The sequence below is a fragment of the Rhinopithecus roxellana genome, chromosome 3 (assembly GCF_007565055.1).
Source record: "Rhinopithecus roxellana isolate Shanxi Qingling chromosome 3, ASM756505v1, whole genome shotgun sequence".
NCBI classification, from domain to species: domain Eukaryota; kingdom Metazoa; phylum Chordata; class Mammalia; order Primates; family Cercopithecidae; genus Rhinopithecus; species Rhinopithecus roxellana.
In genome coordinates, this window is record NC_044551.1 from 29,397,692 (window position 1) to 29,469,780 (window position 72,089).

A 72,089-nucleotide genomic window follows, 5' to 3' on the forward strand; every position below is an offset into this window, starting at 1 on the left:
AGTCTCACTCTGTCACCAAGACCAGAGCACAGTGGTACTATCATAGCTCACTACACCCAGTAAGTCCTGGACTCACACGATCCTCCGGCCCCAGATTCCCCAGTAGCTAGGACTACAGGTGCACAGCACCACATCTGACTTATTTATTTTTATATTTTCAGAGACAATGCTTATTTTTCCAGGCTGGTCTCCAACTGCTGGCTTCAAGCAATCCTCTTGCCTTTGCCTCCCAAGCAGCTGGGATACAGGTGTGAGCCACCGTGCACAGCTATCTCTTAATTAAAATATCTGATTGTGAACTTATAGTATTATAAAGAATTACATAAATTTTAACACGCATATATTTTTCTTCAGAATCCATGGGGAAAAATATTTTCAAGAAATGATAATGAACCATTGACTAGCCATCAGTAAAAAAGGTAAAACTCTTCTATTACCTTATATCTTATACAAGAATTAAAATGTAAAATTAAGAGCTAAAAATATAAATCTAGAAGGAAAAATGGGACAAAATTAGTGTAATCTTCAGTTGTCAATAATTCCTTTCATAGAGTTACAACTTCTTGAACTATAAAACATTAAATAAATTCTTTATCAAAATTATAAACTCCCTTTCTTCAGATAAATGTGCAGAAAATGGAAAGGGAAGTCACAGCATGGAAGAAAATATTTTCAAATATACTTCTAACTAAAGACCTATGTTCATAACATATAAAAAGCCTTACAATTCAAAAATGATAATCAGAACAATCCAATAAAAATGAATCATATAGTTGAACAGATGCTTCACTAAATAAGACATATCGATGAAAATCAGTATGTAAAAATATACTCAACATCTTTACTTAACAGGGAAATACAAATTAAATCATTGATATACCATTTCATACACTGTAGAATGGCGGCAATAAAAAGAATCTCCAGACCAAGTGTTGTGGGCGTCTGGAGCAATTCCACTATATTTCTGGTGGGAACTGATACTGGTGAATTATCTTGGGAAAAATGTTTGGAATTTCTTGAATATTTAAATTTTCTCTTCCATAGAACCACTCCATTTCATTACCTGGTGTCTATGCCAGGGAACAAAAACATATGTCCACACCATAATCTGTACATTAATGTTCATAGCAACTTTGTAAGAGCCAAAAATCAGCAGCAAATCAACAACTCATTAATAACAAAATGGATAAAATCATGATATGCCCATAGAGTGGACTGCTACTCAGCAATAAATAGAAAAAAACATGTTTTTGATACATATATCAATGTGACTGAATCTCGAAATAAGTATGTTGAATTAAAAAGCCAGACAAAATGATCACATACTGTATGATTAGCTTTAGCACAATTCTAGAAAATACATAATATTGACAGAAAGTAATCAGTGGTTTCCTGCATATGTAGTTGGAAGAAGGGATGTTTTGTAATACTGATAGCGGCAGGAGGCAGACAAATTCCTAGGTAGATCAGGGTAGGTCCCTGGTGAAACCCAACTTTCAAGCCAAAGCCTGAAAAGCCTGAAAACCCGGCTGCCAGTTCCAGGTAGAATCCACAACCCGAACTGAGAACTTCCTTGATGCCTTTCAGTCAATCAAATGGTTCTTCTTTCAGACCCCACCCATGGACCAATCAGCATGCACTTCCTCCATTCTGAGCCTATAAAAACACCCGCACTCGGCCACAGGTCAGGATTACTAGCTTGTGGGTAGCAGCTGCTGGCTTCGGCTTTTCTCACTGTTGAGCGCTGTTCTGTTACTCAGTAAAACTCTTCTCCACCGTGCTCACCCTTCAGTTGACCGTGTAACTTCATTCTTCCTGGACACCCACAGAACAGCGGGTGCAAAAAGGGCTGTAACACTTTCCTGGCCGGATCACCAAGCTGCAGGTAGGAGCTAAAGGAGCTATAACATGTTCCTGGCGAGCTCGCCGAGCTGCAGGTGGTAACATACTCCCGTTTGCCAAACTGGAGGAGTAAAGAGTGGCAACCCTTCTAGGGGCCCAGACCTCGGGAATCCCCGAGCCAGATTTGTAATACTATAGCCCTCCTGTCCTCCGCCATTGTCAGGTAGCTGCTCCACACGACAGGAAGTACTGGCGGGGCCAGGCCAGCCAGGGAGCCCTGGGCTGGAGCGAGGCTGAGGGACTGAACAGGCTGAAAATACATCTCCCCTACCCCCACCATTCGGTGATCTATGGGAGGCAGGAATGAGAGAGCTGTAGCATGCCCTCCCCAGCCCTTGGGGCTTCACGGTTGCTGGTGTCACGAGTTTTTAGACACCGCCGCATTCCGCTTGTCCAGATGCTGACACCCTCAGCTGAATCCACTTGCGGTATGCCTCGTCCAGCCGCAGTCTCACACAGAGCCGGCACCTGTGCTGGCACCTGGAGGTGTCTGGCCCTCCACAGCTGCCAACATGCCTGGCTGTGCGCACTGGCCAAACACTGCACTCACTCACTCATATATCGCTTTGCTCGCTCATACACCCCTTGCTGCTCCATGCCTGGCACGCCTTTGAAGGGCAAGGGATCCAGGCCCGTAGTACAAACTGAGGCAACCTGATGGGCCAAGTGGGCGGAACGAGCCCAGCGGGGGCAAGTAAAACTTAAGTAGAGGCACTGCCAGCCACAAAGGTTTCCAGGTGGTGAAGTGACATGTGAAAGATCCTGTGAGGAAGCTTTTGGTGTTGACAGAAAGGTTAATTCTGATTATGGTGTTGGATTCACGGGTGTATATACATCAAATGCATATAACCACAATCAAAATATTATATAAAATTGACATATTACACATTGATTTTTCCAATCAAAGAACATGGTATATCTCTGCATTGATTTTTGTCTTTAAATTCTCTTAAAAATCTTGTATAGATTTAAGGAGATAGGTCATTCATAGTGTCACTCAAATTATATTTAAAATATAACTAATTTTTCTCTATTTTATCCTCCAACATTGCTAAACTCAATTGTTGATTTTAATAGTTTTTGTTTTGTTTTGTTTTGCTTTTAGAGTTGCATTAGAACTATCTACGTGGATAATTATGTGTTTTCTGAAAATAAAGATAGTATCAATTTGTACTTATTTTTCTCATCTTACTACACTAAGGCTTTTGGTTAAATGTCGAGAAGACAGTATGAAAGTCAACAGCTTTGCCTTCTTATTGATTTTAGGATGAGAATAATCACAGTTTTACTATTATTTTGACATCAGCTGTAGAATTTTCATAAATGTCTTTTGTTAGGTTGAAGAAATTATCTTTATTCCTGTTTTACCCACCTCTTTTTATTATTATTATAGTTGAATTGTGCAAAAAATGTCTACATCTATAGAGGCGATCAAATGCTTCTTTTCTTTAGTTTTAGTTTGTTAACATGGTGAATTAAATCAATTGATATTAAATGTTATATCAAATTTGCATTTCCAGGATAAAATCCATTGGGTCACAATATATTATATATTTATGTATTTTCAGATTTGACTTACAAACATTTTGCTTGAAATTTTTGCATATATTCATGAAAGCTGTTGGTCTGCGTTTTTGTTTTGTTTTGTTTTACTTGTAATACCTTTGGTTTTGGTATCACAATAATTCTAGCCTCACACATTGTGTTTGCTTCTTCTCTATTTTCTAAAAGAGCTTATTTTGAATTGGTGTCATTTCTCATTAAATGTTTCAGGAAATTTCCCCATTAAACCATCTGGGCCTTGGGTATCTTTTATAGACATTTTTTCACTGTGAATTCAACTTGTTATAGATTTATGACTATTCAAGTTATCTCTTGTTCAGCAAACTTCAGTAGTCCATGACTTCAAAAAATGTGTCCATTTCATTAAATTGTGAAATATATTGCCAAATAATTCTTTATAATATTTCCTTATTTAAATACTCTTAGGGTCTCTGATAATATCTTCCTTTATCATTCTTGATAATATTACCTTGCTATTTCTCTGTTTTTCTTTTCCTAGTAATTCAGGTAGGAAATTTATCAAATTATTAATCTTTTCAAACAATGACCTTTTGATTTTATTAATCCTATTGTGATTCTTTTTCTATTTTATTAGTTTTTGTACTTTAAAAATTATTTTCTTTCTTCCGCTAGTGTAAAATTTCTTTACTTTTTAGCTTATTACTGTGGGAAACTTAATTCATAAATTGGGAAATGCTCTTTTTTTTCTAGCTGCAACCCACAACTTTGAACACTTCATAATTTCAGATTTTTTCAAAATATTTTAAAATGTTTCTTGTGATTTCTTCTTTGGTTCATAGGTGATTCAGAAACGTGTTGTTTAATTTTTAGGTATTTTGGTACTTTTGATATCTTTCTTTTACTAATTACTAATTTATTTTTGTTATCAGTGGACAAGCTCTGTGTTATTTTACTAATTGCAAATTCACTATGACTTATTTTGTGTGACTAGATGTGGTCTACTTTGGAAAATGTTCCGGGTGCACTTGGAATATTAGCACCCTTTATTTTGGTGTAGGATAGAGTGTTCCATAATTACCATTAGGTCAGTGGTTGATGATGTTACTCAATTTCCAGGTTTTTACTGATTTCTGCCTTCTTCTATCAGTTATCAAAAAGTGGTATTGGAATCTTCAACTGTCATTGTAAATGTGTCTATTTCTACTTTATTTGTATCATTTTTGTTTTATAATGCTTCATGATAGGTTCATTTGCATTTACATATTTAGTTTTATTGGACTCCTGTAGATTATTTGAAATGACCTGCTTTATCTCTGGTAACATTTATGCTCTCAAGTTTATTTTGTTTTGTTTTATTTTATGATTTCAGATTTATCTTGAATAGTGTTAATTATAAAATTATCTTGAGTAGTGTGCATGCATGCGTGGTTGCCCTAGAGTATTTATCATGCATCTTTAATCAACATAACTCTACCTTAAAGTAATGTTGTATCACTTAATATATACTTTAGTATCTTACAGATATATAATTTATAAATTAATTTATTCATACTCTTTGCAGTTATAATATTTTTACTTCTACATGTTGCACCACAGTTTGTTATTGCAGTCTTAATTGTAGGCTTAGTTTTATACTCAGTGATGTTTAAATGAGATCTTGTACATTTGAAATGTTCTGTGTTTACTCACACATTTATTTTTACCAGTACTATTCATTTATTTTTGTAGACAGAGATTTTTAAATGAGCTATATAATGATTAATTTTACATGTCAGTGTGGATAGGGCTATTGTGCTTGACTGCTTAAACACTATATGCTGCTGTGAAAGTATTTTTTATATCTGATTAACTTTTAAAATCAGTAGACTTTAAGTAAAATTGATTACCTCCATAGGCGTGTGGGCCTTACTGTATCCATTGAAGGCCTTAAGAACAAAGACTGAGGTTTTACAAAGAAACAGAAATTCTACTTCAAGACTGCATTACGGGAACCTTGGCTGAGTTTATAGTCTGCTGTCCTGCCCTATGGGTTTTAGATTTAATTATGGACTCAAGGCTGTAACTCTTAACTCTAGATTTTGAGCCTACCAAATTTCAGGATTTCAGACTTACCAACCTCCACAATCATATGAGCCAATTATTTACAATCTGTCTTTCCTACCCTCCGTGGGTGTGTGTGTGCGTGTGTGTGTGTCTGTGTGTCTGTGTGTGCCTGTTTGTGTGTCTGTGTCTGTATTTTATTGTCTCTGTTTCTCTGAAAAACCCTAATGGAGTATCATTACATTTTTGCATAAAAGACTAAGAATTCATGTCTGTTGTCAATGATTTTTTCATGTTTTGCATGAATGGAAAATACTTTATTTTATATTCAGTTTATGAGATATTTTCACTTTGCCAAAATTGTGGGTTGATAGTTTTTTTTCTTTCTTTTAGTACTTTAAGGCCGACTTTTAATTCTCTTCTAGATTGCAGAGCTTTTGATAACAGATTTGTTATAACTATGATTTATATTCTTCTGTGTGCAGTTTCTTTTTTTCTGCCTACAATTGAGATATTTTCTTTATCATTGTTTCTCAGCAATTCATTTATTATTTTCTTTAGTATGTCTTTTCTTATTATTTTATGTAGCATTTGATTCTGCTTAAAATTTTATTTCTAGAATGTGTGCTTTTATAGTTTTTATAACATTTTCTTCTACTATTTCTTCAAGTACTGTTTTTGTATATGACCCCCATCACTCTCACTTGTCTTACCCATTGGAGATTCTAATAAAATATATATTGTAATGCTTAAATGCTTGATATTTTCTCTCAGGCCACTGATGCTGCATTCATTTACTTTTTATGATTTTTTTTCTTATATTTTATTTTGGATTTTACTGCTATTATACTAAAGTTCACTAATCATTTCTTCTTTGAGGTCTTATCTGCTGTAATTCCATCCAGTGTTTTTTGCTCTTTGTTTTGCATTTGTATCGTGTATTTAGCTTAGTTTTTTTCATCATATTTATGTATTTTTTCATCTTTTCACATAGGAACATATCTATAATTGCTTTTTTTTTCCCCTGAATTTATTACCTATCCCATTTGTTTTTGTTTTATTGACAATTTTCTCCTATATTTTCTTCACTCTTTCTTTATACACGTAGTGATTATTAATGCATTTTAAACATTGAGTACTATCTGTTTTATACCATTAAGCAGTGTTCAACTTCTTGAAGTCAGTTTGCTTGATAACCACTTTGATAATGTCAAGGTTTGTTTCTAAGCTCTTTTTGTGGAGGTTTATATTTGCCTTTATCTTAGGGCTAATTGAGTTCTACTTTAAACGTAGAAAACTTTGAGTTTTCTATTACGTGTCATCGTTATTCATTAGTATCTCTCCATTCTGATTGATAAAAACTGAAACTATCTTTAGCCCTAAGTGAGTTCTGGGAATTTTTATTCTTATGGCTATTAAATAATTGTTTCCTTCGCGACCCTTTCTACTTTCTACCCTTGGTTGATTTCCCCCTATGCGTGCACAGGTTCGTATTCAGCCAAACCTTATTGGGATTCCTATGCAAATTTCTAAAAACCTTTCTGTAGTTTCCTCAATTTGACTTATCTGCCCTACACATTCTAGCTATCTCATGTTCCTTGAACTCTATTCTCTGTGTTCTCTTTCAAGAGACATTTCTGTGCTGATTTTAGTGTTACCCTCCTGTGACATTGAGAATTATATCATGTTCCAAAAGTCTACATAATGGTATGACTCACTGAATTTGTTTCCCATTTCTCAGTGATGACAGTATTTCATTGTCTATTGCCTATGACTGAAAATTGTTTCTTACAATTTCTCCAGTTTCTACTTGTTTATGGTGAGAGGATAATTTTGGACCATTTTGTTTCTTCATGACTGAAAATGTAAATCTCATGGATTATTTAAAAATGCATTCCTTATTTTCTTTTTTTTTTTAAATTATACTTTAAGTTCTAGGGTACATGTGCACAACGTGCAGGTTTGTTACATATGTATACTTGTGCCATGTTGGTGTGCTGCACCCATCAACTCGTCAGCACCCATCAGCTCATCATTTACATCAGGTATAACTCCCAATGCCATCCCTCCCCCCTCCCCCCTCCCCATAATAGGCCCCGGTGTGTGATGTTCCCCTTCCAGAGTTCAAGTTATCTCATTGTTCAATTCCCACCTATGAGTGAGAACATGCGGTGTTTGGTTTTCTGTTCTTGCGATAGTTTGCTGAGAATGATGGTTTCCAGCTGCATCCATGTCCCTACAAAGGACACAAACTCATCCTTTTTTATGGCTGCATAGTATTCCATGCTGTATATGTGCCACATTTTCTTAATCCAGTCTGTCACTGATGGACATTTGGGTTGATTCCAAGTCTTTGCTATTGTGAATAGTACCGCAATAAACATACGTGTGCATGTGTCTTTATAGCAGCATGATTTATAATCCTTTGGGTATATACCCAATAATGGGATGGCTGGGTCATATGGTATTTCTAGTTCTAGATCCTTGAGGAATCGCCATACTGTTTTCCACAATGGTTGAACCAGTTTACAATCCCACCAACAGTATAAAAGTGTTCCTATTTCTCCACATCCTCTCCAGCACCTGTTGTTTCCTGACTTTTTAATGATTGCCATTCAAACTGGTGTGAGATGGTATCTCATTGTGGTTTTATTTGCATTTCTCTGATGGCCAGTGATGATGAGCATTTTTTCATGTGTCTGTTGGCTGTATGCATGTCTTCTTTTGAGAAATGTCTGTTCATATCCTTTGCCCACTTTTTGATAGGGTTGTTTGTTTTTTTTCTTGTAAATTTGTTTGAGTTCTTTGTAGGTTCTGGATATTAGCCCTTTGTCAGATGAGTAGATTGCAAAAATTTTCTCCCATTCTGTAGGTTGCCTGTTCACTCTGATGGTAGTTTCTTTTGCTGTGCCGAAGCTCTTTAGTTTAAATAGATCCCATTTGTCAATTTTGGCTTTTGTTGCCATTGCTTTTGGTGTTTTAGACATGAAGTCCTTGCCCATGTCTATGTCCTGAATGGTACTACCTAGGTTGTCTTCTAGGGTTTTTATGATTTTAGGTCCAACATTTAAGTCTCTAATCCAGATCATGTACAAATATAGCCCCTTCAGGTTAGCAGCAGACTATTCAGCAGAAGTCCTACAAGCCAGAAGAGACGAGGGGCCTATTTTCAGCATTCTCAAATAAAAGAAACTCCAACGAAGAATTTCATTCCCTGCCCAAATAAACTTCATAAGCAAAGGAGAAATAAAATCTTTTTCAGACAAATGATTGCTAAGAGAACTCATTATCACTAGACTAGCCTTACAAGATATTTTTAAGGGAGGTCTAGGCATGGATATGAAAGAATGATATCTGCTACTGCAAAACCACACCTAAGTACATTGGCTACAGACCCATTAAAGACATGACACAATAGAAACTACAAAACAATCAGGTAACAATTTCACACTAGGATCAAAACCTCACACATTAGTATTAACCTTGAATGTAAATACCCAACTTAAAAGGCACAAAGTACTGAGCTGGATAAGAAAATAAGACTTATATGTCTGTTGTCTTCAAGAGACCCATCTTTCATGTAACAGCACTCATGCAAATAGAAAATAGACTTTAAACCAACAACAGTAGAAAAGAACAAAGATGAGCACTACATAATAATAAAGGGCTCGACTATGTAATAATAAAGGTTTCAATCTAGCAAGATGACTTAACTATCTTAAATATAAGGCACCCAACATTCGAACACCCAGATTCATAAAACAAGTACTTCTATACCTATAAAAAGACTTAGACATTCACACAATCGTAGTGGGGGAATGTAATGCCCCACTGACAAGACTAGACATATCATTGAGCCAGAAAACTAACAAAGAAATTGTGGACATAAATTTGACATTTGATCAATTGAATCTAATAAACATAGACAGAACACTCCACCCATTAACCACTGAATATATATTCTTTTCATCTGCACATGGAGCACCCACATGCTCAGTCATAAGCAATTCTCAATAAGATCAGAAAAATACAGATCATACCAACCATACTTTTAGACCACAGTGGAATACAAATACAAATCAGTACCAAGAATTTCTCTCAAAATCACACAAATACATGACAATTAAACAACTTTCTACTGAATCACTTCTGGGTAAACAATGAAATTAAGTCCAACATTTAAAAACTCTTTACAAAAATGGAAACAGAGACACAACATACTAAAGTCTCTGGAATGCAGCAAAAGCAGTGTTAAGAGGAAAGTTTGGAGCACTAAAAGTCTACATCAAGAAGTTAGAAAAATCTTAAGTTAATGATCTAACATCATGTCTGGAGGAATTAGAAAAGCAAGAACAAACAAACCTCAAAGCTAGTGGAAGAAAAGTCATAACTAAAATCAGAGCAGAACTGAATGGAATTGAGACCCCATAATCCATAAAAAGGATCAATGAAACCAAAAGCTGGTTCTTCAAAAGGCTTAACAAGATTTATAGACCAACAGCTTGCTTAACAAAGAAAAAAAGAGAGAAATCCCAAATAAGCACAATCAGAAACAACAAAGATGACATTACAACTTACCCCACAAAATATGAAATGTCCTCAGAGACTATTATGAACATCGCTATGCATAAAAACTAGAAAATCTAGAGGAAAAGTTAAATTCCTGGAAAATTACAACCTCTCAAGACTAAATGAGGAAGACATTGAAACCATAAACTAACCAATAATGAGTTCTAAAATTGAATCAGTAATACTAACCAAAAAGATCTCTGGACCAGGTGAGTTCTCAGGCAAATTCTACCAGATGTACAAAGAGCAGATACCAATCCTACTGAAATCATTTTTTAAAAAATTGGAGAAGGAGGGACTCTTGTCTAACTCATTCTATGAAGCCAGCATCACTCTAATACCGACATCTGACAATGACACCACAAAAAAAGAAAACAAGAGACACAAATCCCTGATGAACATAGATGTAAAACTCCTGAACAAAACACTAGCAAATCAAATCCAGCAGTAAATCAAAAAGTTAATTAATCATAATAAAGTAGGTTTTATTCCTGTCATACAGGGCTGGTTTAACATATGCACAACAATAAATGTAATTCACAGCATAAACAGAATTTTTTAAAAAGCCATATTATCATATGAATAGTCACAGAAAAAGATTTTGAAAATATCCAACATCGCTTCTTTATAAAAACCCTCAACAAACTAGATGTCAAAAGAACATACCTCAAAATAATAACAGTCATCTATGACAAACCTACAGTTCCACTGAATGGGCATAAGCTGGAAGCATTCCATGTAAGAAGTAGAACAAGATAAGGATGCCTGCTCTCACCACTCCTATTCAAAATAGTACTGGAAGTCCTAGCCAGAACAATCAGGCAAAAGAAAAAATTAAAAGACATCCATATAGGAAAAGAAGTCAAATTAGCTTTCTTTACTAATTATATGCTTCTATAATGCAGAAAACCCTAAAGACTCTGCCAAAAGCTTCCTAAACCTTATAAACGACTTCAGTAAAATCTCAGGATACAGAATAGATGCACAAAAATCAGTAGTATTTCTATATACGCCAGTAACATTAAAATAAGCAAACCAATAATGTAATCTCATGTACAATAGACACAAAATACATCTAACCAAGAAGGTGAAAAATATCTACAAGGAAAATTACAAAACACTGGTGAAAGAAGTTATTTTACAAATGGAACACCATCCCATGTTCACAGGTCAGAAGAATCAATATTGTTAAAATGGTCATATGGCCCAAAACAATCTACAGATTCAATGTTATTTCTATTTCTTCCTAGCTTTCTCTGATTGAACTACTCATCTTTATTTTAGAAAGCCTAATTCTCCATTTTTACCCATCTGACATATACATAATGTCAACTGGTTCCAAGATATGAGCTGTATTTTCAAAATATGGTAGAAAATACCTACTCCAGTAAGCTATTAACCTATAAAAATGGTTGACACATTGGCCCTATTGAAGATATTTATATCATTACTCAGCTCATTGATGAAATAACTAATATTCCTGCTTCCTAAAAATCACCAAGAAAATGGAGCTATGTTCATTATTCAGCCCTGCATTTTGACAAGAAATGTTGGTAGGAGTTAAAATCTTTTAGAATATACAGTAAAAAATTGGTTTGTTTACAGACATTGTGTAGCCCTCAAATTCTTTACACCTTTTGCCAAGGTGTTTCTAGCATTTAGGACACAAGGTTGGCAGAAATAAAGATAGCAGCCTAATGTGCATTTATACATTGTGAGATGACAGTTCAACATAGTGAACTTTCAACCTTTCTGAGGTGTTCTGAGGTATAATTAGAGGTATTCTCGCATCTAAAATTATATCTGAGTAACTAGTTCAAAAAGAAGAGGAGTTTATTTGGTTTTACTAAAGTTACAAATTTAGCAGAATGTATTTTTTACTTACCCTATATATCATATATTTTGATGTAAATGTATTCACAAATCTTATTTTCAAAAAATTTAATTTATTACCTCTACTTGAAAGGCTCTCTGCCCAGATCAACTCATTATGGGCCATTTTTCTTATTCAGAACTAGCTAAATTGTTATTTTCAGATATTCTGCCCTTAAGAATCAATCTAGCCCCTTATCAGATATAGTTTGCAAATACTTTTTACCAATTTATGCTTGCCTTTTCATTTTGTTGACTGTTTTCATTGCTGTTAAAACCATGTATTTAACAAAGGGTTACTATACAAGGAATATAAGGAACTCACAGAATTCAGAGCAAATAAACAAGTATCTTGATCAAAAAATGGGGAAAGCAACCAAATAGACATTTTTCCAAAGAAGAATAAAGAAATGGCCAGCAGATATAGAAAATGGTGTCCAGCATCACTAATCATTAGGGAAATGCAAATCAAAACCACAGTGAGATTATTACTTCACATCTGTTAGGATGGCTGTTATCAAAAGACAAGGATTGGTGAAGGTGTGAAGAAAACAGAAGCCTAACGCACTGTTGGTGGTAATGTAAATTGGTACAGCCAATATGAAAAACAGTATGAAGATTCCTGAAAAAATTAAAAATAGAACCACAGTATAATCAGCAATTCCTCTTCAGCAATACCCAAAGGAAATAGAAATCACTACTTCAAAGACATATGTTCATTCTAGTGTTCATTGCAACTTTGTTCACAATTAACAAAAATGTGGAAACAACCTATGTTCACAGATGGATTGAAAAATTCTGGTATATGTTTACATACAATTTAATTCAACCTTAAAATCAAAGGAGATTCTGGCATTCGTAATAACAGGGATGGACCTGGAAAATATTATGCTACATGAAATAAGTGAGAAAGAAAAAGACAAATACTGCCATATCACTTAAATGTGGAATCTAAAAAAGTCAAATAGTAGAAGCGGAGAGTAGAATGATGGTTACCAGGGTTTGGAGGTTGGAGGAAATGAAGAGCTGTTGGTCAGAAGGTACAAACTTGCAGTTATAAGATGATACATTCTGGAGAATTAATGTACAACATGGTGGCTATATTTAATAACTGTACACATGTACACATGTATAGTCATGTGTCACTTAATGATGGGATATATTTTGAGATATATATCGTGAGGTGATTTTATCACTGTGTGAATCATAGAGTGGACTTATACAAACCTGGATGGCACAGCCTACTACGTGTAGAGGCTATATGGTACAGTCTATTGTTCCTATGCTACAAACCTATTCAGTATGTTACTGTAATGAATATTGTAGGCAATTGTAACACAATGTTGAGTGTTTGTACATCTAGACATAGAAAGGGTAATGCCCTATGAAATCACTAGGTGACGGCAATTTTTCAGTTCCAATACAATTCTATGGGATCACTGTCATGTGTGCTGTCTGCCATTGACTAAAATGTCATGTGCACATGACTGCATTTTATATTTGAAATTTGCTAAGAGAGTACATCTTAAGTTTTCTCACCAAACCGAAAAAAAGTGGGGATTTTGGGTTATGGACTATGTTAATTAGCTTTATCGTGGCAATTATGTCACTATATATAATACAATTACATATATGTATATGTATATTATATGTAATAAATATATAAATATAATATTTAATATATGTATAATCTAGTTATAGTATATGTAATACATATATGTTATAGATACATATAATACAATTACACATATGTATATGTTACATGTAATACATATACATATATACTATATATCTAAAATATTCATATGTATATAAATTACTTGAATACATACCATTTTGTCACTTACACTTCAATAAAGCTGGACAAAAAGAACAATCTAAGATATACACCACCTTCTTCCTCTCCAACATAAGGCATTCTATATCACATTATTATCTTTTAAGTCTTTAAACATTCCTATCACTTTTCCACTATTTCTTTGCCATCTTTGTTTACTTGATTATTTTCTGCCTCTTTAACATAACTCAATGCTGGTAAACAAAAAAAATAGTCTATTTGTTTGTTATGGTATTTCATTATCTGGAATAATACCTACTATCAAGGCTGCCTTACCAATATTTTTGAGTGAATGAATACCACCAATGAGTGACAAGTTCAATATCATTCTATTGGTGTACTTTACCTTCACTTTGACAATATTGAATTTGATCAGAACCAAAAGAGTGAGTTTTTTTCTCCTATGCCAGCAGAGATGATCCATGCTGCATCCATCACTGAGAGTTTTCTCAGGTTGACATATGCTGAACCTCCACAACGTTTCAAGTGCTACTGGGGTCTGTGCTTTCCTGAAATTATGCTCATCTAGTTCCCTTCTTGGTCTGTTATAATCCTTCTGGGAGGACATTTTTCATCCATTTCTCACATACTGGACAAACATTGAAAACAACACGTAAAAAATTTCAGTATTTCAAATATCCACAACGTATTTCAAGCAGCTAAATTATAAACTATTAAACTCTAGGTGCTAAATGCTTTTATTTTTCCTGAAGATTAGTAGCCTATCTATAATCTTTTTTAGACAAGGATGCTGGGCCAGTGGATTTTGTAAATATTTTTATTTTTTTCTTGTTCTTTTCATCAAAATGACCTAGTACGTAAACACATTAAAGCACCTACTCTTCTTTAAATAAATCTAGATAGATAATAGATGGTGATAAATACGTAAATAGATGTAGACAGATACTAATTTTTATAAATACAAATAAAAAAGATAGCAGAGCTCTAAAGTGCAATTTATGTGAGGGTCTAAAGGAAACAGAAATTAAAAATGATAAACACAAAATAGAACAAGACTCCTATCATCTAGATGGGGAAGCAGACAGAGGCAACTGAAAGTTCAATTACTGATAATAAGAACTAGTAATACTGTAAATAAGAAGCATTAGATTTAGTGCTTCTCAGTCCAATATATTGTTTAAACCCACTATCCAATTAGTGTCTAAATCAATGAGTGAAAAATAATAATTGATTTTCTTTTAATTAAACATCCTTAAAATTTTGAGATAATTGGATATTCACATGCAGTTGTAAGACAGTGTGGAGACACCACATGTTCTTTACTGACTTTCTTAAAACAGTAATGGCAAAACTATAATGTAATATTATAATCAAGATATTGCCACTAATTCAGTCAAAATACAAAATATTTCCATTACATAAAGGTTCCTTCATGTTACTATTTACTAGACACACCCAGGCAACCACTAGTCTAGTTTCCATCTCTATAATTCTGTCATTTCAAGGATCCTATATCAATGGATTCATATACATTGTAACCTTTTGGGATTGACATTTTTTTCCTTCAGTCAACATAATTCTCTGAAGATTCATCCAGACTGTTGCATGTCTCACTAGTCTGTTACTTTTTATTGCTTAAAAATATTTTATGGTTTAAGTATACCAAACTTTGTTTAAGCATTCATCCATTGGAGGGCATCTGTGTTGTTTCTAGCTTTTGCATATTATTAATAAGGCCACTAAAATATTTTAATATGTGTTTATAATTCCTAGGTAAATAATATAATTCTTCAATAATTATGTCAATAATTGAGTACAGACAATGATTGGATACAGGAAATAATTCCTCATTTATCTGGGATAGATATCCAGTAGTGCAGTTATTGGTTATCTTGTAGTTAAAGGTATAACTACTGTTTTAACAAATGGTCAGTCTCTTTTCCAAGGTGCCTCTCCTATTTACCTTTCAACCAGTGATATAGAGTGATCCAGTTTTTTGCACATCTTTTCAGAATATGGTGCTGTCCCTATATTTTTAGTTAACTCATTAATTTTAATTTTCACTCTTTAGCTACAAGTATATTGATATGTGATTGTGATATTAACTTTCATTTTCCAAATAGCTATGATGTTGAATGTATTTTCATGTACTTGCCATCTGTATATTATCTTTGGTAAAAAGTCTCATTTATTTTGCTCATTTTCTAATTGGAGCCTTTTACTGTTTTATATTGAGTTTTGAGAATTTGTTACATATTCTACATGGTGTTTGTTAAATATGTGGTTCAAAAATATTTTATTTCACTTTGTAGCTTAATCTTTTTCATCTTCTTAACAGGGGCTTTTATGAAACAAAAGTTAAGTTTTTGAAGTCCAATTTGTAATTTTTTTCTTTTATGTATCATGCTTTGGAATCAAGTTTAAAAATATTTATTTACTTCTAGATTTCAAGTATAACTTCCTACTTTTTTCCTGAAAGTTTTACAGTTTCGTGTTTTGCATTAAGTACATTATTGATTGTAAGTAATTTTTAGAGAGCATGAGACCTAGGAAAGGTTTTTTTTTTCTTTCCCCTTTGCAGGTCTAATTTGTCTAGTACCATCTCTTAAAAAGGCTATCTTTCCTTTATTGAATTACTTCAGTCAAAACTTGGTTGGATATATTTTGGGGGTGTATTTCTAGGTTCCTTCTTTTGTTCTATTGATTTATGTGTCAATACCTCCACCAATAATGATTTCTATATCCTTATAATAAGTCTGGAATTTGGATAGACATGTATGAGCTATTTTAGTTCCTTTTGTCTTTCCATACAATTTTACAATAATCTTGTCTATGTCTACAAGGTACTTGTGATTTTAATATGAATTGCATAAACCTTTCTATCATTTTTTGGGAGAATTGGAGCCTTTAATATATCACTTTTCCCAATCCATTAGCAGAGTGCACCTCTTCCTTTATTTAGATATTTGGATGCTGTTATCAGTATTGTGTTTTATCAACATGCACTGCCTGGACATGTTTTGTTATATATACACCAAAGTATTTCCTTTCCTTGAGTGACAGTAAATTGTATTGTATATTTAATTTCTGTGTTTATGTAGTTATTGCTAGTGCATTAAAATACAAGTTTTGTGTCCTGCAACCTTACTAAGTGCAAATTATCTATGTATATATACACATATATATGCATATATATAAAATAAAATTTCATTTAGACTTCTTCAGATTTCTGTGTAGATAACCATGTTAACTGCAAAGAGAAACAGGTTTATTTCATCCTTTCCAGTCTGTATTCCTCTTATTTTCTTTACTTGTTTTATTTTGCTGGCTAAAATTTCTAGCATTATGTTGAACAGTGCCGACAGTGAACATCTTTGACTTGTCCCTAATTTTGGAAAAGAAACATTCAATATTTCACCATGGAGTAAAATGTAAAAAAAGAAATTGGTAGATATTCTTTACCTTGTTGAGCAAATCCCAACTATTTTTGTTTTCCTGAAAGTTTTATGTTTATCATCAGTGCTGATATTTGTTAAATGATTTTCTGAATTGACTAATAAAATCTTTTGATTTTTCTTCTTCAGACTGTTATATGTTGGATTACACTGATTTATATTAAAATATTACATTAGTCTTGCATTCACTTGGTCATGGTAAATAATTGATTTTTTAAAAATTGTGTAGTTATGTATTTATTTAATTTTAACTGTTTTATTGATATTTGATTACATATAAAAGCTTTACATATTTAACATATACAATTTGATGTAATTGGAGATAAGTATGCATTCATAAAACCATTAAGTCATCACCACTATCAATGCCACCAAAACATTCTTCCTACCACCTTTGTGTTTCTCTTTTCCTCTTGCATTAAGAGCAGTTAACATAAGATCTACCTTTTAGAAATATTTTAAGTATGCAGTAATATAATGTTAACCATAGGTTCTAAGTTGTATAGTAAATCTCCAGGTCTTATTTATTTCACATAACTGAAACTGTACCATTTGACCAACATCTCCTCATTTCCCTTTCTTTCCAGCTCCTGTCAATTACATTTTATTTTCTGTTTCTATGTGTTTGACTATTTTAGATTCCATATATAAATGATATCATGCAGTATTTGTCTTTCTGTGTTTGACTTTTTTCACTTAGCATAATGTCTTTCAGGTCTATCCACGTTGTCACAAATGGCAAAATTTGCTTTTTGGTTAAGGCTGAGTAATATTCAAGTGTGTGTATGTGTATGTACCACAATTTCTTTATCTGTTAGTGCATCAGTGGACACTTATGTTATTTCTGTAGCTCACTATTGTAAATAAATCTGCAATGAACAGCACAGTGCAAACCTCTCTTTGATATCTAGGTTCTAATTTCTTTGGATATATATCCATTGTGGGATTATTGCATCAAATTATAATTCTCTTTGTGATTTTTTTGGAAAAACTCCATATAATTTTTATAGCTGCTGCACCAATTTACATTCTCACCACCGATGTGCAGGGGTTCCTTTTTCTCCGTATACTCACCAACACTTATTCTTTTACTGATAGTAGCCATGCGAGTAGGTGTGAGGAGATATTTCATCAGTTTTTTTTTTTTTTTTCTGAAAACAAACATTATATATATATTCATGGGGCACATGTGAGTATTTGTTACAGTCACAGAATGTATAATGATTGTCAGGGTATTTGGAGTACCCATAACCTTGAATATTTTTCATTTCCATGTGTTGGCAACATTTCAAGTCCTGTCTTCTAGCAACTTTTAAATATACAATACATTGTGGTTAATTATAGTCACCCTACTCTGCTATCCAAAATGCAGGCTTATTTAATCAATCTAACTGTACTTTTGTACCTACTAACCTACCTCTCTATATCCCCCTCCCACCCACACACCCTTTCCAGTCTCTGGAATCTATTATTCTATTTTCTATCTTCATAAGATTAACTTTCCTTTTAGCTCCCCCATATGAGTGGGAACATGCAGTATGTATCTGCTCTTCTGTGCCTGACTTAACGTGATGACCTTCAGTTCCATTCATGTTGCTGCAAATGACATAATTTCATTATTTTGTATGCCCAAATAGTATTCCATATATGTATATATGTATTTTTTTTTCTTATGTGTTCATCCATCGATGGACACTTAAGTTGATTTCTTATCTTTGCTATTGTGAATAGTGCTGTGACAATCATGAGAGTGCAGGTATCCCTATGATATACAGATATATATTCCTTTGCATACATAGCCAGTAGTGGGAGTGCTGAATCACATGGTAGCTCTATTTTTAGTTTTATAAGATATCTGTATGCTGTTTTTCATAGTGGTTGTACTAATTTACATTCCTACCAATAGTGTAGGAGAGTTCATCTTTCTCTGCATCCTCAACAGAATCTGTTATATTTTGTCTTTTTAAAAATAGCCATTCTGAACAAGTGTATTTGTCCATTTTCATGCTGCTGATAAAGACATACCCGAGACTGGGAAGAAAAAGAGGTTTAATTGGGCCTACATTTCCACATGGCTGGGGAGGCATCAGAATCATGGCAGGAGGTGAAAGGCATTTCTTATATGGCAGCAGCGAGAGAAAATGAGGAATAAGCAAAAGCAGAAACCCCTGATAAACCCATGAGGTTCCGTGAGACTTATTCACTGTCATGAGAATAGCACAGAAAAGACAACCTCCATGATTCGATTACCACCCCCTGGATGTTTCCCACAACACATGGGAATTCTGGGAGATACACCTCAAGTTGAGATTTGGTGGGGGCACAGCCAAGCCATATCACCAATGTAAGGTGATATGTCGTTGTTTTGATTACGTTTCTCTGATGATTAGGAAAATTGAGAATTTTTTTATATATCTATGAGCCATTTGTGTGTCTTCTTTTGAGAAATGCCTATTCATGTATTCATGTCTTTTGCCTACTTTTCAATTGAATTATTAGGTTTTTATTATTGAATTGTTTGAGTTCCTTGTATATTCTGGATATTAGTCCCTTGTCATATAGTTTGAAAGTATATTTTCACATTCAGTAGATTATCTTTTTACTCTAATGATTGTTTTCATTTGCTGTTCAGAACTATTTAATTTAATATAGTTCCATTGTCTTAATATTTTTTATAGTTTCCTATGCTTTTGATGTCCTAGCCATAAAATCTTTGCTTATACTGATGCCTTGAAGTGGTTTTCCCTATATGTTTTTCTAGTAATTTTATAGTTTTGGGTCTTATGTCTAAGTATTGATTCAATCTTTAGCTGATTTTTATATATGGTAAATGATAAGAATACTCTTTCATTCTTCTGCCTATGAATCTACCATTTTCCCAGAACCATTTATTGACAAAGGTGCCCATTCTTCTGTATGTTTTTGGTGCATTTATTGAAAATTAGTTGGCTCTAAATATGTGAATTTATTTCTGGACTCTGTTTTTCCATTGGTCCATTTCACTGTTGTTGTATCAGTGAAATGCTGTTTTGCCTACTCTAGTCTTGTAATATACTTTGACGTCAGGTAGTGTCATTCTCAAGCTTTGTTCTTTTAGCTCAGGATTGCTTTTGCTATCTGGGATCCTTTTTGGCTCTCCACAACTTTAAGGATTGTCTTTTCTGATTCTGTGAAAAATAATGTTGGTATTTTGAGAGAGATTGCATTGAATCTATATGTTGTTTGGGTATGACCTTTATAATAATATTTATTCTTTTGATCCATGAGCATAGAATCTCTTTCCATTTGTATCTTCTTCAATTTCTTTCATCAGTGTTTTGCATTTTTACTGGCAGAAATCTTTTACCTTCTTAGTTATATTTATTCCTATGTGTTTTTTGTTTTTTTTTTTTTTTTTGGTAACTATTGTAAGTGGGATTGCCTTGTTTACTTTATCGGTTTATAGAAATTCTACTGATTTTTGTATGTTAATTTTGTATCTGGCAACTTTATTGAATTTGTTTATCAGTTTTAAGAGATTTCTAGTGGAATATTTTGGTTTTGCTATATAAAATATTAGGTTAGCTGTAAAAAGAAAAAAATTTATTTCCTCTTTTCTTTCTTTTGCCTGATTGCTCTGGCTAGGACTTTAATTACTCTGTTGAATAGGAGTGGTGAAAGTGATCATACTAGACTCGTTTCATACCTTAGAGAAAAGATTGTCAGCTTTTTCTCAGTATGATACTAGCTTTGTATTTGTCAATTATCACCTTTATTATTTTGACTTTTGTTCCTTCTATGCTTAGGTTATTCAGATTTTTAATCATGAAATGATACTAAATTTTGGCAAATACTTTCCTCTGCATCAGTTGAGATGATCATATGTTTCTTGTCTTTCATTCTGTTGATGTGCTGTATCACATTTATCGATTTGCGTATGTTGAACCATCCTTACATTCCTGGGTAAAAATTTCACTTGGCCAGGGTGTATTATCATTTTTACATGCTGTTGGATTTTGTTTCCTAGTATTTTGTTGAGGATTTTTGCATCTGTATTCATCAGGCATATTGTTCAGTTTTAGTTTTTGTTGTTGTGTCCTTGCCTGGTTTTGATGTCAGAATAACAGTGACCTTTTACAGTGAATTAGAGAGAGTTCCCTCCTCTCCAATATTTTAAAACCGATATTAGGAGGAATGGTACAAGTTCTTTTTTGTATGTTCTGTAGAATTCAGCTGTGAATCCATGTGGTTCTAGGCTTTCTTTGTTGAGAGACATTTTATTACTGACTCACCTTCACTAAGCATTATTGGTCTATTTAAGCTTTCTGTTTTTTCCTGATTCAATCTTAGTAGGTTGTATATTTAGACAATTATATCCATTTCCTCTAGGTTTTCCAAGGTGTCAGCATATAGTTGCCTATAATAGTCTCTGACAATCTTTTGTATTCCTTTGGTATCAGTATCAGTTGTAATGTCTCCATTTTCATTTCTAATTTCGACTATTTGGATCTTCTCTCTTCTTTTCTGAGTTAGTCTACCTAGTGATTTATCAGTTTTGTTCATTTTTTGAAGAATTAAGTTTTTGTTTTGTTGATACTTGGTAATGCTTTTTTAGCCTCTATTTTTGTTTAGTTCTGCTCTGTACCTTATTATTTTTTTCCTTCGGTGAATTTCAGGTTAGATAAGTTTTTGCTTTTCTAGATCCTTGAGGTGCATTCCTAGGTTGTTTACATGAAATCTTTCTATTGATGTAAGTGTTAATTGTTACAGATTTCCAGATAAGCATGGTTTTTGCTGTAATCCATAGATTTAGGTATTTTGTGTTTTAATTTTAATTTGTTTCGGTAATTGTTTTGATATTTCCTCTTAATTTCTTCATTTGTCCAGTGGTGTTTAGGAACATGTTGTCACATTTCCACGCATTTGTATAATTTCCAAAGTTTCTCTTGGTATTTATTTCTAGTTTAATTCTTTTGTGATGTGAGAATAAGATATTTGATACCATTTTGAGTTTTTTTTTTTTTTTTTTTTTTTTTTTTTTGAGACAGAGTCTCGCTCTGTCGCCCAGGCTGGAGTGCAGTGGTGCGATCTCGGCTCACTGCAAGCTCTGCCTCCTGGGTTCATGCTATTTTCCTGCCTCAGCCTCCCGAGTAGCTGGGACTACAGGCGCCTGCCACCACGCCTGGCTAATTTTTTGTATTTTTGGTAGAGATGGGGTTTCACCGTGTTAGCCAAGATGATCTCGATCTCCTGACCTCATGATCCACCCACCTAGGCCTCCCAAAGTGTATCATTTTGATTTTTAAAAATCTATTGAGGCTTGTTTTGTAGTCTAACATATGGCCTTTCTTAGAGAATATTTTATGTCCTGATGGACATTATATATATATATATATATATATATAAAATACAGATATATGCATATATAATACATATATTATATATGTATATATATATAATACATATATATAGAGAGAGTTAAATGTAATTCTCAAGTGGCAGTTTTCTTTCAGCACTTTAAATATGTCATCTAATCCTCTCTTGGCCTATAAGTTTTCTGTTGATAAATTTGCTGGTAATCTCATGGAAATTTCTTTATAGGTGACTAGATGCTTTTCTCTTTTTGTTTTTATTTTTTATTTTATAATCCTATTTTATTCCTTGACTTTAGGCAATGTGACTATAATGTACCATGGAAAGAACCTTTTCCATTATATCTGTTTGGGGCTCTCTTAGCCTCTTCTATCTGGATGTCTACATCTCTTGCTGGACTTGAGAAGTTTTCATCTTACTGTTTTGTTAAATAGGTTTTCCAATGTGATTGTTATTTCTTCACCCCTGAGACACCCAGAATTCAAATGTTTGTTTGATTTGTATTTTCACAAATATCACAAAGGTTTGACTTGTCCTTTTTTGTTCCTTTTTTTCTTCATTTTTTCTTTCACATGACCTGTCTTCAAGTTCTGATATTCTTTCTTCTGCCTGATTTAGTCTACTGTTGAAGTCTTCAAATGTAGTTTGTATTTAATTCAATGAATTCTTCAGTTCCAGAATTTTTTATATAAAATATCTATTTTTTTGTTCATATCCTAAGTTGTTTTTCTGAATCCTTTGTATTGTTTTTCAGAATCCTGAGCTTATTTAGAATCAATATTTTGAATTATGTATCTGGGATGTAATGAATTTCCTTTAGCTTGAGCTCTATTAATGGAAATTTTTTTGTGTTCCTTTGAAAGTGTCACATTTTCTCATTTTTTGAATGTTCTTGTGTCCTTAAATTTATATTGGTGCATCTGGTGTCACAGATACTTCTTCCAGTTTTATGAATTTGCTTTCATATGGGACAACTTTTTCATAAATATGTATCTGTTGTGTTGGTTGGATATGGCATTTTAGTTTTGATTACAGGTGCATGTAATAGTGCAGTCTCTATATGTTTCCCTTGGCTGTAAGTTGTGACAGTAATATCTTGATTTCCTTATTCTCTTAGGGTATGTTATTATTGGAGGCTGTGGTGCAGTTCTGACGGGGGGTGAGATGTCAATGGGGCCAGTCTTTGGACCTCAGTGTTGGCAATGATAGGTGGAGTGTGCCTGACCTTGAGCCTCGGAGCAGTGTCTGGTGGCTCCAGTGTTAGTGGGTCTAGGCCAATTCTTGTGCCTCCAGGTAGATTTCTTGGATGCCAGCAGTGGCAGCAGAGGGCTGGAAATATAAGCACATTCTTAGATCCTGGGCAGTAGGTATGATATTTATGATGGCAGTAGCAGTGGTGGAGCAACCCACTGGAATCCAGTGGTCTGAAATGGTGAAATAGTGTTAATGGTGGCTGTGGTGGATTGGATGGGCCAGTTTCTTGGCTTACAGGTTGCACATGTGGGTGGATGCCAGCTGTGGTGGAATTAGCAGGTTGCTTCAGCCTGATCTCAGACCATAGGAGTAGCGTTCAGGTGCCCACAGTTGCAAATTGGAATGGACAACCCTCAAGCCTGTTGATGGTGTGCTTGATACTGGAGAAACAGGACCAGGCCGATGGGCTTGTCTTCAGGCCCCTGGTAATGTGTTCAAGCACTAGCTGTGATAGGCAGGGGCAACATGTTCCCTAGGTTATGGCAAAATATTCAGGTGGCGACAGTGTTGGTTGCACTATGGGCCTGCCACTGGGAGGATGAGATCACACTAGTGAGAAAAGCATAGGTAGGAAGCTGTGGGGTATGTGACTAGGTCACACCTCGGTCCCACAGATAATTATAGCAGCAATAGCAGTGGGATTTATTTTGGGGGTACATTATTGGGGTCTTGATTTGCATTTCCTTGATGACTAAAGATATTGAACACTTTTTTTTTTGGCCATTTGTATATCTTCTTTGGAGAAATACCTATTCAGCTGCTTTGTCCATTATATATTGGAGTAGTTTGTTAATTTGCTATTCAATTATTTCTTATATGTTTTGGATATTAACCCTTATATGAGTTCCTTATATGTTTTGGATATTAATCCCTTCTCAGATATGTGGTCTCCAAATTTATAAAAACAAAAGAGGTTTAATTGGTGCATGGTTCTGCAGGCTTTACAGGAAGCATGGTACTGGCAACTACTTGACTTTTAGGCACGTCTCAGGAAACTTTCAATCATGGTGGAAGGTGAAGGAAGAGCAGACATGTCATATGGCGAGAATGGGAGCAAGCAAGATAGTGCAGGAGGTGATGTACACTTTTAAATAACCAGATCTCATGTGAACTCAGAGTGAGAGCTCATTTATCAAGGGGATGGCCCAAGCCATTCATGAGGAACCCACTCTCATGATGCAAACAGCTCCAGGCCCCACTTCCAACACTGCAGATTACATTTCAACATGAGATTTGGGTAGGAACAAATATCCAAACTCTATCAAACAGCTCTTTTTGTGTGTTAATCTTTTTATATGCTTCTGAATTCTATATAATTTTTATTGATAATTTTTCTTTGTAATTATTATGGATATTGTTCTGTACTCTTCTGTTTTGTACTATCTTTGGTTCGATGTCAGGAAATTAATGTCTTCATAAAATGAATTGAAAATATTTCCTCTGCTTCTATTTCTTGAGATATGATTGATGCTAATTCTTTCTTAAATGTTTGGTAGAATTTTTAATTAAAATTATGTAAACCTGGGGTTTCTTTTGGGGAATTTTTAAAATATAAATTTAAATCTCTTAGGGTTATAGAGCTAATAAAATTATCTCTTTTGTATTAGATATGTAGTGGTAGTTTTTTGGTCAAATGGATTGATTCATTTCATCTACATTCTCAAATTTAGGTGTGTAGAATTTCTAATTGTTTTTTTTTTTTTTAATTGTCCTGCTGATGTCTGTGGGTTGTATAGTAATTTTCCTGTCTCAGTCCTGATGTTGATAATTTGTCTCTGATCTCTGTTTACTTAATCTTGCTAGAACTTTATCAATTTTATTGTCCTTTTTTAAACAACCACATTTTTGTTTCATTAATTTTCTTGATCATTGTTCTGCTTTTAATTATCTTTTTTCTTCTATAATTTTTATTTCCTGCCTTCCTTTTGTCCTATGCTTATTTTTCTCTTTGCTTTCTAGGCTTTTGATGTGGGACCTTAGATTAATATTATGAAACTTTTCTTCCTGTCAAATGTATGCCTTTATATGTGATCAATCCACAAGAAAAATTAAAATGAGAAAACTAACAAATTTATATTAGAAAAATGAATAGTTTTATTATAGATTATTAAGCCCACTGCATTAGTAATTTTATCAAATTTAAATGAACAAAAATATCCATTCAAATAGTATTGTTCCTTGTATAAGAGCATATACTTACCACAGATCTTTAGGCCAAAACAACCTTGACCATAAATGCTGTCTTCAGGTAGATTCATATAGTATTCTTGATTTTCCTACAGACACCTTACCTATGATATATAAGCCCAGGGTCTAGGGACTAATGACCCAGGGATCCCCTCTCTTGTCTCACAGTCACCTGAGATATAGACATGGTTTCTGTTTGTAGGTCCCTACCAAATGTTTCTTTCTAAGAAACTGAATTTGTCAGCCTCTTTCTTCAGCTTCTCAGGTTCTCTGAAATTCTGAACTTTAGGGACAGATTTGCATAAGCCTTCCCACTGTCTCTTTCTATATATAGAAAGTCTATGATTAAAACTTGTGCATGACATTGAGATTTATGAGGATTAGAAATAGAAGGAGAAGATGAGGAAGAGGAGGAGGAGGATAAGTAAAAGGAGAAGAAGGAAGAAATGATTGAAGAGAAGAAGTAAAAAGACAATAACAAGATCATCCTAAATAAGATAAGCAAAGAAATGCAAATTATGAAATATGTAGAAGATACATATAATAAAATTAACCAATATAAACTTATTTATAAATGCAAAAATTATCTTAATATGGAAACATTTTCGTTTTACCACATGCAGATGGGACATTTTCCAAAACTGTCAAGATAATTAATCTAATAAATTTCAAATAATAAAACATTATGTTTTCTGACTATAGTAGAATATGGTTAGAAACATTGAAATCTCTAAAGTGTAAAAATTAAGACTGTACTGAAAGCTAAATCCAGTGTATGGGTGAAATACAATGTAAATTAGGAAATATGTTGAATGGAAGAGATGTTAATAAGTATATATCATAAAGATTAATAAGTTCAACTTGATATAATCACATTCATATTCTCAAATACATATATAAAAAAGGAGACATGATATTTTGATTATGCCATTTAAGAAATTAGAAAAAGAAGCACATACTAAATCTACAATGGTAGATGAAATGGAAACGTGAAGATAAGAACAGGTAAGATATTAGTGAATCGGGAAACAAATGAACAGAGACAAATTAACAAGGTTAATTTTATTTTTTAGAGATACTAATATAAAAACAGAATTAATGATGGGTGGAGAGAGAACAAATTACCAAAATTAGTGAAGCCAGCTTACAAAGTCAATAGCATACAAAACTCTGCTTTTTTGATTTCACCAAACCTTTCATATTGTCGCTATCAAAATTACCTCTTTATTCTTTATGTGTCCAGTAACAAATTTTAAAATTATTTTTGCATATTTTTCTTTTAAGTATTTTCAAAACACGAAGTGGTGTTAAAAACCAAAAAGGATAATTATACTTGCTTTTATATTTTCTCATGCAATTATCTATACCTATAATTTTTATTGTTTTTATATAGACTTGAGTTTCTGTCTAGTGTCCTTTCATTTCAACCCAAAAGACTACCTTGAGCATTTTTTGAAGGGTAATTTAATGGTAACAAATCTCAGATTTTGTTTATCTGAGACTATTTTAATTTATCCTTCATTTTAAAGTACAGTTTTGCTGAATAGCGAATTCTTGGTTGACAGCTTTCTTTTCATTGACCACTTAAAAAATTTTTTTTAGAGATTAGGTCTTGCTATGTTACACAGAATATTCTTGAACTCCTGGCTTCAAGTGATTCTCTAACTTCAACTCTTGAGTAGCTGAGATTACAGGTATGAGCCACTGTGGCTGACCTCATTCAGTGCTTTAAATATGCCATCTCACTCACTTCTGCTCTCCATGGATTCTTATTAGAAATAATCTCTTACTCTTATTGAGGATAACTAGTAGGTGATGAGTCACTTCTTTCTTGCTGCTATTGAGATTTTCTTTGTCTTTGTCTTTCAAAAGTTTTGTTATAATGTGTCTTAGTGTAGATCTCTTTGAACTTATTCTACTTAAAGTTTTTGAGCTTTCTGAATGTGTAGATTAATGTCTTCTATCAAATTTGAAACATTTGGAGTCATTATTCTTGAAAATATTCTTTCTTTCTCCCCTTGCTTTCTAGCACTCTCAAATGTACATATTGTCCTAATTATGTCGCACAAATTCTTTAGACTCTTTTTTTTCTGTTCACCTTGTTTCATTTTTTTGCTTTATGCTCAGACTTGATAATTACAATTGCTGTATATTCAAATTCAGATTCTTCCTCTTCCCTCTTCTGTTGAACCCCCAAGAAATATTTTAATTTCAGTTATTTTACTTTTCAGCTCCAGAATCATTTCCTTTTAAATATTTTTTATCTTTATCAATATTCTTATTTTGTATATGTTGTATAATTGTACTGGTTTCCTTAGCTCTTTATCCATGGTTTCCTTTAGCTTTTTAAGCACATTTAAGAAAATTTATGTAAAGTCTATATCAGTAATTCTAATGTCTAATCCTCCTCAGGGATGATTTCTCTCCATCTCTACTGTTTCTTTTAATGAATCCTAGTCCCCTACTTCTTTGTTTTAGTATCAGAAGAAAGTGTAAGTGAATTTTAAATAATGTCCTTAAATAATTTTTTGTCATTGAAGACAAAACATTTAGATATGATAATATGTATCTCTAAAATATATTCTCCTCCTTCAAAGTAAGAAAGATGTTAGCAAAATCACTTGTTTACAAGGTCAGTGTAAAGAAAATAATTGTGTTCTTTTTATCCCAGCAACAAATAACTATACTGTGTTTAAGAAATGATGCCTTCTACAATATCATCAAAATTTCTTGACACCTAGAAAGAAAGCTAACAAATGACATGTAAGACATCTCTTCCAAGCTACAAGATAATATTGAAGTAATTTTAAAGATGCAACTATATAAAATATTATACCCTTTTTCTTAAATAACATTCTATATTATAAATATGTCAGTTGTTATAATATGATCTATAGATTTGAGGCAAATTCAATTATTGTGTACCATTTTTATTTTCTTGCTGAAAAACACCAACCATATCAAAATTTCCTAAAGGAGAAATAGAAAATATAGTCATATATTATCTACATAATATAATAATGTAATATTAAAAGACTCCATAAAAAATCTTTCTAGATTTGATCGTTTTATTTAACCATTTAAAAAATGTTAATTATAATCCATCTGTAATTAAGACAGGTGGTATGGTACTGTCAGAACAATCAATATGCCAATGAAGCAGAAGAGAGAGTCTAGAAACAGATTCATACTCACATATACATTCACTTGAATTACAGCCAAGGTGATATTTCAGTGCAGTAGAGATAGGATGGTTTTTTCAAGAAAGGGTGCTTAATCTACATGAAAAATGTGAAACATGACCTCTACAACATATAACATACAAGGTTAATTAATTCTAAATGAATTTTGAAATAATGGTAAAAATCAAAATAATAATGCTTTCTGAAGCATTATTATGTAGGAAAATATTCATGAATTTGGGATATAAATATAATTTGTTAAAGGGCCATGAAACAGCATTAAATATAAAGATTGACATACAAGAATAAATTAAAAGTAGAATTTCCCTTCATGAAGACACTATTAAGAAGAAAAAAGGAAAGCCAAGCACGGTGGCCTGTGCCTGTAATCCAGGAGTTTGAGATCAGCCTGGGTGACACAGCGACACCCTATCTCAAAAAACGTGTTAGGAAAAAGTAAAATGGATTGCTACCAAAGGAAAACAACATGTTTATAATATTTAGATACTTGTTATGCATAGATAGTACTCCTGGAAATTAATTGTAAAAAGGCGGGAGAAGTCATAATTTATGCAATTTTTGTATGTGTTACACTTCAGTAAAATGCAACTAAATGAATAAAGGAAAGAAAGGGAAAAAATTTAAGCAGCTGGGTGAAAGGTAATTAAAATGTGAATTGCTTATTCTGTGAATGATACACTGAATGGCATTGATGTTAAAGTGGGAGCCACATACAAGAGATGATGATAATGAGACCTTAGCTGATCATAGAAGAGATGACAATACACTAACAGGTGTAAAATTTCCACAGAGCTTTTACTGAATTCTTTGGCAATCCAAGGAGTCAAGATGTTCCTTTCTTTTGGTCCTGTCTAATATTGAGTATGCACAGCTAGAATAAAATAATGCTCTTTGCGGAGAAAAAAGATTGGTACTTTTTGAACTTCTTTGTCTGTAGGCATATTGAAAGTAACATTGATACATTTATGTTAACAGTCCTTGAAAGTTAAATAAATTGAAAATACTTACATATAAATTGCCACCTCAGAGTTAATAGATTATTTCTATAATTCTTTTTTTTTTTTTTTTTTTTTTTTTGGTTGGGGAAACTCAGTGCCTGAAGTTAATCTTTGAAAAGGGAAAGTTAACTTAATGACATAGTTTTAAATACTGACCTACTTAATCATGTACATATTATAATTTTGATTAATCTTTAGTCACAAGTTGGATAATAGTTACTGGAAAAATATTAAGATAAGTGATATATAACAATGTTTCCTGTCTTTTTAAGCTACTCAGACAAAAAAATTGGAAAACTGACATTGTGATTTTATAAATGTAAGTATTTATGAAAAGTTTTCTCATTTAGATGTTAGTACTATATGGAGAATGTGGTAAGGTCAGGCCTAAAAATCTTCATATCTCAGAATCTATATTATATAACAGTGGTTACATGAAATGTTGCATTATTTAAGGACATTATTTAAAATTCACTTACACTTTCTTCTGATATTAAAACTACAAAATTACTCTAAATCTCTAAATGCAAGGCTGTTTTTAATCAGTAAAGAATAAATTTTAGGTACTTTCATGATAGTTGATTACATATATTTCTTCTAATTTTTGCAAGAACCCCAAGAAATCATTTTCCATTTCTTCTCATTTTTGGGGACAGCGTTATTCCATTTTTGTTAGTTTTAAAATTATTTCCAAATAATTTCTTACTTTTATTGTGATTATCATTATTATTATCATTGTTATTTTTATTTATTTTTAAAAAAGAGTAATGAGTATTCTTTTGGTTGCTTCTATGTAGGTTAAATCAGTTGATAATACTTAATCTAGAAGATGTAGAAGATGGAGACACATGCTAAGTAACTAGAGAATAAATGTATGTAAAGAAGTTGACAAGGCCATTTGGAAGACTCACAGAATACTAATATTGTATCTAAGATTAGTTTTACCTATAAAGATGTCTCACTCTAAAAATAAATTTATTCATGTATTTTCCTGTGCTAAAATTATAGTTTATTACAGTTAATTAAAATTTTTATTTTTTAAAAAATATATTTATTACATTAAAAAATGAGAACCCCGAAGAGTCACAGGATCATGATCCAGGAGCAAATTATGGCAATGTGTCTTTGTAAAAGCCTGGAAAGAAATAAAAACAGATTGCTTTCTTCAGAGCACTGGCTTAAAACTCTGCCTGAAATATAAAATCAATGTGGGGGCTGTAAAAAAAAAATACTCATGGTCTGATCCACCTCAGGAAAGTTACATCAGATCCCCTTTTTGTGGGGCCTAGTCATCATATTCTTCTAAAATATTCTAGGTGAGTCCAATATGCATGTCAGATTGAAAACTTTTCTTTAAAATTTTGATAGTCTGGAAGTTTTAATTTTTTTCCCAGAATAGTAAATAATTATGTTGGTATGGGAAACAATAGGTAGATAATAATTATTACTGTTTTCTATAAATTCCTAAAAAAGAATTCCTTAAATTTGTTAAGAGAAATAAATAAAATTACAGTTAAGAAGTGTTGTTATATTTTTAAAACACTTAAAATTTGAGGACAAACAGGATCAATCAATTCACTGTCATAGAAGCAATCAGAGGCACCCAAAATAATGTCTCTTTAAACAGACACGACTGAAGATTTGTAAATAGTAATAGGAATATTTACGTGAATTTGAATGCTGTTAGGCATTTCTTCCAAAAAATAGTGTTAAAAGGATATTTTTGACATGACTAGGAACATTATTGCTTTCATTAAAAAATAAATCATTTTATTTCAACATCGTTTCAATTTTAGAGAGTTTCTAAATTAGTGGATGTAAACATATTAAAATGTTAGGTGTGGCCAGGCATGGTGGCTCACGCCTGTAATCCCAGCACTTTGGGAGGCTGAGGCTGGCAGAGGATCATGAGGTCAGGAGATCGAAACCATCCTGGGTAACACGGTGAAACCCCGTCTCTACTAAAAATACAAAAAATTAGCCGGACGTGGTGGCGGGTGCCTGTAGTCCCAGCTACTCGAGAGGCTGAGGCAGGAGAATGGTATGAACCCGGGAGGCAGAGCTTGCAGTGAGCTGAGATCGTGCCACTACACTCCAGCCTGGGCGACAGAGTGAGACTCCGTATCAAAAAAAAAAAAAAAAATTGTGAGGTGTAACATTTTTGAGAAATGTGACGACTTTTCGTTTCTGTCTTTGTTATTGTTGAGATTAAAAGCCTCTACATGAACTAGATGCTGGTAAAATTGATCATATTAATCATGATTTAAAAGACTGATTTAAATGGTGCTGATTAATGTTAATGGCTCAGTGCCAGTTTAAAGAAAAGTTTTGGAGTTGGTGTTTGTAATTCTTTTGTATTTTTCTGGACATAATCATTATAAATAACCTAGATAGGGAAGGCGAATATATAGTTGTTAAGTTTGCTAATAATGTAAGTCAAAAATTGCAGTGCTTTATTGGAGAAAAATATATGTATAATATAATCTCTTAAGAAAGACACACAGAAGAGGGTAAGTGATTTCAAGACGGAAAAAAGATAGTATGGTGGAGGCTTGCTGTTACTGGTAGAGTGCATAATAGAGACACCTAAATCCGATCTTGGGATTGGTTAGGAAAGATTTCTAGGTGAGACTGGAATACTATCTTGTAGGTAAAAACTAAAGTATTACCAAAAATACAGCTATATAAAGGCAGACAGCATAGAAAACACTAAACTGGGAAACTTCAGGTAGCCAGAATATTCTTAGAAGCTGAAAAATGTTCCATGCCATGTAAAATATTGTAACATTTGTACTTCTTTCAAAATCATTGAGTATTTATCCAAGAATTTTTAAATGGGAAGACAGTAGAAAACTAAAAATGTTTCAAAGGTAAGATACAATTGGTCCTGAACTTTAAAGAAAGTGCCAATTTGAGAACAGCAGAGAATGAAAGAAAGTAACTCCCAGGCTATGGAAATAGTTGTCAGCAAATATAGATAAATTAAACTGTACCCTTTTTAAGAAAAAAAAAAATAGTTTGTCCTATTTCACTATAATTGAGAGTTCTTTCAGATCAGTGGGAGTTTAGCTAGAGAATTTGTATGAATATTAAAAATGCCTTTCAGTGAGAACGTGATGATTCACATGGCAGTTCTGAACTCTGTCTTTACTTTCCTGAACCAGACTCTGGAAAAATTCAGTTCCATTGGAGAATATAGTTAAGGATGATACAGTGGTGCTTTTAATACATAGCAGTTTAACATACAGCCTAGGAAAGCATTGATAGGTTTAGGAGATGTGTGTAAAAACTGAAATTGAGTCTTGTGTTCATGTACATTTTTGCTGAAAAGATAACTATAAATTTCATGAGATTCTGAAAAAAGGCATATGACCTCAAAAGATTAAAGATTTCCCTCTTAGAGATAGATGGCAGTCCTAAATATAGAATATTATAAGTTACAGTTGCTTCCTATAGAATGTGCCTTTTGTAATAGTGTTCAATGAAAGTAAAATTGATTTCGATTATATAGCATTCTGGATACCAATGTTGTGAACCTTCTATTCAGAATATTGGAGTGCTAAAGGCTTTTTTAAAAAAGGAAATTGACATATACAAAACAGTTTTAAATAAAAACTAGGGATTCATTTTTAGTATCACTGAAATCAGAGATTTTTAGAGCAGGATTCTTTTAAAATGCATGTACATACTTTCTGGTGGATTATTTGTACTTTTCTTAATGATTAATAAAAGTTCCTTCAACAATAGATGCAAATGTTTGCCCAGCTGACTCTTTGCTATTTGTAATTTTGTAGAACTGTCACCTTTTTTTGTGGAGTGACCAATTTGAACAAAATACCTGCTGACTTGACTTGGCCAAACTTTAGTCAAGCTTATCCCCTTCCTGTAAGTGCCTGAACCTTGACCCATTTTTGAGCTTCACAAGGCACCGAGACATGGAAAAACCACTCCTTTATAGCCCTTTCAAGAATTGGCAGGCCTCAGAGAAAGACCTGCCTAAACAGTTTGCTCATCATGCCACATGCTCAACCCATTTTTCAACCATCAGTACTTTTTAGATTGTTTACTCTTTGCTCTAAAAGAAATGTCCTTTTGAAAAAATAGAAAAAGTGGCAAATAGTGATATGGGAGCAGGACACGGAAGTGCTGGGTAGAAAGGGGCAGGTCCTTGGCTAGGGCTCCACCCCGGGCCTGTTCCCACTGACCTAGTTGAGGACAGGCATTTCTGTTTTCCTGCCCAAATGTTGCATTTCCCAAGACCACCCTGGCCTGCTGTGCCCTGACCCCCACCCCTGCACCCAGCTCCAGGGGAAAACCACTTATCCACTCCATCTGTCTTCTGGCTCCCCCTATCTGATGAGAGCTACTTCCACTCAATAAAACCTTGCATTCATTCTCCAAGGCTGTGTGTGATCCGATTCTTGTGGTACACCAAGGCAAGAAGCCCGGATACAGAAAGCCCTCTGTCCTTGCAATAAGGCAGGGGGTGGTCTAACTGAGCTGACTAATACAAGCTGCTTACAGACTGCTAAACTGAAAGAACACACTGTAACCCACACCCACTGGGGCTTCAGCTGTAAACATTCACCCCTAGACACTGCTATGGGGTCGGAGTCCCAAAGCCTACCCGCTGCAGGCTCCCCCTAGAAGTTTGAGTAGTGGGACACAGAAGGAGCCAGCCACCACCCCATCATGCATCCTGCAAGGAGGGTAAACGGAACTTTTCCCACTTCAACAGGAGGCAGGACTAACTTGTGTCTCCCACTAGGGCAGACAGAGGAGCATTTGGAGACTCACATCGTGAACTTTTGCTCCAAGAACTACTGCAGGAACATACCAGGAAAACTGAGGAATCCATAGACCCTTTGAAGGAAGTGGCTTGCTGATACAGGCTCCATGAGACAGCCAAAAAACTGCGAGTGCTGAAAGTGTTAGAGGGGAAACGTCCACCCCTGAACACACATCCTCACTGGGGAACATGAAGGTCCAGATAATGGGAGAAGGATTTGACCTTACCTGGAGCTGAGATGAATTTAGACAGCTGAACAAAGTACAGGGGTAGAGGAAGCAGTAGGAAGAGTCTGTGGACACTCTAGGTCTCCAGGGAAGCCATTCCTGACTACTTCTTTTGGGGGTCTTTGGGGAGAACTGCCAGTGGATTTGGGGAATGACCATAGGGAGAAGGAAACTTCCAGCTGAACTTTGTAACAGTTTTGACCAAATGCAAAATTTCCTAGAAAGAATCCAGGGGAGGGTGCGAATGGGAAGTGCAGATAGGAGCACAGAAACCTTGGCAGGTGGGAAGGTACAAAGCCTGAAAGCCCTGCTTGCTTTCTCGGCAGGGAGGATTGTAGCCTCGGGCAAGTTCTCAGCCCTGCTCACCAGCTGCCTGGACATAAACTTGCTGCTGTTGTGGGGGCATGGTGGGAGTGAGACTGGCCTTTCAAGCTGAATGGCAGCAGGGTGAGGTGCATCACTGACAGCTTTCCCCCACTTCCTTGGCTACCTGTATGTTACAGGACAGGTAGCCATAACTCCCCTGGGAACATAACTCCATCTGCCGGCCTGAGCACCACACCCCATCTCCACAGCAGCCGCAGCAAAGCCATGCCTGAGGGACATCTGAGCTCAGACATGCCTAATCCTGCCCCCACCTGATGGTCTTTCTCTACCTGCCCTCATAGTCAAAGACAAAGGACATAATCTCTTGGGCGTTCTATGGCCTTGCTCATCGCCTGAAAAACCTGAATACTTATCCAGGTGATGCTAGGTTAAGCTTATATCCTCCCCATACTACCACAGCTGATGCTATTATGAAAGCCCCACCTCCTGGCTGGAGGCCAACCAACACAAAACCAGCACACTAAACAAAACTGCAACCAAGGGCCCTCACAGAGTGCATTTCACTCCCCTGCTACCATCAATGGAGCAGGTGCTGATATCCAGGTCTGAAAGATGAAGATGAATCACATTCCAAGACTTTGTAAACACTCCCCAGTACCAGCCCAGAGCCTGGTAACCTCTCTGGGTGGCTAAATCGAAAAGAGCAATAACAATCTCTGCAGTTTGGTTCTCAGGAAGCCCCATCCCTAAGGGGAAGGGAAAGAGCATCACGTGTTTATAAATCTTAGGACTGGAAAATTCTTCTTATTGTAAGTCTTTTAAAATAAGATTGCCTCTTAAGTCCAGATTTTTTTATTTGATGGTGGTTCTATCTGTATTTTCCTTTACAGGTCATATTTCTCTTTAGTTTTATGATGCTATCATATCATTATGGGAAATGATGATACTGCTTATAAAGAATTTCCAATCAACATGTATTACTATTCTGTGGTATCAAGTTTTATTAACATCTTTATTTATAATTAATTTTTATATGTAGCTAATTAGCTAAACATAATTTTGTCACTAAATAGCTAATACATAGATTCAGCATCTTTGCAGCAATCATCTTTTCACAACTGATATGAAAAACTACGTATATGAAAGAATATGCACATATTCATATATATTTTAAACTTCTATTTCTGAGTTTTCTGTCCTGTTAATATTTGGCCTTTGGCTATGACCACACTATTTTGATCATCATAATTTTATAGTATATTTTAATATCTCAGCGTTGTCATAATATTTTCTTTATTTTCAGTATTTTCTTGACTTTTCCATCACTTCTCTCATATTTTTAAGAACTCTGTTGATCTTCTGATCAGTTTGTACATCTTTGAATGTGAAGAAGTTAATTAGTTTGATACTTATTAATACTTTTTAGTTTTTTTCTTTTGTCTCTTCATTGTTTATTAGTATGCTAAAAATGAAGATCTAAATAATATACTTCTATGTAACCAGTTCAGTGAGTCAACAGTTGGGTAGAAGGTGGATCTGAGAACATAGGCCCTAGTGTAGTAGAGTACTCCTAGGAAAAAAAAAAAAAAAAAAAAAAGAAGAAGAAAAGAAAGAAAGAAAAAAGAAAAGAACAGCAACAATAATCTTCTTTTCAAATATATTACCCTTTGAGCTTCAGGGACGAGGTGATCCTAGGAGCAAGCTCTCCATATCTAATATTTTTATATAGCTCAGCCTTGCTCTAGGTTTCCTTTTGGTGTTTTCAACTGCCTTCCTGATGTGATTCCCTATGATGGAAGAAACTGCCTACTGCATCAGGATGAAACCACACGGGGAATGAAATGATTTGGGGCCCTGATTGCTTTCGGTTTGGTGTGGGCACATTGGTTCTGAAACTTTTCACTTGAACTAGTTTTGAATTGTGTGACCAAAACATTATAGAAGACTATGTCTCATGACCTAGACTGATTTCTAATTATCACCTTTTCTAATTAGAGGATCTCGAAGGAATATTTCAATAATATCTCTTTTACTTTGTTCCAATAATTTCTTACAAAGAAACAATATGTGATTCAATTCTCTCTGTCTTAATGGAAATACATCTATTATCTAACTCATAAAAGCATGTTTAATTTATCTAGGGGAAATATGGTCAGATTTGTTATGGATTCATAATAATTTCCTCTAATTTCTAGTACTAAATCACACATTCTATTATTTTAACCATTTGTCATTGTAAAAGGGATTATTTGCTTTGGTGAGGAACAGGAGGGGGACTAGATTCTATAAACTGGTACTAATCTGGATGGAAGGTACAAAAATGAAACACTGTATATTTTAACTTAAACAGATTGAATATCTTAATACAACTTAGAAACATTTGATTATAATAATATCCACTCCTGTTTTTCTTTTATAACACCACAAATGTACCTGCAATATATTTGCCAACAAGATTAGAAATTTAAACTTAAAAATAAAAACTCTCATTAAAGTCTTGGTGTGAAAAAGACATATAAATTTGCAGATAGGTTTTGTTTTTGTATCAGTAGTATCATAATTTTGTACTGTTCTTCATTGTCAGAGATATTTGGAAATTGTATACTCATTCATTTCATTAATAGGAATCATATTTGCTGGAATTTAAATCAATTACATACAACTAAGTTAACACAAAATGATTCACAATTTTAATATAGGCATGTTATTCAATAAAATACAACATCACTTACATCAGGGCTGTAACTTTTATAGCTTCCATGGGTTATTTGTATTATAGGCAGCAATTAAAGGCTATGTGTTGTAGTCCATAGAAACATGGTCAGTTCATCATCTGGAGTTCATGATCAAGAAACTTTTTTTTTAATTGAAATACCTACTGTTTGGAAAACCTTACAGAATTAAATTATTATATATGTTATGTAGCAGATAATTATATTTTCCTTGCTTTAGGTGTCATATGAATATTTAAATAACCAGACCTTCAAGGCCACACACTAAGATTGATATATTGCTTAGGAAGGAGTAAGGGCACTTTATCAAAATAATATGTGGTCTCCTAGCAAGTGTGAGTTTTCCCAAACACTGTTATTTGTTTGTTTGGTTGGTTGGTTTTGATTTCGTTTTTGAGACAGTCTCGCTTTGTCACCCAAGCTGGATTGCAGTGGCGCGATTCGGCTCACTGCCACCTTTTCCTCCCAGGTCAAGCAATTCTCATTCCTCAGCCTCCCGAGTAGCTGGAATCACAGGTGTGTGCCAGCATGCCTGGCAAATTTTTGTGTTTATAGTATAAACGGGGTTTCACCATGTTGACCAGGCTGGTCTTGAACTTCTGACCTCAAGTGATCCACCCACCTTGGCCTCCCAAAGTGCTGGGATTACAGGTGTGAGCCACAATGCCCAGCCCCAAACATTATTTTTTAGGGGCCAAAAGTATGTATAAATTGATGTATAGAGAGGATTAGCAATCTATTGTCCAGCCACTAGAGATGATGGTCACCTGATCTTGAATTGATGACTTACCTTGTGGTCCAAATATAGATCTTCATTTGAAAAAGCCTCAGGGAGAATTACCTTTAACTTAGCCATGAAAATTCTATTTGTTAAGCATTCATTATTCTTTTTAAATGATGTTTTTAAATATAAAAAAGATAACATATCACATTTTTAAAAATTTATTCCTCCGTTTGATGGCAAAAAAATATGTATACACATTTCTTCTTTTTAGAATTAAGGCAATGTTAAGGTTAGCTACTCTCATGTTTTTACTTCATTGTGTTCCTTTATGACCAGCAGAATGCATTAGTTCTTATAGAGCTAATGATCTCAAAGTCATTCTCAGGAATTTTAAAACACAAAATGAAGCCCATTAGAGCTCAGTGGCTGTTCATTTTACACAGCAATGTAAGTACTGATGTTCCTAAGTGCACAGCCTATACAGCATAGCTCAGAACATTTTATCATACCAGAAGGAACTAACTCATAATTATACTACATAATTATGATGTTTTTCCATTCTTTCTGAAGTTGGGGTTTCTGTAGTCCCTTTAAGGTGTATCATATAAATGTAACTGAATTTTTAGAAAGAGACAAAAAGAATGTCTTGGTAGGACTTATTTTTCTTCTTTTGTTTTTGTAAGGATTAATTAAGCTGTGGTTAGAAAACTCTTAAAGAATAGTCTCTTAAATAATATCAATATTTGATTTTATCTTAGGTATTCTGTGGTGGCTAATGACACTTTTCTTTTTCAACACAAAGTTTGCCATGATAGAGGAATTTTTCTTTTAAGCATCTCTGTAACCAGTGAACTGTTAATTGCATCATTTTGTTTTTTCTCAAGTCCCGGCTTTGCTTTTTATATGCGAAATAGATAACTCACTGACATCAACATGTTTTAGTTTTCACTTCAAAGTAGATCTATAAAAATATTTTTCTTTATATACGTAAAGATAAATATAGTAGTGAAATATGTTGATTCCTTATATGTTAGTTTGTTAAAAATAGTTTTTGAAATTGTATTGAGGAAATACATGTGTTAGCTATATTAAGCCTCAAAATAACAGAAATCATCATTCGTTTTCTAAATTTAAAGCAGTCAACTTTAGTATATATTTTAAGTTTTTTCAGACCTTTGGTATCAGCTGATGATATGGTTTGGCTCTGTCCCCACCCAAAGCTCATCTTGAATTGTAACTCCCACAATTCCCACGTGCCCTGGGAGGAACTCAGTGAGTGGGAGGTAATTGAATCATGGGGACAGGTCTTTCCCAGGCTCTTCTTGTGGTAGTGAATAAGCCTCATGAGACGTGATGATTTTAAAAACAGAAGTTTCCCTGCACAAGCTCTCTCTCTTTTCTCATCTGCCATCATGTGAGACGTGCCTTTCACCTTCCTCCATGGCTGTGAGGCCTCCCCAGACGCGTGGAACTGTAAGTCTGTTAAACCTCTTTTGTAAATTGCCCAGTCTCTATGTCTTTATCAGGAGCGTGAAAACAGACTAATATAGCTGAATTATGTGTTCTGGAATTTACTTAAAATCTTTTTATTTGAAATGTTAAATTTAATGTGTATAAACTTGTAATATAAAGAGTCATTTGGGTAAGTACTAAAAGGCGTCAATATATTTGATAAGTCTCTCTTTTAAATAATAAAACATCAGGCACTTCATGAAATTATGTTTTAGGTTCCCTAAATTTTAAACCCTTTGGTTTTGTGATACTGAAGGATGTTCATTTTCAGGTTTGCAGTAGTTACTTGGTGCTAGTGATACTACATGCACTCAACTATAAAATCCTTTTCTGGTTCTTATTGAGAGTGCAGTGTTCCTTCACATGTGAATTCTACTTAGAGTCTTCAAAGTAGTTTATTTAATCAAACAAATCCTGACCAAATCATAGATTTGTTTTTTTTTTTTCTTCAGCCAACTGATAATAGTAAAAAGCACATCTAATAATAACACTTTTAACATCAAATCCAATGTTTTTGCCAAAAATGTTAGCTTAAGATTTCATAATAAGCTGTAAACTTCTGATATGTAACAAAGAAATGTAAAAACAGAATTACCAAGGATTATTGAGGTTTAACTCACACTAATTAAGTGGGAGATCAAGAAACCACATTTTATAATAGTATTCATTTTTGCCTATGTATTTTCAGAACTATGGGGACAAAATGAGGCATATATTAGAATTTGTATATGTATAGAAAACATTTTCATGGCATATGGTATCATTAATAAATTTACAATTTTTATATTTCTGTTTACTATTGCACAATATTTATGTCAAATCAAAGCCTTTTTTGAATTTTAAACTACAATGTATTTTTAAAGTAAAATGCTTTGTAATAGTAGTTAACTAGTAATCAGTTATAGGCTATGCACTGACAATTTTCTAATTTGAAATCAACAAAAATAGAAATATTATCTTAATCAGAAACTCTGAATCTGTATCAACAAGTTTGAGTAATATATTTGCATCATTATTAAAGTGGCATATTTGATCTTCATAAAGCATAGCTGACTATAAAGATCAGTGGTCAGTTTTCTTTGCTATACTGTATTTAATCAAATCTAAGGTTTACATCTGTTGTAAGATGCATCATTATTTTATATGACACCAAGAAAGAGAAAGAGCAAACCTGTGAATCAAACTATGACTTGTTGGTTTTCTACCACATCAGTGGTATGGTAAATTCTCATTTCAGATATAATTAAATGTAGAAAAATGAGCATCTTTGAATAAATGAAATTAACTGAAAGCAAGTTAATAAAATAATTTTTTTATATTTTAAATAGAAAATGCTAGGTTCATTATTTTTATTTGGGAAAAAAACTGTCAGAGATGTTTTGATCATGCCTATGATATGTAAGGAAAAGTAAATGTTACTAGAATATTCAGGAGCATCTTGTTTTTATATTTTCCCTTTAATCTTCTTTTGTTTGTGTATATGTGTGCGTTCACACTGTATTCATTTTGCCTTGTGCCTCTTTCTCTTCCTTTACAGACATTGCCTATACTCAATGTCTTCAATAGAACTCTATAACTCTTCTATAATTCCTTTAAAATACAGACCAGTTTCAATGTATTTTTTTCTTACCTTCCCAGAAATGAAATATTTTATACTTACTCCTTTGTTCCTTTTTAAATTGTTCCCTCCTTTGAATTTTGAGGCAGCGTGTTCTTGGCTCTCCCTTTAACTCTCTGATTTTCCTTTTCATTCATTTTCACAACTGTTAACTATTAATTATTTGTTGTTATCCTTTTCTTCTTAATCATTTTAATTGCTCTCATAACTTCAACAAAAATCTATACAAGAAGTGCTCAAATCTGCATTTCATTCCAGACTCATATTTTCTTAATGTTCAAAATCTCCATTCAGGCACTCAACAGTATAAAGAAAAAGTGAACACTTTCCCTTCTTTGGAATTCATCCAGTCTTTTAAGCTGGAAATCTTAAAGTGATGCTCAATGTCCTTCTTTATCACCACTCACATTCATGTGTAGTGGATTCTATTTCACAATTTTTTTTTTAAATGTACCCTTCCTGTAAATTCCTAATGCAGCTTTATCAGAGTTCGAATCTGAAGTTTCCTCATCTAGATCTGTAAAAACAAACAACAAAATATAACAACAACAACAACAACAACAACAACAAAAACCCAGCACTTTGGGACACTGAGGTGGGCAGGTCACTTATGTTCAGGAGTTCGTGACCAACCTGGCCAACATGGTGAAACCCCATATCTATTAAAACCACACACACACACACACACACACATACACACACACACACACAAAAAGCCAGGTGTGGTGTTGTGCACCTGTAATATCAACTACTTGGGAGGCTGAGGCAGGAGAATTGTCTGAACCTGGGAGGCAGAGGTTGCAGTGACCCGAGATCTCACCACTGCATTCAAGTCTGTGTGACAGAGTGAGACTCCATCTCAAAAAACAAGAAACAAAAAATTATCTTATTAAGTTTAGTATTTCTTCATCATAGATCTCATTTTTATGCCAAATTTTAGATATCTTTTGTAGTTTCAATCTTTTTCTCTCTCTTAGTGCATTTTCAAGAATTTTTTATGATATCGTTCAGATCACTAATCCTCTTCTTCTCTATCATTTCTGCTCTTAAACTCATTAATTTTGTTTGTATTTTTTTTTAATGTTATACATATTCTGTTCTAGAATAACTAGTTGGTACATTTGTAAATCTGCTTTGTCGCTTTTTATAGCTTTATATTATTTATAGATATAATCAAGTCTGTTTTTTACTTCTTTAAATATATTTAACATACCTAATATCAATCTCTGTCTGATAATTATAACTAATAATGTCCCTTTGAGTGTGCCTTTGCTATTTGTCTTGACTGGTTCTTGGTTATGGAGTGTAGTTTCCTCCAGTGCTTGTTGCCTTTGGCTGTGTGCTAAATATAACTTTTGAAAAATAATATATTTATAGGGACACTTTGAAGAATAGAACAAGATTATTTCTATTAAAAGAGGATTTGCATTTGTCTCTTGTGTGGTATCTGGTGCCTCTGCCAATTAGCGACCACTTGAAGTCAAGTCTAAGACTTGAAATTTTCTGGCTTACTTAGTGGATTTGAACTGGGTTATTATTCTGCATCAGTTTCCTTTGCCCTAAAGTTGCTGACATTTGATTTAATACTTTTGAGGGGAAAGTTGTTCTTTTTTATTCATCACCTTGAATGTAACCTGAGCTTTGACATTTTTCTTGTCCTGGAAATTTACCAAAATGAGTTTTTAATGTTTGAGAAAAAGAAATATTCTCAGGACAAGAGGAGTTCCCATGCTGTCTGCGTGTCTGGATTCATGCTTTAGTATTATGACTTGACAATTGATGCTCCACAATATAAAATAAATGACTAAAATTCATTTTATTTATCATTGTGTAGTATATTTAGCAGGAATATTGACACAAATAACCTTTCCCACCAAAAATAGGAAACTACCTATAGTATACTTTGTGATATTGATATTCTTTTAGAATGTAGGTTAAGGAAAAATCCTTTGTTATTTTCATTCTTGCTTATCTCACCGAACTCAGATAAATGCCTCTTTTACAACAATAGCTTGTTAACTGTATATTTAATTAGTACTTCTTTCATGTATTCATGACCGGTGTTCCAAGATAATATAGATGGAATACTTTAGATACTATAAATAAAATATTATCTTTATGGCTCATTGGCTAAACTTTGGAATCAAATACAATTTGTTTTTTAGATTTGCTATGATATATGCAAATCTAACTATATATTATGTTGTTCATAACTACATGTTATGTTGATGTAAGACTAATATTAAATGTCATCTTATTATCTATACAATAGTATAAAAATAGTAGCAATCAGGTGGAAAAATGAAACGTCACAAGTTGTCAGTATTATGAAGAGTAACATTCATTGAAGATTCATAATGTGTCAGAGTTTATGTTAAATGTTTTATTTACATTTTTGAATTTAATTAGAAACATCCCTTAGGAGTAGGTATAGTTGTGTTCTCTATTTTAGATATTAGGAAATTGAGCCTTATTTTAGTGAATTTGTTACCGATAAACTTAGTAGCCCCAAAGGATGGGCTCTTATTCTGTTGGGTGCCACAGCGCTAATACATGAAACCAAAAGTGAGCACCAAGCAGAGAAAGCTTTATTCAGTGGCCAAAGAATGGAGACGCAGTAGCATGGCTCACAAATCAACTTCTCGACTAGTGCATGGGTGAACAGGTTAAGACACGCGATTTTTCTAATGAATGGTTGTACATTAAATGTTAGAGGAGGAATATTCATGTATTTTCCAGAAATGCGTGGTAAACTTCTCACAACTAGAGTACCTCTTTCCTTTTTGTCCTTTTATAGCTTTTCCAGTCATAGTCATGGCAATTGTCAATTTTCATGGTACTGGTGGGAGTGTTCTTTAGCATGGATATAAGATTAGAATGAAGTCTGGGGGCTTCTTGAAATGCTTTGGTTGGCTATCTTGGTTCTAACCAGCCTCAGATGGTCTGATTATAATGGAAACATTTTACTGCAGGACATCTTGTTTCTTAAAGATGAGGAGAGTTGCAATGGGATAAAAATTTATTAATAGCTATGTCACATAGGCATTACACTAGTAACAAATTTACTTGCCAAAGGTGCCACAGCTAGTAAGTGGCAGAACACTGGTATAATTATCTATATATTTCTTTTTCCATGATCTGTTATTTGTACTGAACTCAGTATGTAGTAGGAGAATATATACATGTCATACATATACATATATATAAATTTTCTAATAATATTGATTTATATTTTTATGTTATCAAATTTACTAGATTTTGTTTCATAAATTTACTGTACTTCAAAAATTGATTTACAACATAAATTTAGAATTGAATTACCTGTTTCAAAGCAATTTTACCTGTGTGGCACACACAAAAAAATAAGTAACAATGAACATTCCTGACTTTATTTTTATTCCTATTTTCTAACTACACTTACAGTTGCTAATATATAGTCCATGATTATTAGGATTTAACAGTGTTTGATACTTTTTCTTCTACTTTTGTCTCTTTGCCATCGCTTCCTTGGTGATCTCATTTACTATGTTCCTTCATAGTTTAAATACTCCTAAAATTATAAATTACAATGCATATTTTGAATATATTTGCGTGTTAATCATACCAGTTTCAATTTATTTTCTAAGCGTTGAAACCTAAATCAACTTTCTCCATTATGAAATAACCACAAGACAATAAATATCATTAAAGTAAATAGAAATGATTTGTCTGTGTGAATGAGTAATATTAGTGTTATGAATAACACTCTGTCCATTTTAGGGGAAAATGTCAATCATATTATTTAAGAACATTATTGAACCATAAGATGAGTTGAACCTAGACTGCCATGTAATATAACCAATTTGTGTTTCCAGAGCAATTTCAGAATAACATTATTTCCTAATTAACCAAAATGAGTCAGTAACTAACTTAAGAATGAGATCACATAAATGATTATTCTCCCTTCTCAAAACTATTTAAGTCACATTAACTATATTCAAGGAGACATACATTCAGAAAAACATTGAGGGAAAAGTGAGATATATCAGCATAATACTGGAGAATTAGAATAGAAGGGATCACATCTCACTTTATAAGCAAAAAGATGTCTTGTAGTAGAAAAAATGCAGAAATTCTGAAAATCCTCAGGTTTCATAGGCAGAAGAGAGGAAAATACCTAAAATTTAGATGGTAGATTAAAATATTCTTGGCAAAACTATAGTTCAGGTTTGCATACCCCCCCCCGTTTTACCCCATATTACATTTATACATGAGGTATTTACCTCCAATCTGAAACTGTAGAATGAGCCCTCAAAGAAGACTGCACTAAGTTAAGTTGGTCTAAGGCTCCCTGAGTAAAGACTGATGCGCTAAAGCAGAAATTCTTATATCAGTATTGCTGATGGTAGTTGAGGAAGGAGGATGAGATATCAGAAAACTTTGTACATGCTATATCAATCCACATAAACCAAAGTGTATTTCATAAGAGTACCAAACAACTGAATGTGTTGGCAATGAAACTCTAAAGAAGCAGAGTTTTATATTATTGAGGTTAAGCTGTATAAATTCAAATTAGAGTGTTACAGCTTTAGAATGTCAAATGTAATTCCTATAGTAACCATAAATATATAGCTGTAGTACATGCACAAAGAAAAAGGAGGAAAATATTAAACATTTCAATTCAAAAAAATCAACTAAACACAAAAGAAGAAAATAATGCAGGGAATGAGAAACAAAAAAGGAGTAAAGCCTATAAAAACAAGTAGTGAAATAACAGAAGTCCGTCCTTATCTGTAATTACTCCCATGAAAATAAATTTAACCCTCCAATTAAAAGACAGAGATTGGCACCATGGATAAGAAGAGAGATATACTATGTCTAAGAAACTTACTTTAAAAAAAAAAAAAAAAAAAGAAAAAGAAAAAAAAAAAAAAAGAAACTACTTTAAATCCAAAGAAACAAACAGATTGAGTGTGAAAAGATAGAAAAAGATTATTGCATGCAAATAGTAACCAAAATAAATCAGAAATGGCTATATTAAAAACAGACAAAATGGACTTTATATCAAAAAGTTTACAAGAGAAAAAGAAGGACATTACACAGGGTTCAATACAGGAAGAAGATAAAACATTTATAAAAGTTTACATACTTAAGGACAGATCATCAAGATATATGGGCAAATAAATAAATAAATAATGGAATGAAAGGGTAAAGGAGAGTTTTACAATGATAGTTGGAGACTCCAAGTCTCCACTCAAGAGTGGATAAAATACCCAGACAGAAGATACCTAAAGAAATGAGGACTTAAACAACACATTGAACCAACTATGGCTAATGAATATATACAGAACACCCTACTCCAGAAGAACAACATACACTTTCTTTTTAACTGCACATTTTCTAGGATAGAACATATATTTGGTCACAAATTAAGTCTCAATAAATTTAAAAAGAGAGCTATCATACAAAGTATCTTTTCTGACCACAACAGAATAAAGTTAGAAATCAATAGCAGAAGTGAAACTGGAAAATATACAAATTTATAGAAATGAAAAAAATACACTCCTAAACAACTAGTATATCAAAGGAATAAAAAGGAATCTAGAAAATACATAAAAAGCAATGAAAACAAAAATACAACATACCAAAATTTGTAGGATGCATGCTAAGTGGGAAATTGATAGCTATAAAAGCTTACTTTAATAAACTAGAAAAATCTGAAATCAACAACCTAATTGGACAACTTAAGGGGCTAGGAAAAAATAAATAAATAAAAAACAAAACAAAAAAACCCAGAACAATCTAAACCCAAAGCTAACAGAAGGAAAAGAATAGTAAAGATTAGTGAAGAGATAGAAGAACAATAGAGAGAATCACTGAAACCAAATTTGTTCCTCAAAAGTTTAATAAAATTGAGAAAATTATAGCTAGACTATTTTAGTTTAATTAGTCTAGTCTTTAGCTAGAAATAAAAAAATATTGTAAGACAGTACTATAAACAATTGTCCCAAAATAAATTGGATAACCAAGATAAAATGTACAAATTTCTAAAAATACAAAACTTATCAAGACTAAATATTTAAAAAATAGAAAAAATGAAGACACACAAACAGTAAAGTGATCGAATTTAATGAAGAAAAATCTCTCTAAAAAGAAAAGCTCTAAACTCGACAACTTCACTGATGAATTCTACCAAACATTTAAAGAACTAATACCAGTCATTTTCAAACTTATGCAAAAAATTGAATAGGAGGTAATATTTCTGAAATAATTCAATGAGGCCAGCCTTACCCTGGTACCAAATTCACCCAAAAACATCCCTAGAAAAAACAAACACTATATGTCAATATAGCTTTTGAACATTAATGCAAAAGTTCTCATCAAAATTCTTGCAAACTGAATTCAGCAGGATATTAAAATGATTCTATATCATGAGCAAATGGGATTTATATCTGAATTGCAAAGATTGTCCAGCATATGAAAATTGGGTCAGTGTAATAATACCACATTACAGAATTTTTATAAAATCATCTCAACTGATGAAGACAAAGCATGTGACAAAATTCAGCACCCTCTCATGATAAAAATACTCAATACACTTTGAATAAAAGGAAACTACCTCCACATAATAAAATCATATATGAAAAATCCAGTGCAAATATTATACTTAATGATAAAACGTTGAAAACTTTTCCCCTAAGATCATGAACAAGACAAATATGTCACTTTACCACTTCTGTTTAATATAGTGCAGGCACACTTCATTGTATTCTTTATTATGCTTCACTATATTGCAGTTTTTAAAAAGTAAAAAGTGGTGGCAATATGCTTTGAGCAAGTCTATCAGTGCCACTTTTCCAACAGCATTTGCTTTGTGTCTGTCTGCCACATTTTGCTAATTCTCACACTGTTTTGTACTTTTTCATTATTATTACATCTGTTACGTAGTTTGTGATCTGTGATCTTTGATGTTGCTATTGTTTTGAGGTGCCACAAACTGTACCCATATAAGATGACAAATTTAGTCAATAAATGTGTGTTCTGACTGCTCCACAGACTGGCTCTTCACCCGTATCGACCCCCTTTTTCAGGTTTTTCTATAACCTTAGGCACAGCAATATTAAAATTAGGCCAATTAATAACCCTACAATGACCTCTAAGTGTTCAAGTGAAAGAACGTAATATCTCTCTCATTTTTAAATCAAAAGCTAGAAATGATTAAGGTTCATGAGAAAGACATGTCAAAAACTAAGACAGACCAAAAACCTTAACTTCATCTGCCAAACAGTTGCCAAATTGGGAATGCAAGGGAAAAGTTTTTAAAGAAAATTAAATGTGCCACCCCACTGAGCACACAAATATAAAGGAAACAAAAGAGACTTATTGTTAATGGGGGAAAAGATCTAGGGGTCTGGATAGAAATTTGCCACAAAATTTCTTTAAGCCAAAGCCTAATCTAGAGGAAGGTCCTAAACTGTCTTCATTTTAATGAAGGCTCATAGGAGGTGAGTGACCTGCAGGAGAAAAGTTTAAAACTATCAGAGCTTGATTCATTAAGTTTAAGGAAAGTAGTCATCTTCATAATATAACAGTGCAAGGCGAAGCAGCAAATGCTAATGTAGAAGCGACAGCAATCTATCCAGAAAATCTTGCTGAAATTGCTGATGAAAGTGGCTACACTAAACAACAGATTTTCAATGCAGATGAAACGGCGTTCTACTGGAAGAAGATAACATCTAAGGCCTTCATAGCCACAGAGAAGTCAATGCCTGACTTCAGAACTTCAAAAGACAAGCTGGTTCTCTTGTTCAAGGCTAATGTAGCTGATGACATTAAGTGAAGCCAATGCTCTTGTACTATTCCCAAATCTTACGGCCCTTAATAATTACACTATATTGACTTTGCCTGTGCTCTATAGATAAAATAACAAAACCTGAATGACAGCACATCTGTTTACAGCATGGTTTACTGAATATTTTAAGCCTACTCTTGAAACTTACTGTTCAGAAAAAAGATTACTGCTCATTGACAATGCACCTGGTCACCCAAGAGCTCTGGAAGATGTATAAGAAGATTAATGTTCTTTTTATGCCTGCTATCACAAATGTATTCTGTAGCCCATGGATCAGGGGGTAATTTTCACTTTCAAGTCTTACTATTGAGATATGCATTTTCTAAGGTGATAGCCCCCGTAGATAAAGTTTCCTGTGATATATCTGGGCAAATTTTATTTAAAACCTTCCGTGGCCAGGGGTGGTGGCTAACGCCTGTAATCCCAGCACTTTTGGAGGCCAAGGTGGTCGAATCACTTGAGGCCAGGAGTTCGAGATCAGCCATGACATGTTGAAGACTCATCTCTACTAAAAATACAAAAACTCACTGGGCATGATGGTGCACGCTCATAATCCTCGCTACTGGGGTGGCTGAGGCAGGAGTCGCTTCAACCCGGGAGGTGGAGGTTACAGTGAGCTGAGATCACACCACTGCACTTCAGCCTGAGTGACAGAATGAGAGTCCATCTCAATAAATAAATAAGTAACGAAATAAAAGACCCTTCCGGAAATAATTCACCATTCTAGATGCCATTAAGAACATTCATGACTCATAAGAGGACCTCAAAATATCACCGCTAGCAAGAGTTTGGAAGAAGTTAATTCCAAACCTTATGGATGACTTTGAAGGATTCAAGACTGCATAGGAGGAAGTAACTGAAGATGTGGTGGGAATAATAAGAGAACAAGGATTAGAAGTGCAGGCAGAATAAAAAGAGAACCAGAATTAGAAGAAGCTGCAATGTCATGTTTACTTTAACAAATGAAGAGTTGCTTCTTACAGATGAGCAAAGAAAGTTTTTTTTTTTTTTTTTTTTTTTGAGATAGAATCTACTCCCGGTGAAGATACTGTGAACATTGTTGAAATGTCAACAAAAGGATTTAGAATATTACATAAAATAGTAGATAAAGCTGCAGGAGAGTTTGAGAATATTGTTTCCAATTTTGAAAGAAGTTCTAGTGTGGGTAAAATGCTATCAAACAGCATGTTAAAAAGAAATACTTCTTTAAAGAAAGTATCAATATAGCAAACTTCATTTTTGTCTTTTTAAAAGAGTATTTCACACCCTCCCCAACCTTCAGGAACCACTATTTTCATCAGTCAGCAGTAAGTCTCTCCACAGGCAAGAAAATTACAACTCATTTAAGGTTGGATGATCATTAGCAATTTTTAGCAATAAAGTATTTCTTAGTAAAGGTATCTGTATATTGGTGTTTTAAGACATAATTATATTACATACACACAAATCAACCCTCAAATACATATATGTTCAAATAATTTTTGAAAAGAGTGCCAAGACTTCCAATGGAGAACACATATTCTTTCTAACAAAATGCTTCTGGATATATACCCGGAAGTGAGATTGCTGAATCATATGGTAGTTCTATTTTTAACATTTTTGAGAACCCTCCATACTGTTCATTTATTTTTTGTAATAGCTATACCAATTTACATCCCACCAACAATGTATAAAGATTCCTACATTTACTGAAGTATTTTTGTGTTCCTTTGGTGGTGTCATGTTTCCTTGTTTTGTTTTTTCGTGTGTGCTCCTTGAAGTCTTGTGTTTCTATCTTCACATTGAAGAAGCAGTTATCATCTTCTCCTGTCTTTTCTAACTTCAAGTGGAAAATGCCTTCACCAGTTAGGCAAGGGATTTTGAGGCTCTCTGACCTTTTCTTTTCTTTTGTTTTCTCTGTTTTTTCATTTTTATTTTATTTTTTTTTACTCCATATCATTTTTTCCTTTCCTGGGAGAATACTTAAGATATTATGTCTTTCCTCCATCAGTCAAAACCTACGCTGAGAGCCTCCCATTTGTTTTCAATAGGCCAGTGCCCTGAAATTCTCCAGTTTCTGACTTTTTTATTCCCATAGAATTATACCAGTTCTCTGTAGAAGGAGATGCTTACACTTTCTATTTGTGTGGGCATACTGGGAGAGCAAGCCTGGTTGGGTGCTGGTGAGGCACATAGAGTGTATGGACTGCCCATTGGCCAGTTATGGGAGATACCTAGGTTGAGGTGTCTCAAGCAGTGTATGAACAGGGTTCTTGTAGGCCACAGGGTTATTAACAGGGTCCATGGACTCTCTTCCCTGTTCCCAGCATCTCCAAACTAGCTAACTGCACTAATTACCTAAGTATTATCGATGTGGCAAGAATGAAGTGGGCTTTTTGGGCATCTCACATAACTGGGGAAGCTGGGTGCTTATCCACTAATTTCTCACTTTCCCTTATGAGATAAATTGTAAATGTATGGAATCTGTCTTAGCACTAAGTTGTAAGGCCTTGAGGGAAGGGTGACATGTACAGTGAAACTTTTATTTAACATTGATTCTCAGACTTTTTGCTTCAATAGTGTGCTGAAATTTTTCTGCTGGACTGCTGGACACTCACAAGGATACTTTCATCCGTGGGTAACTGTCAAAATTGATACATCTGCAAGGGGATTGATGCTATAAATCCCCTATTTCACGACCTTGCCAACATCTGTTTACTCAGTATTTTTCAAGTTTCTATACATATACATGCACACATACACATACAGGAATATATATAATATATGTAATACAAGTTATGTATTACATATAATATTTATACACAGAATAATGTTCAACCAGAACACAATGGCAGCACAGGCATTCTAATTGTTGAGTACCTATGAAGTACAAGTTGTTGAATATTGTCAGTATCACTCAGGGGTATAAACAGAATATTTAGAGCTCTGGTGGTAACCACTTAAGTAAAAACAATGGGGAGAGAGGTGGAGCAAGATGGCTGAATGGAAGACTCCACCAATCATTCCCCCAACAAGGACACTAATCAACTATCTACACAAAAATGCACCTTCATAGGAATCAAAAATTAAGCACTCACAGTACCAGGTTTTAATTTCATGTCTCCAAAAGAAGCACTGAAGAGGGTAGGAAAGACATTTTTGAGTTGACAGCATCACCTCTCCCCAATCCCATGGCAGTGGCTACGTGATGGAGAAAGAGCATCTGTGTGTGGGGGGAAGGACAGTGCAGCAATTGTGAGACATTACATTGAACTCAGTGCTATCCAGTCACAACAGAAAGCAAACCCAGGCTAAACTCAGCTGATGTCAACCCATGGAGGGACTGTTTAATAAAATAGATCCCTGTTTCTTTCCAAATACAAAAATCAAAATGGATTAAAACTTATATCTAAGACTCCAAACTATGAAACTACTAACAAAAAACATTGGAGAAACTCTCCATGACATTTGTGTGTGCAAAGATTCCTGGAGTCAAATGGGATCATATCAAGTTAAAAATTTTTCTGTACCAAAAAGGAAACTATCAGCAAAGTGAAGAGACAACCCACAGAATGGGAGAAAATATTTACAAATTACTCATCTGACAAGGAATTAATAACCAGAACATATAAGGAGCTCAAGCAACTCTATAGGAAATAGTCTAATAATCCAATTAAAAATAGACAAAAGATTTGAATTGACATTTCTCAAAGGAAGACACACAAATGGCGAACAGTTATATGAAAAGGTGCCCAGCATCACTAATAATCAGAGAAATGCAAATCAAAACTACAATGAGATATCATCTCACCTCTGTTAAAATGGCTTTGACCCAAAAGTTGAGAAATAACAAATGCTGGTGAGGATGTGGAAAAAGGGAATCTTCGTACTCTGGTGGTGCAAATGTAAATTAGTGCAATCACTATGAAGAACAGTTTGGAAGTGGAGAACAGTTGGAGAAGAATTCTTCTAAAATCTAAAAATAGAGGTATCATATGATCCCGCCATCCCACTGCTGGGTGTGTATCTGAAAGAAAGAAAACCAGAATATTGGGGAGATATCTTCACTCTCATATTTGTTGTGGCACTGTTCACAATGGCCAACGTTTGGAAGCAACCTAAGTGTCCTTCAACACATGAATGGGTAAAGAAAATATGGTACATATACACAGTGGAGTACTACTCAGTCATAAAAAAAAAAAAAATATGAGATTCAGTCATTTGCAACGACGTGGATGGAATTGGAGGTCATCATGTTAAGTGAAACAAGCCAGGCACAGAAAAACAGACTTCACATGTTTTCATTTATTTGAGGGAGCTAAAAATGAAAATAATTGAATGCATCAAGATAGCAGAAGGATGGTTACCAGAGGCTGGGAAGCGTAGTGGGGTGTAGGGTGGATGGTTAATGGGTACAAAAAATAGTTAGAAAGAATGAATAAGACCTGGCATTTGCTAGTATAACAGGGTAACAGTAGTAAAAATAAAATGTAATTGTATATTTAACAATAGCCATGAGTATAATTTAATTGTCAGTAACACAAAAGACAAACGCTTAAGTTGATGGATACCCCATTTACCTTGATGTGTTTGTTACACATTACATGCCTATATCAAAATATCTCATGTAACCCATATATATGTATACCTTATTATGTACTCACAAAAAATAAAAATACTAGAAATGTAGAGAGTACCCAAAATCTTTTCAAAGAATAGTCCAAAATTGATATGTGAAATATGTAAAGAGGAAGATTTGAGCAGACAGTAGAATAAGAGGAGATGCCTTAGTTAATCTCCCTGATTGACTGATTGCCCTGGGCCTAGCTGTATTCTCCACTTGAATTTAGCATTTGCCATTTTGTGCTCATGTGTAATCATCCTGACACACAAGAGGACAGTACCACAATGAGGTTGGGGAAATAGTTTCAAGCGGAGTAACTAAAAAACTTACATTGATGCTCAGATTTACAGTTCCTTGATGATTTTTCACTACATGTTTCTCTTATTTCTAGATTGAGTAGGAGCAGCTTTGCGTACTGAACTATAGACAATTTTAATGACCATTAACATTTGTACTGGCCAAATTCATTGCCTACAATAGCCCACCACAGGCTAGTATTTCATTTTCTTTGAGAACAAAAAAAGAATAAGCAGGTTTTCAGTAAGGCTATGTAATGTACATTTGTGATATAAACAAACATTATCAACATGATTAGCAAAGAGCAGATATGGACCATGTTTTAGTTTTAAATTATGTATATAGTTATTGCAGTTGGAATTTCTTATTTCTCATGTGCTTGTATTTAGTCCTTGAGTCACTTAAGCTTATTTGTGTCACTGCTGTTTTTTAAATTTATAATATTTATGTTTTCCACATGACTAAATTTTGGGCCCCAAACCATGTAACATCAAGGAAATTAAGTAAGAATTTATTGAAGGTCTATGCTATGTGCTGATAACACTCCTACATGCTCTATATGCAAAAATGAACTATCTACAAAATGTGCTTTGATATGAAAAGTGCTTTCTTTTGTGATGAGGGAAAGAAAGTAAGAAAGCATGTAGATGAATTATTAGGTGGCATACATTAAAATATATAACACTAACAAAACTGATTTGGGGTGAGTCACTAAGTTTTGAAGAGTCCAAGTCATACTTCATAATGACAAAGCCTTTGCAAATGAAGAAAAAGAAAGTTCCAATGAATTATTTATCAACTTATCTAACCTGAAGTTGATTCACTTGCAAATTATACATGTAAACAAAAAGTGGAATTTTCATTATTAGATAAATCATAAAATGATCACAACCTAATGAGAAAAATGATCTCAAAATTCAAATTTAAAGAAAAACTAATATAAATATATGTTTTTTCACAAATACCACTAAATCTTTATACTCATTCAGTATAGATTTAACATTTTTGTAAACCAGTAAGCGATAATTAATTTCAGTAGAAACTAACATTCAGTAACTCAGTAGGCTAAAATACTTCCTCCTCCTGCTCCTCCTCCTCACCCTTCCCCTGCTTTCCTCTCCCTCCTCTTTCCTCCCTCCTTCCTCCTCCTCTTCCTCCTCCCTCTTCTCCTTCTCCTTTTCTTTCTCCTTCTCCTTCTTCTTCTTCTTCTTCTTCCTCTCCTCCTGCTTCTACCTGTCTCTGCTTCTTCTGTTTCTGCTTCTTTCTTTTTCCTTCATGTGAATATTTTAAAACTCAACAAGGTGCTGTACAATGCTATGTGTAATGTTATGTGGTAGGGGACCAAAAAGAGAAATAAGGTTTATTTCCTTTAATCAATTTCTGCATTCATTAGACAGTGCAAAATATTACAAAATTATAATTGCTAAATCACTTCTATGGAAAACAAACACATTAACACAAAAAAAACATAGTAAACAGAATGTGACTTATATTATTACAGCTTTTTAAAAAGACTAGTTTAATACCAACTTACTGCAACATAATTATAGTTAAAATGTCTAATACCTTTTTTCTGCATCGTGATATTAATTACATATTATTGATAACAAATATATTTGTTAAACATTCAAGAAGAAAATGAATTAATATAATTACAATTTTAAAACATTGTAAGTTAGGCGTAATAAACTGTATGTTCAGGACCTATTTTGACTGGTGTAATACGTTGGAGGTTTTGGTTATTTTTTATTACTTCTCAACTTAATAGTGGTGTCTCAGACAACTTTGATAGATAAAATATTATAAAGATAAAGATATCAAAGTCATTCAACCTTGTAAATATGAATATTTTTGCATTAATTTTAAGAGAACTGATACCTTCTCAGTTTAAACAATATGTATTCCCTAATTTTAGAAGAGTATAATAGAAATTCTACTCAAGAGCTATTTATAACAATACTCAGTTATTATGATTATTGTTTTAAAAATGTAGGGTGGAAAACTAGTAAATGAGTGATACATTTTGATATAACGAATGTTTGGCAGTGATTTAGATTGTTATTTCTACACTCTTAAGTTTTCCATATCACTAGGAGCACTTTTAAAATAAAGTGATATGTTGTACTTTCTTTTGCATGAGATATTAGATTGAGGTGTATAAAAATTCCTGTGGGTTACAAAATATTAGGTTTGTCCTATTAGTCGGACTAGTTTTTTTTTTTCTTGTGCAACTGTTGTTTATCTTTATAAAACATTCTTAAAATATTATTTAGTTTCTGATTTTATGCCTATGATATCTATTTTTTAGTTGCAACACTGCTGTGATTATTCTATCATCTGTATTTTTATTGTACAATACAGTCATGTTGAAAAGCCAAACAATAATTAATTCTTCTTGAGTCCCCAAATCTTAGAAATAACGATGCTTAACATGAAGGTGGTTTGCACGATCTGAAATGTGGTTAATTTGATTCCAGATATGTATTTTTGACCAGGATAACTGGAGTTATTACTCATAAGATAGAATATGTGAAGGGGAATACTGAATTCATCCAGGTGATAAATAATGAATCAAAAGTCATCACTCCTTTAACAACAAATATCCAAAGTTATTTTTTGAGAAGAGAATCAATATTTTCAATGATACTATTATTTCTCTTGAATCCATAAACCTAGATTTTCTAATTCACTTGGTTATTACAAAACTCATGATGATAGAAAATGTGACCCTCCTGCCTCATGGTTAAGCCTTCTCAGAAGTCACTTCTAAGCCCAAAAGTACAATTTCAGTGGGGGAAAAGATCCTCTCTTTTTAAGGCAAGAGTGCCTTTTGTAAAGCCTTTTGTTCGTTGTTTGGGTTTGTGTGTTCCTTTAATTTTATTGTAGGTCCTCAAAATTTTCCTTAGTATTAGAACTCTCTGTTAATTTGTGTCTACTATTAATTTTCAAACAGTATCTATGTTCAGATTAGAGGAAAAAGCAAGCACACTTCAGAAATTCAGAAGAATCCTAGTTTTCAATCTTGAAGCATTCATAAATATAAGTTCACATGCAGGCATCAACCAAATGAATCAAAAAAGGTATTGATTTGCAGGAGGAAATTAAAACTATTATATGAAAAATAATGAATTCAGATAATTGCCATATTTTGCCAGTTTATTTGGTGGTGTGATTTGCACTAAGAGGTTACCAGAGGATATTTTTCCAGTATTTTACAATGTATGTTGAAGATATGGCTAATGTTTGCTAGTATATACAACTTCACTAAAAACTCTTTATGATATTAAAATGCTAGTGTCATGAAATTATTTCATACTGGTTACTTTTGAAGTAAATAATTAAAATTTACTTCTCACTTTTTTTTTCAATGACTAATAATCCACCAAAGACTTTGTCATTTTGTCTGGTCTATCACACTCCTATGCCCTTTATTTTCCACTCCACTGTCTTCAGGCAGACTTTCCTGTTCCACTGTGGTGAACATGTCTCATAGACATTTTCTCTCACAATGCATAATCCGAATTGTGTCATGTCAGGGATGGAGAAATGCTTTAGCCACATTTAACACTTGATTCCCTGCTGATATTTAATGAAACTTATTTCACTAAAATAGATGTTTTCTTTGTATTTTAAGCTCTCACTTTGATAGATGTATCAAAATATTTCATAATTTAATAGGATAAAGTATTCAGATATAAAAAGATGATAAATGATTTATAGATTATACATTAGAACATAATAGATGAAATGTAATATTCCAAATTATTTACTTCACTTAAAATATGGCTGTCTATAGTGAATATTATAATAAATGCAGTTAGATTTTAGACACACTGTAAATTCACAATTTACAAAATGTAGTTTTGAAAATAACATTAAGTATTAGTAAAGCCATTCTGTTCACTTTACAGAGGGAAAACAAATTTTCAGATATACCAAAAGCCATAAACCACATCAAATAATACAGCCAGGTCTAGAATGAGGCCTTTCTCCTAGCTTCTGTTATGGTCTATCCCCAACAAACTTACCATATGAAGTAATACACAATGTAAATGCTGAAGAAGGTTGGTCTCAGTATAAAACAAAGTCTCTCATTGACCTGTGCATTTATTTAATTATTTTGAGTAACTTTCCTGATAAAAGCCAATGCATTGTTAGATAATTGCAAAAGTATGCAGCATTTCTATAGGATGCTTCTAGTTGTTAATTTGCTTCTTTATATATTTTTAAACTATTTTATAAAATCTCACTTCAGTAAGATATAGCACAGTATTAAAATTCTCTTTAATGTTGGAAAAGTTTTATATAACATGACATGAAGAATTACTTGAATAACATTGTCTCTCTCTCAGTCTCTGTCTCTCTCTCTCTCTCTCAGTCTCTGTCTCTCTCACACACCCACACAAACACACATAAGTTTTCAGAATGAGAGAAGGAGATTGAGGGAGGGAGAAGAGAGAAACGAAACTTAATGCTGGTATCAATATTTTGATATATCAGAATATTTTATCCTTTGTTTTAATGTTGCCATTTTCCCAATAAAAGTGCCAAATATCTAATCACAGAGGTTTTTATGTACAACAGAGAATTTGTGGCTCACCCTAAACATTTAGATAGCATCAAACTTAGCTTCATTCTGGATTCAGCTTTCTGGCGAATTGGTAGTGTGACCATGAGCATGCAATACTGCTATATATCCTTTACTTAAATGTAAAAACAAGGAATGGATAATATTAGGTTTCATTTTCTTTCTTAGTCATTCAACTTGTGGCCATTTTTAAAGAGCATTGAACAGGAATAAATTCTAAGGCTGCAGTCAACCTCGAAGCAACATAATCAATAAATGATACCTGCCTTGCTTTTGAAAGAAAGATGACATACATGTCACATTTTGTTATGATTCTAAGTAAATAGGTACTTTAATTCTCATTTGTTTCTAAATATAAAATGCTAAGTTACAGGCAAAAATACAACTAGATCTAAATTGCAGTTTTAGAGTCTATAATCACTAGTGGATTTATTTTTGGTACATTCATTTAATAAACATTGGATTATATGAAATTTCAAACTCTAGTGTTCACTATTTCCATTCCTATACTTGTAACTTCTGTAGATCTGTCATGGTCCTCCCAATTTAAAGTGTCTCAAACGTGAAGCAGACGTTCTTTCTGCCAGCTTAATTGTCCTAGATAGCAAGAGATTAGGGTTAAAAAGACAGAAGAGTAACAGGAAAGCCTTATCTACTTTTGTGCCCAAATATTTTAAGTGTAATTTAAAAGAAACTGTACCCCTAACAGATTGTTTATTTCTTGCTACAGACTTTGATAACATTCCCTTCATCTTTTTTCTCTCCTTACAAGTTTTTTGCTTCAGTTTAAAATATTTAAAAATTACCTTGTCTTGAAAATCGCTTTGTGCTCTTAAAAGGTTTTGAACACCTTAGTAGTTTTCCATTGTTCTTAATTGCTTGAAATACAAGGAAATGAGCAAAAGAAATATCTCTTATTTCTTTTTGAGGTGATTCCTTTTGTAGTTAGAGGTCTTGCCAGAATTTATGACATTTTTAACCTATTAATATAATTGTATTGTCATCTAACACTCAAGTGAAGTGATCACTTAGACAATGCTAAACTAATAGACTACAATCCAGGAAAAATACTCCAGTTGCTTCAGAACAAAATGTATATGCTTATGATTATACATATATGCGCATATACATGCATATGCATGCACATACATACATATGTCATATAAAACAATACATATACACACATACATATAGTATATAAAATCAGAATTATTAGTGTATTTTTAAAAGATTCGCTTCACAATGCAATGGACTTTGCATTACTCTTTTATATTGTCAATACAATCAGGACTCCTGACATAGAATCTCAATCCTGGAGACCTTTGCAAAAATTTCTCTATTGCTTTGAAGGAATGGACAGCTATTGGATTACAATTAAATTTAGGTAGAGATTGAAAGATGATATTTCAAGTTCTCAATATCAGAGTGTAGGGTATAAATATTATAATCAAATCCTGAATTAGATTTTGTGCTAGATTGGTATATATATTAAAGAGGAGAAAATCAGGTTGATATTTTATCTGTAGCTGCTCTTCTCATCAGAAATATGTAACTCTACATTGCTCATATTCATCTTGTTCTCCTGCCAAGGGAGTTACACTGTAGAAAAAAAAAAAAAAATGTTACAATAGGCAACATGCTTACGGTAAAAAAAAGTTCATCCTGAAGATAATTAGAAGCTTCCTGGTCAAAGAATATTATGAGTAGTACCTTCATTTATCAGAGCAATGTTAAGTGATTGAACATTAAGTTATTTGGAACACTTTAAAATTCTTGTTTAAGAATATTTCTTATTTAATTTCTGTCCTTGAATATTCTTTACCTCATTGGTCTTTATTTGATCTGTGATCATGTGTAGAACTATCAATATTTCTCCCAGTTACCCAAATATCTGTGATAACGTGTCCGTTATGAATTCATTTATTATCAAGACAAAGGAAGTTTATAAAATCAGCAATCTGTAAGTCAATAATCTTATCAATTTGAATTCAATTCGTACCATGTATTAATAGATAAATGAAGTTTTTTTGAATATTTATACTAAATTTACTATATTCCTTTGTTTCTCTGACCCTCTGTCTCATCATACAGTTTTGCCTCAGCATAATTGTATGTTCTTTCACAGATCTTAATAGAGTAGCCACATATTCAGTCTTTTCCCTGGAATGTTTTGTTAAACTTAAAGGTCTTAGTGGATTTTACACTCTTAGATGAACCCTACCACTGGGTATCTTAATGGATTCAGGTATTTAAAAAATAACCATAAACATCATACCCTTGAATTTAACGTTTTTATCAGGCACTTATCTATTAAAGACTTCTCACTTTATTTTTTACAAGTTGATGGTGACAAACAGCTGCTTTGTCCTATACTGCATGTTCTTGAATTTGTGGACCATATTTAACCTTCAGCTTTTGCTGAGATCAGCTCATTTTTCCTTTTCTTTTTATAATTCTTTATCAAACACAGACAGAAGTCTTTCAAACTTTGTATCTAGGGTACATGATCTTTAGGTGTATGACTTGTCTTCAAAATTATCACTGATAATATTTCACCAAAATGAGTCATTCTGTAATGTAGATAACACTCTTTCAAAGCTCCAATATCTGTTTCTCTATAGTTTGTACCCATTCCTAAGCCAAAGCCACATATTTTAAGTTTAGGTTATGGGAATGCACCTCATTGAGCAATATTAGTCAGGAAAAACTAGACTATGCTGAAGCCACAAACAGCCCCAGTGTCTCAGTAGCATAAGCAGCATCATTTTATTTCTCACTTGTGCTGCTTAACTATTGTGGCAAAGTAAGATACTCTGCTCATCATAGTCAATAAAAACCCAGACTGAAGGAAATTCTTCCTTGATACCATGCTTCCACAACCATCAAAGTAAGGGAAAGACAGAATGGGAGATTTTCACACTGGCTCTAGACATTATGTTTGAAAAGAACACTCTCCACTTCTACTAACGTATTATTGACCAACCTAAGTTATAAAAGCTTTTAAAAGTGCAGGGAACAATTCTTCTTGAATTATTCTAATTATCTTGTTCCTTTTTATAATATTTAAACTTCTCATTTACTGTTTTTTACTAAAATATTATTATCATATTAATTTAAATCTGACATTTCATTGCTGCTCCCACAACTTCTGAAAACCTACATATATTTGGTAAATAACTATAAATAAATATTGGTCATCTGTACAAAGTTTAGCAATATTTATTGATCACATGAAGTAACAGACTGGTTTAAGTACTTAGAACAATTATGTGATAAAGATATGTTACAATTTACAAGGAACAAATAATTTTAGTCATTTATATTTATTCCATCAGTTAATAGTCAGCTCCATGATGACTTTATTTTTACTGCTAGAGTTTAAAAGCATTACCTACTTATTAAATATTTAAAGTTCATTCAGAAAGATTGATTCAATGAAGTAAAACCCTAAAAATTAATGAAATATTATGTTTATATTCTAAATTTAGAGTCAGCCAGTAATCTATTTCTTCTAATCTTTAAAATTCATAATTAGTAATTGTAAATTAAAAACATCAAAGGCTCTGCTTATAGTACATTTATTATGGGATATTAAACTAAAATCAGATAGTCTGCATTATCTTTGAGCAAACTCAGTGTAGGGTAAATAACAGGTGTGAAAACACTCAAAATATTGTTTTATAATTTGTCAACTAATTAGTAATATTTTAAATCTTGACTACATGTTACAAAATACCAACTGACTGCAATTCTGTGCTTCAAATATCTGAAAATTACATCTTGTGAATGTGTAAGAATTTATAAATATGTTTGGGAATAATTTATATGTATTTATATATTTGTGTGTGTGTCTATGAGAGAGACAAGAAAGGGAAAGTGAAAATTAAATTTCAAATTCAGTATTATTTAATTATATTTGGAATCTAAAAATTGAAATTTAAGTTTCAATTCAGCATAAATATTGGGCTTTTATAGTTAACGTTCATAATAATGGAAGAATTCTTAGAGAACTTAATTTTCCTAATTTTTTCTTTACTCAGAAAATTACACTGTTGCCTTTCTATGGTAGAGAAAAAATACTCATAAGTATCTGTAAAATTAATTTGTGACTTTTCTTCATATGGTCAAGTTCTAAGTATGCAAATACCCACACAGTAACACTAGCTTGGTTTCCAAAGTAACTAAAAAATGTATGTTAAGGGTATTAAGGGTATTAATTATCTTAGAATAATCCCCACTAAAGTTACCAGACTGTGGTTATATAATTAAACCAAAAAATATTAATTTACTTACCCTTGTTTTCATCCCCATAACTCTCTGATGCTTAATTTGCCTTGCCATAGTTTTGGTAGTTTTAAGAAAGAAACTTTTCAAGAATAGTTGGTATAATTACATCTTAATTGACTCATGTTTTGAAATCAGTCCAATTCCATAAGTATATACCGACCATTAAATATATATAGGGCATAGTGCTAATGTTCTCTCATCTGTTTTCTAAAATTTAGTATTGCCCTGAGACTTTTGGCTATTGTGGAAAGACTTACATGATTATGTGAGTTGAATTTCTATCATAGAAATAGAAATTTCTAGGAGTTTCTATCATAGAAATTTCTATGATAGAAATTTATTTCAATGGGAAGAGTATTACCTTTTACTACGTACCTGAGTTTCATCTCTCATATGGATAATAACTACCCAAATTCCCAGAATACAATAAAATAACTACCAAACGACTTTCTGATCTTTATACATCAGTGAGTGCATAGGAAACTGCTAGCTAAAAAATTTTCTTGAAGGCTTCTTTATAATCATAATATATAATGAAAAATTAGCAAAAGGAGGAGCAATAATTTAAGTTGTTATATGTTGATAACCATAAATTTTATACATTTTCTTATCTTTTAAGATCAGTTGTATTCTTAAAAAAAATCATGAAAAGTAGTTTTTTGATGCTAAAACTAACAAAATATATAGTTTGTAGTTATTTTGTTTTGCTAGCATATTGCATAAAAGTATGTTTTTACTTCATTTCGAGATAATAATCAGCATTGACTGTAGCCTCCAAAGAGGTAATTTTCAAGAAGAAAGTATTTGATTTATGTATGTACTTCCTTGGTAGTGAATGTCAGGAGATATTAAACAAAAGTAAGAACTATATACATTGATTTCACCTATTTTTAGGATAACAAATAATTAAAGTACCTTAGGTGATAGATAATTTTCTTTAAAAGCAAAATAAAATATTTCATGGTATTTTCAAGTTTAGGAAATTGCAGATCAGGGCTTTTTGACTGATAATATTTGTTCTTTAGTCCTGTCCTTTAACTATGGGGAAAGTAGACCCACTTTTCATTTCTAAAGGTCATTGAATTTATATAAAAGAGATGAAGAAATACATAGATTTAAATTAGTTGACAGTGACATTGGCTATGGGGATTTTATGAGCATCCTCTAATATTAAGCTTCCATCAGCACTTCAGGTAATATGAAGTAGCATTATCAGAATTGGCTTGATGAAGACCACTTGAAATAAAGAAATAAAGTTAAAGAAAATTAAACAGCAGAAGTGTCAATAGCTAAAAGTACATGTAGCAGCAATGAAAATAACCATGACTGTGTCATGATATTAGAGTATAAGAATTCCAAGTATGAGGAGGAATTATTTTGAAATTCTATTGAGAAACTTTAATGATATTTATAGGAAAGTTTGAGAAACATGATTATTTAATGTATATAAAATTAACAAAGACAAGAACACTGTATTATTAAAGCTATTCTATATTTCATATTTGGAAATTGAACTTGTCATTACTAGAATATCAAGTTTCACACTAACTTGACTGTCATTTATTCTAGTTTAAATTTTTGAGTTAAAACCTGGCATGGTTGAAAGGTTCTGAACTAGTTCATCAGGATGCCTTTATTTAACATTAAGTCCAGACATATGATTATTAGGTTTGCGTCAAAGGAGAACAGTCAGTTTGTATAACCATCAGAAGTCTACATTTAGCTGATCTTGTGATAAACATATGTAATGACAAGTTGCTCAGTTGCTAAGAGAGCAATGAAATTGAGAAAATCCTTCTGGGTAAAGTAACACTACAACCATATGCTGAAGTTCCACTAGAGTCAGCAAGCCTGCTTTCAAATCCTAGCTCTATCACTTAGTAAATGTGTGACCTTGGCTACCTAGTTAACCTCTTTATTCCAGTTTCCTGTTCTGTAAAATGGAAATAGTAGCCATGATGTTGTTAGGTGGATTAAGTAAGTTAATATTTGCAAAGCACCTAGTACAGTAATTGACACATTGCAAGGTCTAAATAACTGTTAAATAAAAATAAAATAAACAAAATAAATCTGCCTCAGATATAAACAAATGAACAACATTATATGTAATAGAAGTTTAATCAGGTTTTGAATAGAAGAGAATCCAAAGCCCAGTTTGTTCTAACACAAAATAAAAGTTTTAGAATTCTCAGATATTGTGCCTTGACCTGCCAGTGAGAAGCTGAAGCAGTTTTTAATGGGTTGATAGGTCTTTCTATGATAAGTGAAAGTGCTCTCTTGCCTTTCTTTTGCATAAATGTGGTCAAAACAGGTTTGTGGGTTTTGCTTGCTAATTTGCTTAGGGCACCTTCTTTGGAGAAATTAGGAAACAACTGACATCCATCACCAGAGGGAAGTGAGACTTGGAGACCACCTGCTACTTACTTTGACACATCAATGCCAACCTTTTGGAAAGTGTCTAAGCCACAGGGGGTAATGACCAGGTGTGCTGGCATATTTTGCCACTTCATTTCTGTGTTTGATCTGATTAAAGTGCAAGCAGGTTATTTTAGGAATTTTTAATTTTTGCTGAATATATTTCTAATACTATGTTTCCCTGGTTATGCTTGCAGAAAAGTTTTTGAAAATGCCTTAACTGAAGAACAATTTTCATAAATTCCTGATTTTGTTTTAACTTTTAGATCTTTGCCTTTATGTAGTAACTGTCATTATCTCCTCAAAACTCCTTTTACACTTACCTCTGTTATCATCTTTACCATATAATGTTTTAATTGTTTGTCTCTTTCATTTAAATTCAACTTCCTAATGATAAGCATCCTATTATTCTTAATATCTGCTTTAGAGTTGCACATACAAATGGCATAGGTGGAATACATAAACCCCATAGAGGAAAGGAAAAGCAACTGTTAACTCACCAGAGAAAACGGTGTCTATTGAGAACTGTTACTTTGTTCTAATCTATTAATAACAATAAGGAGGCCTAATATTCAAATAAAATGCCTTTAGATTGACAAGCAGAAATATTTTATGGTTTTTTAAAATCCAAATTAAGAATCAAATATGTTTTTAAAGAGAAGACTGAAAAAGACATTTGTGGTTTTGGGATATAAATCTTTTGGTTGTTTCTCTGTGAATTAGGCTTTGAAGGAGATTTTTCTTATTTTTCATGAGTAGTTGAGATCGTGTGCAAACAGAATCAAGCAGACCTCTATCTTCCAAGTGGAGCAAAGCTACTCACGTGAATACTGGGCCAAATAACAAAGCCCAATAAGATTCTTGATTTCAATTTTATGTTTTCATTTTAAACTCATTTTTTGAAAAGAAAAATCATATAACTTTATATTTTTCAAACTCCATTGTAATTAATATTGACAATTTCTATCCAATTTGATAAATTCTAGTATCATGAAACTGCCCTTTCAAATCAAACCTGATGCAAGTATGAGAACCTCAGTGGAAAGAAGGGCCTATATGCATCATCTTTCTTTTTGTTCTACCTTAATTGCTCTGACATCTTTGGAAAGATGCCTTGGAGAAATTGCAGGAGGAGAAGGGAAGGTGGGTGCAGAAAAGGTCTTATTTGATTCTTGTCTTTTGGCTGCAACAGATATTTAAAGCTTATTGCTATTTTACTCTCAAGGGGCGCATTATTCCTGGTGATTAAGAAATAAATCAGCCCTGAGATCTGTGGACTAACCTAACACTGGTAGATAGGCCTCAGTCATATTACAATATTGTCTGACACTCTGAACTAAGGCCTCGGTATTATCACAAGTTAAACTGATACTGATAGATAGGTCTTGTTATACTCCTGATGGACATACGTTATATCTCCCAGAAAACCAACATCAGGCAAGGTCATTCTAAGAACATGATGAAGTAATACAAAAGCGAGATCACTGTGTTCTGCTAAAATCAGTAACATCTACTCATTTATCAGTTACAGTTTTGTCCTCAATCTAGTCTGCCCTTTCCACAGATAAGATTTCTTGAGATACTTACCCATGGAATTGCTCCATTTTCTGACAACAACCAATGGAGAATGAATCCCTGTTTCCTTAAGAAAGTAAACCAGAACCCAAGTTGGGTCATAAGTTCTTTCTAATACTCTCTTACTTAGATACTTCACGGTTTTCTACAGTAAACAACCTCTCCATGTGCAAAGAGTAATATACACAACTTTGTAGACTGCAGTGTGCTTTTGGTAGTACTTTGCTAAGAGCATTGACACGAAGTTGTCCAGAAATCCCTTAAAAATGGGGATCTCCCATGTGCACTTTTCTTAACATGAATAAAAGTTTCTTTCTGTTGGCATTTTATTGCAGTTATCTCCACATTTACATGTTTGTCTTCTTGACATCTTTACTCCATTATCTAGTAAGCATTAAGTGTTTATTACACTTTTTAAACACATGGGATAAAACATAATTATAATATCTCCTTTTCAAAATATATTTCTTCCATCATTTTCCCTATTTCAACAAATAATACCTCCACTCTGCCAGTAGCTCAGGCCAAATATCTAAAGGTCATCTTTGAATCCTCTTTTCTCTCAAAAACTATAGCCAATTAGGACATTCACTGACTTGAGAATGACTTTTCTTTGAAATAAGTCTTCCATTTTGCAACGTGTACATTGAACACTGCCTCTAACAAAGATCACCTTAAATACTTTAGTACATTTCTAATTTCTCTCATTTCATTGTCCCTTTTCTTCCTATGATATACCTTCTGCGTAGCAATCTAAGAGACCTCTTTAGAATGTGAGATTCCATATCTTAGCTCTTGAAAACCCTCTGAAATAATGTCATCTCACTCTAGTGAAATCCAAACCCCTTATTATTATCAGCCAGTTCTTATAAATTCAGTCATTTAACCATTGTTCTAATTTCATCTCCTACTAGTCTCTCATTTCTCCTGTTTATCTTTTTAATCAGAGGAATAATTTATGCCTGTTTTCTTGATGTTTATAAAGCAAGCCAAGAATGCTGCCAAAAGGGGCTTTATTTACTACTTAAAGTTATATTTAACATTATTTCCCCCACTTATCTACATAGTTTCTTTGATTTTTTTCTCATGTTCTCTGCTTAAGCACCACAACATCAAAAAATGGTATCCATGAAGATATTTATAAAATAGCAACACTACTCATTAATCTCTATTATCCTTATTTTGCTATACTTTTAGTTACAGCATTTATATCTAACAACAGAAAAAAAAAGTAATGAATGAATAGAGGAACAGATATATATACATGGGAAACAAAGGAAAATGGCAATGCTAGTCCTACTTTTTCAGTAAATGGATTAAACACTTCATAGTAAGTCAGAGATTGACAGAAGAGAAAAAAGAAGCACAATCCAACTACAAGCTACCTATGAGAGACACATTTTATATTCAAATATAACCTATGTTGCTTACAAGAAAGATAAAATTGTACATACAAATTTTATGTACAATTAGTTACATACAAATTGTAACTAAGTAAAAGCTTGAGTAGCTATACTAATACTAGACAAAATAGACTTACTTTAAGGAAAAAGAATGTTACTAGAATGAAAAGGATATTTTATATTAATAAAAGTATCAGTGCATCAGTTAAAAACATATATTCGCCTAACAGTGAGCCCCAAAATAAGAAGCAAAAATTGTGGAATTGTAGAGAGTAGCACACAATTAAAAAACAATACTGGTACATTTGCCATCTCACAGGTTGAATGAATGAATGAAACAGCCAGGCAGAAAATTAAAAAGAAACAGGACTCTTGAACAATATAATAAACTAACTAGATCTAGCAGACAACTCAACAAGCAAAAAAAAAAAAAAAAAAAAAAAAAAAAAAAAAAAAAAAAAAAAATTAAAAAATGAGCAAAAAGCATGTACAGACACTGCTCCAAAGAAGTCATCCAGGTGCCCAAGAAATATAAGAAAAAACGCTCACATGACTAACCATCAGAGAAATGCAAATCAAAACCACAATAAGAAATCTCGTACCAGTAAGAATGGTTATTATTAAATAGTCAAAAACTAGCAGATGCTGGCAACGATGTGGAGAAAAGAGAATACTGTAGGTGGGGATATAAAGTGTTTCAGACACTGGAAGTAATTTAGAAATGTCTCAAAGAACTTACAAAAAGAACTACCACTCAAGTCAGTAATCCCATGATGGTATACATACCCCCCCCCCCAAATAAATTATCCTATAAAAAGGACACATGCACTTGTATGTTCATCACAGCACTGCTCACAGTAGCAAAGACATGGAATCAACCTACATGCCCATCACTGGTAGACTGGATAAAGAAAAAGGCACATGTACACCATGGAATACTACATACCTGTAGAAAAAAAATAAAATCATATCCTTTGCAGTGATGTAAATACAGCTGTGGGCCATTATCCTCAGAGAATTAACATAGGAACAGAAAACCAAATACTACAGAGCTAAACATTGGGTACACATAGACACTAAGATGGCAGCAATAGACACTAGTGACTCAGAAAAGGGAGTTAGAGGGAGGGTGTAAGGGCTGACAAACTACCTGTCAGGTATTGTGCTCACTGCCTAAGTGATGGGATCAATTGTATGCCGAAGCTCAGCATCATGCAATGTACCCACGTAACCCACAAATGTATCTCTTGAATCTAAAATAAAAGTTTAAACTAGAAAAAAGTAGTAATAATTAGGAATGATCTCAAATTAATAATCTAAGCAGATGGCTGGAAAAAGAAGAGCAAACTGATCTTTAAAAGTCCTAAGAAAGGAAAACAATAAAGAACAAAGTAGAAATAAATGAAATAACATAAAACCAGTAGAAGAGTATCAGTTAAACCAAGAGTTTATTCCTTCAAAATATAATAAAATAGACAAATCTTTAGCTATACTAACAACAACAACAACAAAACAAAACAATTTAAATTACTAAAAATTGAATAGAGAAGGATGTCACTTCCAGTATTAACAACTATATTCCAAAAAATTAGGTAACTTAGATTAAATAGACAAATTCCTAAAAAGGAAACATAATACCAATACTGATGCAAAATGTTAGAATATCTGAGTAGACCTACAACAAACCAGTATATTGAATTATCAACTTAAAATAATTTCTACCAAAAGAATGTCAACTCCTGATGGCTTAAATGTGAATTCTATCCAACATTTAAAGAATAACTAATATTATTTCTTCATAGGTACTTGCAAAATAAAATAGAACAGGAGGTACCCTGTCTACCTCTTATTTCAATTCTTGGAAGATAGCATCACCCTAATGTCTAAATCAAAATAACATAAAACGACAGACAAGTCATCTTTATGAATATATATGCAAACATCCTCAACAAAATATTAGCAAAGTAAAATCCAGCAACATATATATGATTAGACACATGACCAAGTGAATTTCTGTCCGTAATGCATGTTTACCATGGAAAAGTCAAAAAAAGCATTTGACAGAAATTTCACAATTAAGTGCACACACACACACACACACACACACACACACACACACTCACTCAAAATAGGAATAGAAGGGGATCTCTTAAACCTGAATGGCCATGTGTGAAAAACCCACAGATAAGGTCATACTTAATGGAGAAAGACAAAATGTTTTCTCCTGAAGGTCAGGCTCAAGATAGAGTATCTGCTCTGCACTTAACATTTCTGCTCAGTATTGCACTGATGTTCTAACCAGGTCAATTAGGAAAAAAAAAAAAAAAAGAATGTTTCCATTCAAGTTGGAAACATTATCTTATTTACATTTTGTATGATCTTGTTATAGAACATCTTGAGGAATCAATTAAAAATAATTAGAACTAATACATTATTTCTGCAAGTTTGCAGGATACAAGATTAATATAGAAATATCAATATAGAAAATGAATATATATATATATAGAGAGAGAGAGAGAAAGAGAGAGAGAGACAGAGAGAGAGAGAGGAAGGGGGGGAGAGAGAGAGGGGGAGAGAGAGAGAGGGGGAGAGAGAGAGAGAGAGAGAGAGAGGAAGGGGGGGGGAGAGAGAGAGAGAGAGGGGGAGAGAGAGAGAGAGAGAGAGAGAGAGAGTCTAGCTCTGTTGCCCAGGCAGGAGTGCAGTGGCACGGTATTTGCTCACTGCAACCTTCACCTCCCTGGTTCAATCAATTCCTCTACCTCAGCCTCCCAAATAGCTAGGATTACAGGCACATACCACCACACCTGGCTATTTTTTTTTATATTTTTAATAGGGATGGGGTTTCACCATGTAGGCCAGACTAGTCTCAAACTCCTGACCTCAAGCAATCAGTCTGACTCAGCCTCCCAGAGTGATGGGATTACAGGCATGAGCCACCATGTCCTGCCAGAAAATGAATATATTGATAAATACATAGTGAACAGTGTGCAAAAATTATTATAAAAAC